We start from the raw sequence: 59,676 nt of genomic DNA, 5'->3' as shown, positions 1-59,676 counted from the left end.
TCATAAGTCACAAAACAAGTCTCAGCAAATAAAAAAAAATATTGAAACTGTAGCAAGTATCTTTTCCTTTTTTAAAATATTTATTTATTTATTTATTTATTTAGAGAAAGAGAGGGCACAAGTGAGTGAGGGGTGGAAAGACAAAGAGAGAGAAGGAATCCCACAAGGGGCAAAGAAAGAGAGAGAGAGAAAGCAGGGCTCACCTGGGGCTCGTGTTTTGCCCAAAGTGGGGCTCATGCTCACCTGAAGCAGGGCTTAAACTCACAAACTGTGAGATCATGACCTGAGCTGAAGTCAGGTGCTTAAAACTCAGCTACCCAGATCCCCTTTAATTTTTTTTTAATGTTTGTTTATTTTTGAGAGAGACAGACAGCGTGAGCAGGGGAGGGGCAGAGAGAGAGAGGGAGACACAGAATCTGAAGCAAGCTCCAGGCTCTGAGCTGTCAGCACAGAGCCCCACAAGGGCTCAAAACCACAAACCATGAGATCATAACCTGAGCCAAAGTCAGATGCTTAACCGACTGAGCCACCCAGGCACCCGTAATAATTTTTTTAATGTTTATTTTTAGGAGAGGGAGAGAGAGTGGGGGCGGGGCAGAAAGAATGGGAGAAAGAGGATCCAAAGCTGGATCTGTACTGGTAGTAGAGAGCCCATTGTAGGGCTTGATCTCAGGAACTATGATATCATGACCTGAGCCAAAGCTCAATCAAGTATCTTTTCCAATCACAATAGTATGAAATTAAAAATTAATAACAGTAGGAAAACTGGAAAATTCACAAATAATGTGGAAATGAAGTGGCACACTCCTGAACAAACAAAGATGAAATCAAAAGGGAAATTAAAAAAGTATACTGAAAGCAATTACAATGGGAACACAACATACCAAAACTTACAGGATGCAGCAAATGCAATGCTAAGATAGAAGTTTACAGCCAGAAATACCTACATTAAGAAAAAAAAAAAAAACTGAAATAAATAAGCTGCAATCCCTATCAAAATAACACCAGCATTCTTCACAGAGCTAGAACAAAAAATTCTTATTTTTAAAAAAAAAATTTTTTTTTCAACGTTTATTTATTTTTGGGACAGAGAGAGACAGAGCATGAGCGGGGGAGGGGCAGAGAGAGAGGGAGACACAGAATTGGAAGCAGGCTCCAGGCTCTGAGCCATCAGCCCAGAGCCTGACACGGGGCTCGAACTCACGGATGGCGAGATCGTGACCTGGCTGAAGTCGGACGCTTAACCGACTGCGCCACCCAGGCGCTCCAAAAAATTCTAAAATTTGTATGGAATCAGAAAAGACCCAGAATTGCCAAAGCAATCTTGAAAAAGAAAACCAAAGCTGGAGGCATCACAATCCCGGACTTCAAGCTGTATCACAAGGCTGTAATCATCAAGACAGTATGGTACTGGCACAAGAACAGACACTCAGATCAATGGAACAGAATAGAGAACCCAGAAATGGACCCACAAATGTATAGCCAACTAATCTTTGACAAAGTAGGAAAGAATATCCAATGGAATAAAGACAGTCTCTTCAGCAAGTGGTGCTGGGAAAACTGGATGGCGACATGCGGAAGAATGAACCTGGACCACTTTCTTACACCATACACAAAAATAAACTCAAAATGGATGAAAGACCTCAATGTAAGACAGGAAGCCATCAAAATCCTCAAGGAGAAAGCAGACAAAATCCTCTTTGACCTTAGCCACAGCAACTTCTTACTCAACACGTCTCTGGAGGCAAGGGACACAAAAGCAAAATAAACTATTGGGACCTCATGAAAATAAAAAGCTTCTATACAGCAAAGGAAATAGCAAAACTAAAAGGCAACCTGTGGAATGGGAGAAGATATTTGCAAATGACATATCAGATAAAGGGTTAGTATCCAAAATCTATAAAGAACTTATCAAACTCAACACCCAGAAAACAAATAATCCAGTGAAGAAATGGGCAAAAGACATGAGTAGACATTTCACCAAAGAACACATCCAGATGGCCAACCGACACAGGAAAAAATGCTCAACATCACTCATCATCAGGGAAATACAACTCAAAACCACAATGAGATACCACCTCACACCTGTCAGAATGGCTAACAAGTCAGGCACCAACAGATTTTGGCAAGGATGCAAAGAAAGAGGATTTCTTTTGCACTGCTGGTGGGAATGCAAACTGGTGCAGCCACTCTGGAAAACAGTATGGAGGTTCCTCAAAAAATTAGAAACAGAACTAACTACCCTGTGACCCAGCAATTTCACTACTACGTATTTATCCAAGGGATACAGGTGTGCTGTTTCGAAAGGGGCTCATACACCCCAATGTTTATAGTAGCACTACCAACAATAGCCAAAGTATGGGAAGAGCCCAAATGTCCATCGATGGATGAATGGATAAAGAAGATGTGGTATATATGTATACAATGGAGTATTACTCGGCAATCAAAAAGAATGAAATCTTGCCATTTGTAACTATGTGGATGGAACTAGAGGGTATTAGGCTAAGCAAAATTAGTCAGTCAGAGAAAAACAAGTATCATATGATTTCACTCATATGAGGACTTTAGGATACAAAACAGATGAACATAAGAGAAGGGAAGCAACAATAATATAAAAAGAGGGAGGGGGAGAAAACATATGGGACTCTTAAATATACAGAACAAACAGAGGGTTGCTGGAGGGATTGTGGAAGGGGGGGTGGGCTAAATGGATAAGGGCATTAAGGAATCTACTCCTGAAATCATTGTTGCACTATATGCCAAAAGAAAGAAAGAAAGAAAGAAAGAAAGAAAGAAAGAAAGAAAGAAAGAGGCTAACTTCACACATTAAGGAACTAGAAACAGAAGAACAAACTAAGCCCAAATTTATCAGAAGGAAAGAGATAATAAATATCAGAGCAGAAATGAATGAAATAGAGAATGGAAAGATAGTAGAAAAGATCACCAAAAATAAGAGCTAGTTTTTTGAAAAGATAAGCAAAATTGACAAACTTTTAGCTACATTTACCAAGAAAAGGAGAGTAGACTCAAATAAATAAAATTATAAATTAAAAAGGAGATATTACAGCTGATACCACAGAAATACAAAGGATGATAAGAGATTTCTATGAGCAATTGTACACCAACAAATTGGACAACCTAGAAGAAATGGATAAATTTTTAGAAACATACACCCTACCAAGTCTGAATCATGAAGAAATAGAAAATCTGAATAGCCCTGGGGCACCTGCGTGGCTCAGTCGGCTAAGCGTCTGACTTCAGCTCAGATCATGATCTGACAGTTTGCATGTTTGAGCCCCACATTGGGCTCTGTGCCGACAGCTGGGAGCCTGGAGCCTGATTGGGATTCTGTGTCTCCCTCTCTCTCTCTGCCCCTCCCCTGCTCTCTCTCTCTCTCTCTCTCTCTCTCTCTCTCAAAAATAAATAAACATTTTAAAAATTAAAAAAAAAAAAAGAAAATCTGAATCGACCAGTAACAAGTGAGAAGACTGAATCAGTAATGAAAACCTCCCAACAAAGGAAGGTTCAGGACTGGATGGTTTCACTAGTGAATTCTACCCAACATTTAAAGAATTGATACCAATTTGTCTCAAATGCTTCCAAACTTTGAAGAGGAAACACTCTCAAACCCATTTTATGAGGCCTGCATTACCCTGATTCTAACGCTAGGTGAGAACACCACATGACATCAGAGTACACGTATCTTTATGAGCACTGAGTAACATATGGAATTGTTAAGTCATTATATTGCACACCTGAAACTAACATAATGCTGTGTGTTAACTACACTGGAATTAAAATTTTTAAATATTTTAAAATAAGGTTTTAAAAACTCCTAAAAAATAACATGACATGAAATGAAAACTACAGGCCAATATTCCTGATAAGTACAGACATAAAATTTCTCATCAAAATACTAGCAAAGCAAATTCAACAGCACTAAAAGGACCATACACCATGATCAAGCGGGATTTATCCCTGAATGCAAAGATGGTTCAACACATGCAAATCAACAAATATGACATACCACATCAATAGAACGAAAGACGATAATCATGATTGTCTCAATAGTTGCAGAAAAAGATTTTGACAGAATTCAACATCCTTTCATGATAAAAACACTCAACAAATTGGATACAGAAGGAACATATGTCATTCAGCCATGAGAAAGAAGAAAATTCTTCCATTTGCGAGAACAAGTTCCATGGACCTTAAGGACATTTTGCTGAGTGAAATAAGTCAGACAGAGAAAGACAAATACCATATCACGTTGCTTATATGTGGAGTCTAAAACATTGAACTCACAGAAACAGAGTAGAATGGTGGTTTGCAGAGGCTGAGGGTTGGGAGTAACAGGAAGATAGTCTGAGGGTACAACTTTCAGTTAAAAATGAATATGTTCTAGGGATCTAGTGTACAGCATGGTGATTATAGTTAACAATACTGTATTGTGTATTTGAAAGTTGCTATGAAAACACAGCTTTAATGTTCTCCCCATAACAGCAACAAAATAGTAATTATGTGAGCTGAAGGATGTAACCAACCCAATTGGAGTAAACATCTCCCAGTATATATGTATATCAAATCATCACATTGTACACCTTAAACTTATACAATGTTATGTCAATGATATCTCCATAAAGCTTGAAAAACACTACCACCACATTTTTTTTGAGAGAGATAGACAGAGAGAGAGAGAGAGAGAGAGAGAGAGAGAGAGAAAGAGAGAGAGAGTGAGTGGCAGACAGGGGCAGAGGGAGAGAGAAAATCTTAAGCAGCGTCCACACTCAGTGAGAGCCCGACACGGGGCTCAATCCCACGACCTTGGGGTCATGACCTGAGCTGAAATCAAGAATCAGACTCTCAGCAGACTGAGTGACCCAGGCACCCCACCACCATACATTTACAGTTCTGGAGGAGGTCAAAAGTCTGAAATTTGTTTCAGTGGGCTGAAATCAAGATATCTGCAAGGCCACACACCCTCTCAAGGCATAGTGAAAAACCTGTTTCCTTGTCTTTTCCAGCATCTAGAGCCACATTCTTTGGTGGCACTTTCCTCCATCTGGAAAGCCAGCCATGTAGAGTCTTGCTTTCAGGCATCACATGGCCTTCTTCTGTAGTAAAATATTCCTTTGACTCCCTCTTATAAGGACAACATGTTCAACCAGTATAATTTCCTCATTTCAAGATCCTTAATTACATCTGCAAAGTCCCTTTTGCTACATAAGGTAACATTTGTAGGTTCCAGGGATTAGCACCTGGATGTCTTTGGGGCCATTATTTAGCTTACCACATTGGTGTAAGGAAAATGCTTAAGAAACATTAGCTATTATTATTCCTGTGTTAAGTACTTCATGTGTATTATCTCATTTGATCCTCACTACACCCCTATGAGGTAGAGACTATATCCCTATCTTACAGAAAAGAGGCTTGAAAGCTTTAGCAGTTGCCTAAAATCAGATGGCAAGTGGAATTCCAAGTCAAGACACTAAACCCAGAGCCCATGTTCTTAGCCACTATCACAGCCTGGCTTTGGGGAACACCCCTATTACTCTCTCCTTACAGTAATTGTGAAGCTCCATCCCACTTTTCTATTTCAGTCATTTGAATGGATGCATGTTTTCTTGGGGAGGAGAGGTCCTTCCCCACAGACTGGGAGTCTGTCATGCACTTTCCCTTGTGGCTTGGTGTTCTGTACAGACTGAAAATGAAATCAATGTTGTTGATTTAACTGTCACAGCTGGAGACCATTAAGAATTAAGTGCAAACAATACAGATCAAATTGATCAAGGTGGACAAATTGATCAATTTTGCTCTGTGGACAGAACAAAATCCACATCCTTCTTTTGCCAACCCTTAGAGGGTGACATAGTGAGAAGGGTGACTTGAAACAGAGTTTAGCTTTAGCTTCTAAAGGTCAGTCAGTCTATTCGTCTGGGACATGCAGAGATGATAACTTTTCTTCAGGAAAACGTCTCATTTTGTTCCACAAAGAATAAATGGTGTTTTGTTAAAGCAGTGTGTTCTAGTCTTCCTGGCATGATGGGACTGTGGTTAAACTCAGCTTATTACGGGAAGGGTAGAATATGGGCATCATTCAACAGAAGATCAAATCAGCAAACAAACTATGAAGAAAGAGTAATTTATGAGGTCAAAATGATAAGCATTCCAGCAGGCTGATAGCGGAGAAAAGCACAGTATAAAGGAAAAGCGATAGAAGTATGTGATAGGAGTACTGCATTTCTGAGAGATAATGAAACACGATGAAAGAAAACAAGAAAAGAAAGGCTTAGAATTAGGCAAGGAGAAGGGGAGGGAATTTGATTAAGATTGTCTCGGGGCGCCTGGGTGGCGCAGTCGGTTAAGCTTCCGACTTCAGCCAGGTAACGATCTCGCGGTCCGTGAGTTCGAGCCCCGCGTCGGGCTCTGGGCTGATGGCTCAGAGCCTGGAGCCTGTTTCAGATTCTGTGCCTCCCTCTCTCTGTGACCCTCCCCCATTCATGCTCTGTCTCTCTCTGTCTCAAAAATAAATAAACGTTGAAAAAAAAAATTTAAAAAAAAGGAAAAAAAAGATTGTCTCTAAAACATGAGATAAAGAACCAGCAGCGGCCATATAAAAATTGAGCCATCCCATAACAGACCTGTTTTTCTTCAGAGGGGGTACGTTCTAGCTGGTGTTTGGGACATCTGACAAATTATCATCACAACATTGTCTTTGGTGAATCATGTAGCAGCCACCCTAGAAACCTGAATCACCAAAGCCTCCTTTTTCCCTCCTTATGGACACGTGACCAGACTAGGCTGGGATGGGAGAAAAAAATGGAAACTACAATAAGTAATGGAGTATCCTTACTTGCATCTGCCAGGCACTAGGAGAAGTAAGGTGGCCAACGTCCTGGTCTTAGGGCTTTTGGATTTCCACACATACAGCTCTAAGAGGATTGAATGGATATGCTATTGGTTCATCTTCCTTTCCTGTGAACAAATCTGTGTGGAAGTCAAAATGTCACTAGAAAGCCTAGATGTTTGCAGTGACTGATGCCACCCTGCTTGGGTGGCCTGATGCTTCCACCGATGTTATCAGGAAGTCGCTGTTTTGAGGACTGGCTCCTCACATCCTCAGGTCAGAGAACTGTCTCTCCAGGACGGTTTGGGAGACCAAAAACCCCTTCTGCTAAGGAATTTTTTTCTTCCCACATTATGTAATTGATTAGGTTTAAGCCTAACCTAATCTAGTCCCATCCAGTCTACATTTTCCTGAGACACTTTAATTTGATCTGGATGTCCCTGAGATTCATCTATTTCATGTTTACAAATAATCCCTTTGGCTATATCATTTCTGCTGGTGTCCGATCTCATTCCTTTCATTTGGGTCTCACTGATTTTATTCTAAGTTTGAGGTTACTTTGGGGTGTCAGTCCAACACATCGCCCATATAAATACTGTCTCATTAATTCTATAAATTAATATTATGGAGTAACTAGTGCCATTTTCATTTTAAATCTGAAAAAAACTGACACTAAGACTTGCCCAAACTTGTCCAAATCACATAGCTTCATAAATTATAGAATTATGACTTCATCTAAGATCAGTCTGATTTCAAAATTTTTTTTTTTAACGTTTATTTTTGAGACAGAGACAAAGCATGAACGGGGGAGGGTCAGAGAGAGGGAGACACAGAATCTGAAACAGGCTCCAGGCTCCAAGCTGTCAGCACAGAGCCCGACACGGGGCTCGAACTCACGGACGGCGAGATCATGACCTGAGCTGAAGTTGGCCGCTTAACCGACTGAGCCACCCAGGCGCCCCAAGATCAGTCTGATTTCAAAGTTCAGCCTCATCTTACATAATACTGAAATTACTATGAAAAATCACGCTTCCAAACTGACATCTCAATTGGGAATTTACTATTATGTTCCCTGGTGATGGATGATGACATCTTATACTATGCACAACAGTGGTTCGAACCTGACTACATATCTAATCATGTTATTGAGCTTTTAAAAACCATACATGCTTTTAATGTATTACTGCAATTAGACATGATAATGTCTTGTTTAGGATTTTTGCATCTACATTGATGAGACAGATTACTGGCAATATTCCTTTTTTTTTTCTTTTGCAACATTCCTTTCTTGTAATATCCTTGTCCGGTTTGGGTATTAGGTTATGCTTGCATCATAAAACCAGTTAGAAGTCTTGTCTATTTTTTTTTAATATTTATTTATTTTTGAGAGAGAGCGAGACAGGGTGCAAGCAGGGGAGGGACAGAGAGAGAGGGTGACACCAAATCTGAAGCAGGCTCCAGGCTCTGAGCTGTCAGCACACAGCCCGCGGTGGGCCTGAACTCAAACCACGATATCATGACCTGAGCAGAAGTCGGACACTTAACCGACTGAGCCACCCAGGCACTCCAGTCTTATCTATCTTTTGATTGTCTTATGTTTAGAAAATGTTACCTGTTTATTTGTACCATTTGCACTTTACTGAGATTTTCCTTTTAGCCTAGTATATGGTCAGTTTTTGTGAATTACTCATGGCTATTTAAAAAAAAATGTATTCTCTTTTCAGAATGCCAACTTTTATCTATGTTATCAATTATGCAATTTAGACCTATAAGGCTCCTACTACTGTATTTCTATTTTTCCTTGCATATCCTGTGGTTTTATTTATTAATATTAATATTGATGCTATGTTGTTTGGTACATATTCATAAGTTTGTAAATTCATTGTAAATTGCATTCTTTATCATTATAAATGACTACTCTTTGTCACCTTTAACACTTGTTTGTCCCGGTATTAATTCTGCCTGATTTCAATTACAACCCCTGTTCTCTTCTTGTTTGTAATTGTAAAGATTTCTGAATTATTGTTTTGGGTCTCTTGTATACTGCACAGAGTTGGATTTTGCTTTATGATTCAATCTGAATTTCTTTTATGTTAATAAATTAGTTTGGCCTACTTATACTTATCAGATTGATGTATATTTGATCTTAGTTCTCACATTATTTTATGTGATGTCTTCTATTTCTTTACAGATTCTTTGAAAACTCTCTAAATGTGACATGCATTTGTTTTTATTTTTTTCTGAGAAATTAGAAGGCTTATATTTTTGTTTTAGTGTGTAACTCATACACCTAACTCTCACTACTTAGGCATTACTTATCAATCCCCTAATATGAACAAATATTGAAATTAGTATATTTTTCTTCTTCTTCTGCCGTCAATAGCTCTTCTCTTTTTTGGCATAGGTTTTTCATTCATCACATGGTTGGCTTAAGTTTATTTTCTAGTAGTTACTTCAAGGAAGGCTCATGGAAACAATATTTGAGCGCTTGCATATTCAAATATGTCTCACTGTGCCTTCTTACATAAACCACAGTTTGTGTATAAAATATATGGGTGACACTTTCCTTGAGGACTTCTTAGGTATTGTTTCTAGCAATGAATGTTGCTATGGAGAAGTCTAAGCTAAGCCTGAATTTTTCCACCCTTCTAAGTGACTTGATTATTTGCCTAGCTCCCCAAAGGATTCTTTATTTATCTTGGTAATCAAGTAACCTTTTCTCAGATTCCACATTAATATTTCCTTGCACATTGTATGAACTTTCAGTTGGGAGATTCAATTATTCTTTAATTTTTGGAAACTTCTCTTGAATTATATATTGAAATTATTTTTTATCCTATTATTTTGGATATCTTCATCAGGAAATCTATTATGCAAATATTGGATCTCTTTTGCCTATCTTCCATATCTATCATTTTTTCTCTAATCCTTTTAAACTTGTTTGTTTCCATTTCATTTTGCTCACTTTCCTCAATCTTGTCCTCTATGTCTCTTAACTGGTTTTAGCAGTGCCTACTCCTTTGAGATACTTCCAGTTTTGCTTTCATTTTTTTTTTTTTTTGGATGATTTTGTTTTATTCCACTTTCCTTCCTGAGGTCTTCCAGCTCACATTTCATTTCTTTCTTTCTTTTTTAATATTTTTATCGTTTATTCATTTTTTTGAGAGACAGAGACAGAGAGAGAAAGAGACACAGAATCTGAAGCAGGCTCCAGGCTCTGAGGTGTCAGCACAGCCCGACATGGGACTCGAACCCATGAACTGTGAGATCATGACCTGAGCCAAAGTCTGACACTTAACTGACTGAGCCACCCAGGCGCCCCTCATTTCTTTCTAATATTTCACTATTGCTTCTCTTTTTCATCTCTGCTTTATGCTATTGTCTTACAAAGGCAAATACAACACAAATACAAATTCAAAATTATTGAATTTTCTTTCATACATATTAATTTTGTAAATTTTATTTATAGAAGAGTTGCAAGTCCACTACAAAGAACTTTTTTCTTTGAAAATTTTTATTACACAAAATAATGTTTTGAATATACACCATTTAGTTTTGTAAGTTTCTTCCAGTATGTTTACATACTATATAAACATTAGGCAAATAATACTGGGCCATTTCTCCATGCTCAAAATGTTTAAATTTTCATTCATCCCTAAAATTTTATGAACATCCCATGTATTACACTCTATTTCTAATCCTGAGCATGTGGCTATTTAGCATCCTATGTTATTTCATTGTTTTTTTTTAACTTGTTTTATTTTTATTTTTTAAAATTTATATCCAAATTAGTTAGCATATAGTGCAACAATGATTTCAGGAGTAGATTCCTTAGTGACCCATACCCATTTAGCCCATCCCCCCTCCCACCCCCTTTTCAGTAACTCTCATTTTTTTCTCCATATTTATGAGTTCCTTATGTTTTGTCCCCCTCCCTGTTTTTATATTATTTTTGCTTCTTTTCTCTTATGTTCATCTGTTTTGTCTCTTAGAGTCCTCATATGAGTGAAGTCATACGATTTTTGTCTTTCTCTGACTGATTTCACTTAGCATAATACCCGCCAGTTCCATCCATGTAGTTGCAACTGGCAAGATTTCATTCTTTTTGATCGCTGAGTAATACTCCATCATATATATACCACATCTTCTTTATCCATTCATCCATCGATGGACATTTGGGCTCTTTCCATACTTTGGCTATTGTTGATAATGCTGCTATAAACATGGGGGTGTATGTGTCCCTTCGAAACAGCATACCTGTATCCTTTGGATAAATGCCTAGTAGTGCAACTGCTGGGTCATAGGGTAGTTCTATTTTTAGTTTTTTGAGGAACCTCCATACTGTTTTCCAGAGCAGCTGCACCAGCTTGCATTCCCATCCAATACAAAGAACTTTATTTCCGGGGCGCCTGGGTGGCTCAGTCGGTTAAGCGGCCGACTTCGGCTCAGGTCATGATCTCGCGGTCCGTGAGTTCGGGCCCCGCGTCGGGCTCTGTGCTGACAGCTTGGAGCCTGGAGCCTGTTTCAGATTCTGTGTCTCCCTCTCTCTGACCCTCCCCCCTTCATGCTCTGTCTCTCTCTGTCTCAAAAATAAATAAACGTTAAAAAAAATTTTTTTTAATTAAAAAAAAAAAAAAAAAAGAACTTTATTTCCTAACCCAATTGTTAACATTTTGCCCCATCAAACTCATGAAATTAACAAACTCAGTGATACATGGTATTACTATCAGATAATCTTCAGACCCTGGTAAATTTTTACCAATTGACCTAATAATGTCCTTTATGCAAATGGATACAATTCAGAATCATGTGTTGGATTTAGTTGTCTTGTCTTTTTAGTTTCCTTCAATCTGAAACATTTCTTCAGGCTTTCTTTGACTCCCATGACAATGACTCATTTAAAGATTACAGACAAATTATTGCAGGATATTCCTCAAATTGAGCTTGTCTAATATTTTCTCATGATTAGATTCAGCTTATGCATTTTTTTTTGCATGAATATCTCAACTGTTTTCTTCTCATCACATCCTTTCAAGTGGTACATGATTTCAGTATGTCTCATTGATAATGATAGTAATTCTGATCACTTGATTAAGGTGGTATAACCATGCTTCTCCACTGTAAAGTTACTCTTTTCCCCTATGTAATAGATATTTTGTAGGGAGGTACTTTGGGTTATGCAACTACACATATTTTGTCAAACTTTCAATTTATTAATTGATTTTTGTCAGTATGGACTCACTGTTCTTATTTTACTCAATGGGTTATGATATGTTGTTATTATAATTTATTTTTATGCTCAAATTTCCTGTGATTTGTTCAGTAGTAGTTAATTCAAGCTGGCTTCTGTGTCCTTTGATATGTCCCATCATTCATGGAATATTTCCTTACTTTCTGGCACAACAAGATGTTCCAGGTTCATCTTGTACTTTTCTTGTTCCAGCCCTAGATTAAGTCATTTCTTCAAGAAGCCCTGGTTCCTATAGTGGAGTATGGTAACCAAGATTTGGGTGCTAGATATACTCTTTGCTATCAGGTGTCACTGTTCCCAGCCCAAGCTCTTTCTGTAGACAGAGCTATGGAGAATTATGTGTGTGTGTGTACACACATATATTTATACTTCTATTTATTTCTGTCTATTGCAAATCATGAGCTCACACTGATCCCTCCAATTTTATCTAACATCACACAGAGTTCATTCTGTTTTTTTCCTTCCATATGTATACCTCTCTTCTCCAATAGTGAGAAACCTTGCTCCCATCATCCTTAATGTAGTACTTATTTTTTCAATCCCTCACTGTGTACCAATCTCTTATCTCTGTGGCTCCCTCCTCACCTGAGCAAATGCTGTCCCTAACATATTCAGGCTCCTATACCCAACACTAGCCTTTAGCTATAGTCATCCTCTTTATCATTCCCAGTCTCCCTCACCTCACACTGAGCTGTGCTAAACACATGTGTTCTCTTCCTCACCCTTTTAGGGCTTTGACACCCCATGTTAATACCACTTCCCTGTGAAGATGCCCTTCTCATCCCATTCAGGTTCTGTACCTGTGTTGCCCTTCCCCCATCCCTACTTTGCCCCCTCCCCCCACCTTACCTCCAATGTGGAGTGTCTCCACATTGGATGCCCTCTTCAGTTTTATGGCAAACTGTTCTATCAAAACTTTCATTTGTTCCTCAGCAATATTTTTTTTCTGGTGAATATTCTTTATTTCTTTTCACTTCCCTTTATTCCTTTATCATGTTTATACAGTTCCTATTGTGGAACTTTATTGATAACTAATGAATGAAGTGAATCACTTTGGACCAGCTATTTATAGACATGACATGAAGAGAAGAGGACAAGGCTAATGGGAAATTCCTCTATAACCCAGGTTGTCTGTAAGAGCTTTTTCTTTTTCTTTTCCTTTTTTTTTGAGAGAGAGAGTGTGTGAGTGGGAGAGAGGGTCAGAGGTTGAGAGAGAGAGAATCCCAAGAAAATCCCTACACAGGGCTCGATCCCACGACCCTGGGATCATGACCTGAGCCGAAATCAAGAGTTGGATACTCAATGGACTGAACCACCCAGGTACCCCTATAAGAACTCTTTTAGCTCCTACTTCTCCCAGCCACAGACAGACAGCTTTCAGGTTGTTTATAACAGCATCTGCCAGCTCCTCCCCATTGTCTCCTGCAAGTAAGACTTGTCAATAGGATTCCCTATTCAACTCTATCTTCTCTGATTCTCAGAATCAAACTAATTCTGTGAGGTTCTATGCTCCCAGCTACACTCCCTGTCCTTGTTACAAAAATGGACTTTGTACCTCAGAAGGAACTCCTCACCTTCAAGCAGTGTGATTTTCCAGCTTTCCCCCTAAGATCTTTATTCTTGACACATTTCTTCTTGTATTCCTGCATTTCAGCAACATGAAATACTGGAAGACCTATGTACACCCCTGGGTTGGGTCCCCTTGCTCACCATGGCCCTGCCACACTGCTGACTTTCAACAATGACCTCTTCCCCCTCTAGGACTCTATGTGTGTGTTGCCTGGAACACACCCTCTCTCTCCTTTGCCTCACTTCTGTGACTACCTAAGTCTTTCAATTACAGCTAATACATCACTTCCTTGGGGGGCAATCTTCCCTTGCTTTCAAGCTGGACTGGGTTTTTCTGTTATACATTTTCATGGTATCCTTTCCTTTTTCTTCATAGCCCTTACCTTTTTTTTTTTTTTAATATTTAGTATTTTTAAAAAAATTTTTTTAACATTTTATTTTATTTTTGAGACAGAGAGAGACAGAGCATGAATGGGGGAGGGTCAGAGAGAGAGGGAGACACAGAATCCGAAACAGGCTCCAGGCTCTGAGCGGTCAGCACAGAGCCTGACGCGGGGCTTGAACTCCCGGACGGGACCGTGAGATCATGACCTGAGCCGAAGTCGGATGCTCAACCGACTGAGCCACCCAGGCGCCCCTTCATAGCCCTTACCTTAAGTATGATAGAATCAATACTTCTGTGGTCATTTATTTAATGGATTCCCCTCCCTGAATGGGGATTGTTTCTGTCTTGTTTATTGTATCCCCAATATTTTATACCTGACATGTTATAAATTACTTACTATGTGTTTACTAAATGAATATATGAATGATCCCAAACCACTGTGGCTCCTGCTCCTATCTTCATACCAAAACACTTTGCCATGAACACCCATGATCTCCTTATGGCTAACTCCACTAACTCCATACTTTTTGATTTCCATCTTGACCTCTCATTGGTATTTAACAGCTGGCTGCTTCCTTCTTAAAACACTGCCTTTCCCTAATATGATTCTCCTTATTCTCAGGATTCTTTGCTGGTTCCTTTTTCCTTTTCCTGCTCCCTCATTGTTGGATGCTGAATGTTTGGACCTGAAGTGTATCTTTTCTCATTCTATACTCTCCCTACATTACCTCCTTCTCTTTTATTCCTTTAAATACAGTCTATTACCAATGGTTTCCAAGTTTAGTATAGACTTTTCAAACCGAGACTTTCCCAGACCTGGTTTATTTCTCCTAGATGTCTCACAGATATCTCAAACTTAGCCTACCCAAAATTACCTGCCTGATCTTTCCCCCAAATCTGTTCCTCCTCCCTCAGTACTGCCCATATCAGATAATAGCCTTCATCCATCCAGTAATCATGTCAGAAATCTGAGAGTAAATCTTCTAGCTACCTTCTCCTCAACTCTTATAAACCAATCCTTACCAAGTCCCTTGCCTAGCTCCAAAATAAATCTTGGACCTACCTGCTTCACTCCATTTCCACTTCCAAGATTTATCTCAGTCACCATCCTCAGCTGGCATGTAGCAGTAACCTTTAGCGGGTCCCCTTGCTTCCACTCTTCTGTGCCAGCAACATTGCCACCACTATCACCAAGCACCTCTCTCCCCTGGATAGTTCTAGACTAAAATTCCTGCTCTCCTTCTTTTCCTAATCTTCCCTGAAATTTGTTAATGACAGGTATGTTACTAGTTCCTCAGGAAAGCTCATTAATCTTATTCATTGCATATGGATTTTACTAGTTTAACTCTCATTGGTAACCTTATTTCCAAGGTCTGCAAGATATTTCATGTTTTCCTTCCTTCCTTCCTTCCTTCCTTCCTTCCTTCCTTCCTTCCTTTCCTTCTTTCTTGTCTCTTTCTTTTGTTTTGTTTTGTTTTTGTTATTCTTTCTTTTGTTGTAAATAACCAGGTTTGAGTAACTGAATAGTTGACCAAATGGAGAAATCGGGAAATCAGAATTTTACAACTGTTCTGACCTTCCGAAAACTAAAGTCCAATGGCACACAGATTTTTCTTGTTAGTATATTGCATTATCTACACCTGAAGTAACCCAGTATTTTTGATAGAATAGATGCTGCCTGGACTAAAGTCTCCCTTTTTCTAAATATGCAATCCTGGAGGATATGCATCCTATGATTTCGTTTTAGAATTCTAAATAGGTTTTCATGGCAGAAATTTATCAACAACTTGTTGTAGTTGTATTCAGGGGAGAGAGTCCCTCAAAGTGTTTGGGAAAGTTAGGCAGAGACCCAGAGAAGCTGTGCCAAGCAGGCCACCAGCAAAGGCAAAGCCAGCACTTTATCCCTATTCACTAAAATGCCTAGAAAAGTCTATTGCTTACCATCATGAATGCTAGTCTCTGTTAGGAAATTATGTAGAAATGTCACACCAAATTGTTTAAATGCCATAATAACAACTTGCTTTTTTACTTTAAAAATGCCAGTTTCTTAAGAATCTTTATCAACTCACTGTTTTATGTTTTCTATAGAGAGCCTTAGTCTTAGAATATATTTCTAGATTTGTCTCCTGCCTTTCCAAATCTCTTTACCTCCAGGCAATAACCTTCAAGACAGTTGCAAAGTGTTATTGCTCATAAGAAAACAAATACCTCTCCAAAGTGTGGTCATTGTGTCATATTTTACTGTCAGACCTCTGCCTTGGTTCTGGTATTCTGTTTACTTAATTTAAAAGTCAGTAAGAGTCTACTTCAAGTGGCTCTCAGCTATTAAACCATTAGGGCTTTCTCCATTGTCAGCTTCACCCACTGGAGAGCCATGTTTGGGAGACTGAAGGAACTCCATAAGCCAAGAAGAGAAAGCTTAGTTTAAAGTTCAGCTTCACGAGTGAAGTCAGGTAACCCTGAGTTAGTCTGTCTCTCCAAGCAAAGCCTGCTTAGAAGCTGTGTGCAGGAAGTGCTGGAGGGACTGGTCAAGTATAGCCTAGCCTTATGGGATAGGTCTCAAAGCAATGAACGTGACTCTACCAGTCCCTTGCAAAAATCCATCCCATTGTTTTGCCACACCTTACCCATCCCCCCCCCAACCCCTGACACATACTTCCATTTTTATCATTATTGGGGTTCCAGAGATTGGTCTACATTTATCATCAAATCTTTTTTTTTTTTTTTTTTGAGCTCCTACACTGTCCAAAACATTTTACCAGATTCTGTTTTTTAAAATGAGGTCTTGGCAAGTATTCTGGAGGAAAAAACAATTGCTGAGGATGTACAGAAAAAGAACCCTCAGGCACAGTTGGTGGGAATACAAGTTAGTGTAGCCACTGTGGTAAACAGTATGGAAGTCCCTCAAAAATTTTAAAAATAGAATTATCATATGATCCAATAATCCCACTACTGGGTACTTATCCAAAGAAAACAAAAACATTAATTTGAGAAGATATAGGCACCCCTATGTTTATTGCAGCATTATTTACAAAAGCTAAATTAAATTACGGAAGCAACCCAAATGTCCATCAACAGATGAATGGATAAAGAAGTGGCATATATATATATATATATATATATATATATACACACACACATATATATATGTGTGTATATATATATATGTGTGTATGTATATATATATATGAAATATATACACACAATGGATATTACTCGGTCATAAAAAAGAAAGAGATCTTGCCATTTGGAACAACATGGATGGGCCTAGAGGGTATAATGCTAAGTGAAAGAAGTCAGTCAAAGACAAATACCATATGATTTCACTCTTATGGTGGACTTTAAGAAAAAAGATTAAAAAAAAACCCACTCTTAAATATAGAGAACAAATCAGTAGTTGCCAGAGGGGAGGTGGGGGAGGGGATGGGTGAAATAGGTGAAGGGGATTAAGAGTACGTTTATTGTGATGAGCACTGAGAAATGTATAGAATCGTTGAATTATTATACTATACACTTGAAACTAATATAACACTGTATGTTATGCTAATTATACTTCAATTAAAAAAAAAACCAATGAGATGCACTACACACCTATTAGAACATCTAAAATTTTTTAGAAACTGACTACACCAACTGTTGGTGAGGATTTGGAAAAACTGGGACTCCCAGCTCCAGTTGCACAGCTGCTGGGAATTAAAGTGGTTCAATCACTTTGGAAAACAGTTTAGACGTTCCTCAAATGGCTAATCATAGAGTAACAACGACCTGATAACCTAGAAGAAATGAAAGCATATGTCCGTATCAAAACTTGTACATGAATGTTCATAGGAACCATATTTGTAATCATAAAAAACTAGAAACAACCCAAATGTCCATCAGTATGTAAATGGATAAACACATTGTGGCACATCACCAATAAAAAGGAATGAACTATTGATATATGCAACTTGGATATATCCAACAACTTGGATGAATCTCAAAACAATTGTGATAAGTCTAAAAAGCTTGGGGTGCCTGGGTAGCTCAGTCAGTTGAGTGACTTCAACTCGGGTCATGATCTCATGGTTTGTGAGATGGAGTCCTGTGTTGGGCTTGCTGCTGTCAGCACAGAGCTCGCTTGGGATCCTCTGTGGCCCTGCTGTCTCTACCCCTCCCCCACCTCTCAAAAATAAAGAAACATTAAAAAAAAAGGCTAAAAAATACCCACTTTTTATACTATTTATATAAAATTCTAGAAAATGCAAACTAATCTGTAGTGAAGAAAGAAGAACAATGGTTGCTTAGGATGGGGAGAGGACTTTTGAGGGGGATACATTATGCTCATTATCTTGAATATGGTGATGGCTTCATGATGTATACATATATCAAAACTTACTGTAGTATGTACTTTAAATATTGGCTATTTACAGTATGTCAATTATACTTCAATAAAGCTATTTAAAAATTTAAAAAAAGTAAGACACTTAATAGATTTTTGTTTTTGAAAAGTTAAAAATTCCTTCATTTTTTATTCCTGGTACCACTACCACAATTTACAGGACAATATACCTGATGTAATGAAAAGAAAAAGAAAAAGCTACAACAGATAAAAGACCTCAGGAATGCACATCTAATTGACACTACATTGCCTTCATCAATAGCTGCACTTTTTGCCAACTGTGGCTATGACAGTCCTGAACAAGAAGGGGTTCCTGGTTAAGCTGCAGAACTTTTCTGATTATGGAGCATCGTTCCTTCTGTGGCAGATTTTTGCAGTTCCTCTAATGCACTGGGGACGACTGTCTCAAAGTAACCTGTCAGCTTTCCTGACAACACCTTGCTCGCTCTCCTGCTAAGAACTGTAGCCCTTTTCTTCTGAAAATTTTTAGAACCTTCTGCTACCATATCCATCACTTCCACCACCAGATCCATAACCACCACCATAGGGACTGCCCGAGCTTCTTCCACCAAAACTGCCCCCTTTCATGGGTCCTCAGCTTGGTTGCTGTTGTCCACTATAATTTCCAAAATCATTATAGTTCCCACGACCACCATAGTTACCACCTCCAAAATTTCCTCCTTCATTGTAACCATCATATCCTCCACCACCACCACCATACCCACCGCCTTGGTTTCCATATCCTGGTCCACCACCACCATAGCCTCCTCTGCTACTATAACCAGGACCACCACCACAGTTGCCACCATCACCTCCAAATCCATTGTATACACCATCACCTCCTCCATATCTACCTCTGCTGCCACCACCTCCACCGTAGCCTCCTCTTCCACCAAAGTTTCCTCCACGACCCATAAAGTTGCCAGATCCACCTCCACGACCTCTTTGTGATCCAGCAGACTGCATTTCTTGTTTGGAAAGGGCCTTTTCCACTTCACAATTACGCCCATTAATAATGATGGTATTTCTGAACAATTTTATCAACTGTATCATGATCATCAAAAGTTACAAAAGCAAATCCTCTCTTTTTTCCACTCTGCCTGTCCTCCATAACTTCTTCCATCTTGCCATACTTTTCAAAGCAGTCTCTCAAATTGTATTCTTCTGTATCTTCTTTAATACCACCAATGAAATTTTTCGTCATAGTTAGATGGGCACCAGGCTTTGCAGAATCCTCTCCAGAAACATCTCTCTTTGGTTCCACTACATGTCCATCACCCTTGTGTGGTCGAGCACACATGGCTGCATCCACCTCTTCCACGCAAGAGTAAGTCACAAAACCAAAACCCCTGGAACGTTTTGTTTGGGGGTCTCTCATCACCACACAATCTGTGTGTCCCATTTTTCAAAACGTTCTCATAAACTATCATTTGTAGTTTCAAAGCTCAAACCACCAATAAACAGTTTTCTCAACTGCTCTGGTTCCTTTGGATCATGCCCCCCGCCCCGCGCGGCAGAGACAGAGTCCGGCTGGGGGCAACCAGGCGGTGGTTTTACCTCCATTTTGAGACCAGACTCGCCTCTTCCAACTGGAGCTCAACATGGGCTAGACTTTTTTTTTTTTTTTTTTAAGAAATAAAGCCTTGCCCTCAGTGACCTTCCAGAGCATTTGGGGAAGGGATGATTACAGGTTGAGGAAGGAAAGTACAGGTTGTGACCCATCTGTGGAGTGTGCAGTGAGTGCCACAGGGTTATCTCCAAGGGCTGTGTGCTGGGGAAAGTCTCCCAGGGGGGATAAAATGATCCAGCAGAATGTCTGGGTGTGGGGAGAGGCTGTAGGGAATGAAATCCTGAACCCTACTCTCAAAGGAGGGAAGGGCCTTTACAGACTTAAGCCAGGCCTGAGGGCAGCTCTCCCCTTGGAGTAAACTTTCATTGTTTCTGAGGAAAAAGAAGCCTGAAGGAAGAATGCACGCAGAAGTCCGGTTTCTATTACCAGAAGCAGAGCCAGTTAAGAGAAAAAGGGTTTGCAGATTCCATTTCATAGCTTCTTCACTCTGATGCATGGAGCCCATGAGATGGTATGTCAATTCATTCATTCATTCATTTTTTTTTAATGTTTATTTATTTTTGAGACAATGCGAGAGACAGAGTGCAAGCAGCGGAGGGGCAGAGGAAGACATAGAATCTGAAGCGGGCTCCAGGCTCTGAGCTGTCAGCCCAGAGCCCGAGGCAGGGCTCAAACTCATGAACCGTAAGATCATGACCTGAGCCGAAGTGGGACGCTTAACCGACTGAGCCATTGGTTCATTCTTACTTGTACCGACTGACGCATTCGTTCATTCTTATTTGTACCGGGCACTTTGCTGGGTGCTGGGGATACAGGGCCCACATGAAGGTTGCATCAGTGTAGTTCCTGTTTCTCAAAGTGTAGACCGTGCCCTATCTGCAGCTTCAAGATTTCCAATGCTAATACAAATACAGACCCCTAGGCCTCACCTCTAGGTAAGACGGAGACACACCTTATCAGAATCTCAGTGCTAGCCTTCAGAATCTGCTCCACATTGCAGAACCCCCTTCTTCTGCAGCTCAAGTCTGAGGACATTGGTCTGGTGGCTGACGCCTCTGCAGATTACTTTCAGGACAGCAATGTTCCCTTGGATATGACGCCGACATAAACAGCAGCGCCTGCAGACGACTGTGGAGGACCGGCTTCGCCTCTCCCCTACCCCCTCCTCTGGCCCCTCCTTAGGCCCCCCTCCCCCAGCGCCCCGGGGTAGCGCCTGAGGGAAGCAGGAAGGCCCCGCCCCCCCACGCTAGCCCCGCCCAGGTTGTCAGAGACGAGGAAGCCCCGCCCCGGCCGGGCGTGCGCCTTTTCTGACAACCAGGGCCTCCCAACCCTTACCCCCAACCCTCGCGGGGCTGTCACCAGAATCACCACGCGTCCTGCAGACTGCAGCCTCGACCCGGGAGGGAGACAGCGACATGGCGGCGGCCAAGCCCGAGAACCTCTCTCTGGTGGTGCACGGACCCGGAGACCTGCGCCTGGTAAAACGGGAAGGGGAGTGGGAAGCCTAGCCGGACCCTGCCCTGCTGGCCTCAGAACTGGGCCAAGCCGCCGTCCCAGCTCGCCAGTTCCAGCGCTGCGCTGGGCCTGTACCTCTGTGCCCTGGCCGCCCAGATCAGAGCTGGTTACCATGTTGGGGGGAGGGGATGGCTGGTTTGTAAGGTGCTAAGAGGAAGGTTCTTGTCCAGTGCCTCCCGGAACCCAGCCCCGTGGCCGGCACGTGGCCAGAGCCTAGAAAAGTTGCAAACTGATTGAAGCCTTCTCCCTTCTTTGCCAGCTGCAGATTCGCAGTCTAGTCTCTAATCATTGCACTTTTAAAAAGAGGTACCAGGAGGCTGCCTGATGTAGGATATGCTCTGAATTTCTCTGAGCAGACAGTGCAGGGCAGAAAGGAGGGCCACATTTAAAAGATGTGGAACTCATATTTAATCTCTCTTGTCTGGGGCTGATTACACATCCTTTGCAGGATTATTACGATCACAAGAGTACCCAGCACTAACTAGGGACCCAGAAAGTGCCAGTTTCTGTCCCTTTTCCTTCCAGCACAGGTCTCCGTCACCAGGACTCATGGTGTTGCCTGTGCCTGTGCCAGACTTCTGTATCTGAATAGTGTCCATGTCTCTAAAGGTTCTTTCCTCCTTGCCTCCCTTAGTCCCCATTTGGTTCACTTTCCAGCCATTTTCCTCTTTGATCTGGCTCTCATGTTTCTTTAAGAGCGTTAAGGGTATGTCCACCATACTTCTACCTCTGCTCCCTGGCTCATGGGGCCAAAGTTAAGGGAGCTGCAGGATCAGCCCTGTGGTCATGCCAGGGGTCCCTTGACAAACTCCATCTCAGATGGGCCTGGGATGGCAGTGGGTGTGTGGGACGGGTGCCAGCCATCTCTACTGCTCCCTGGCACCTCCTTCCTCAAGAGACTATGCACCACAATCTAGATGGGAGAGACTCAGGAGATTATCCAGATTAACAGTTCTTGACTACTTATGAATCTGTGGTCTCTCTCCTCACAGAATTCAAATAGATTGAGTTTAGCAGCAAGTTCAGAGATTTTATGGACTTCCTTTAAGTCCCTCCATCGACCTTTAGAGGTTTGTGGACCCCAGACCAAGGACTCCTGCCCTGAGTCAATTCTCCTATCTTCTCAGTTGAAGAAAAGTGTGATTCCTGCAGTGCCTGGGTGGCTCAGTTGGTTAAGTGTCCAACTTTGGCTCAGGTCATGATCTCTTGTCCATGAGTAAGAGCCCTTTGTCGGGCTCTTCTGACAGCTCAGAGCTGGGAGCTGCTTTGGATTCTGTGTCTCCCCCTCTCTCTGCCCCTTCCCACTTGTGCTCTCTGAAAAACAAATAAACATTAAAAAAAAAAAAAAAAAAAAGACTGTCCCCAGGATGACAGACTTGCCCAGATGAGAGCTCAGAGGTTGACTCCCATTCCAGTGCTCTCCGCACTCACTGTGGAGTCTCACCCAAGGTCTTGAATTAAAATGACACTATTAGTGTTTATTGCTATAACACGAGATGAAATTAATAGTAAGACAACGTGAGGGCTTTGCTGGAGGCTGCACGGAGTAAAGACCTCACAGGGAGGGGTCCTTAACCTAGGACCTAGGGGAGAGGTCCCAGAGGAGATGGATGCTACTTGACCTGGTTCTTGAAGGATGAGTAGGAGTCATTCAGGCAAATAAATGCAAGAGCAAGTGCCAAGATATGTGGAGTACAAGATTACAGGTTCTGTTTACCGGCCCTGCAAATAGTGTGATGTACTGACTGGAGGGTGGTAAAGCTGGAGAGGTGGACAGGACCTGATTCTCCGTCTGCTCAGGGCCTGCTTTAAGTCCTGGACCTGATAAGTAGCAGAACTAGAATTGCAACCCCAGGATCTGCTTTGCCTTAACTCTTAAACTCAGCCTGTCCCACTGCTCAGGCTCAGATGACTTCTTTCTGTCACGGCTGTCTAGAACAAAGCCTTGAAGATTGGAGGGAGCGGGAAGCCAACCTTAAAATTGATTTTATAAAAAAAAATAATTTTTTTAAAAACTTAGGAGTGACTGATGGCTCAGTCGGTTGAGCATCCTACTTTTTTTCTTTAAAATTAAAAAAAAATTTTTATTTATTTTTGAGAGAGAGAGACAGAGACCAAGCGGGGGAGGGGCAGAGAGAAAGGGGGACAGGATCCCAAGCGGGCTCTACATCTACAGCAGAGAGCCCAATGTGGGGCTTGAACATACGAACCACGAGATCATGACCTGAGCCACCCAGGCGCCCCTCTTTAATTTTTTTTAATGTTTATTTATTTTTGAGAAAGAGATGGCGTGGGTGGGGGAGGGACACAGAGAAAGGGAGACACAAAATCTGAAGCAGGCTCCAGGCTCTGAGCTGTCAGCACAGAGTTTAATATGGGGTTCAAATTCACATGACCGTGAGATCATGACCTGAGCTGAAGTTGGACACTTAACCAAGGACACTTAACCGACTGAGCCATTCAGGTGCCCCAGCATCTGACTTTTGATTTCAGCTCAGGTCAGGATCCCAGGGTCCTGGGATGGAGCCCCATGTCTGACTATGTGCTGAGTGTGGAGCCTGCTTGAGATTCTTTCTCTCCCTCTACCCCTCTCCCCTGTTCATGTGCACTCTTTCTCTGTAAAATTTAAAAAAAAAATCATCTTTAATTAAAAATTTTTTTAATCAACTTTGCCTTAGAATCTACTCTTGATTAGGGATGAGTTGGGGTGGGTATATCCTAAAGGCTCTAGAAAATGCATGATGGGCTAAAGAATGTAGCCTGTGGTTACACTAAAATGGTTCAGGGTGGATTCATGAGGGCCTCAGGTTTGTTTGAGAGTAGGATGTGGTGGGATCATTTACTAGACAAAAGAGTAGAGTAAAATATTGAGGTCAGGTTTGAGTGTAAGATGTCTCTAGGACACAACATCAAGGTGTCTTTGAGAAATTACCTTGGTTTTAGGAATCGGGGGTGCAGGGTTGATTTTTTTGGGGCTGGAAATGTAAGTTCAGGAGTCATTTGCTTCTCTACTGGGCAGTACTTCACCTCCTCCCCACAAGGCATTTGGGAATGGGGAGAGGGTTTGTCACAGTAACTGAGGGGCAGACTTCATAGAGTTAACAGCACTGTCCTGTTGGAGGAGTCAACATGGTGGAGAAGTAGGGGGACCCGAAGTTCCCTCATTCTCAAATATAGCACTGTCCAGCTCAACAAAATATTATTGCCTTGCCCAAAGTAGCACCCTAGTGGGAAATTGTGGCTGGATGAACTTGCCTAGGCTGAGTAGGACATGTAGAGTGAGAAAGCAGCAAATGGAGGACACTACCCTGGAGAGAGCCTCACACTCAGGGGAAAAGGCAGAAAGCTGTCAGCTGAGAAGAGTGACCAGGGATGCCTATGCTGCCTCAGATACCTGCGATGCAACACAGACCTTCCTGGCCCCTCACCACTCCCTCCAGAGAAGGACCCCCTTCCCCTACTTCCATAGACTATCTTTACTCTTCCACCCCCTTCTGTGAGGTGAATAGGTAAGTAGATTGGGACTGGGGATTGGTACTGTTAGTAAACCAGAAAGCAACAAGGAGGAACCTTGGGAGCACCTTGGGAGGGAACACCAGTTTTTCTTTCTGTGGGAGAACCAAAATGAAATCCAAGAGTTCCTGGGCAGAGCAGGCTGTGGCCATTTTGTCCGACCAGGCTCAGGGTCCACTGATAGAAAGGGCTGTGCCTCAGGAACTCATGTGAAGGGAGCTGTCTGGGGGGAGGCCAATTTCTAAAATCTGTAGCAGGATTTGGAAGCGTTCTGAAGCAGGAAGCAAGGGCTCGACCCTTCCCAGTGCTGCCATCCCACTTCAGGACAGCCCAGAGACCAGCCAGCAGCCATGGCTGGGCTTCTGTGGGGGAAATTTAACCTGGGCCACTTGAAACTCCTGCCATCTTCCACCTGCTGGGAGGAAACAGAACACTTAGCCGTTTTCCTGCTTATGGAGAAGGCTGGATTCCCTCTTCTTTCTTGATGCTGTGGCCCCAGGGAAGGAAAAATTAAATTCCTTGCCTGTTATGTAGCTAGTGATGACCTCAACCACAGCAAGGGAAAGGCCAAGGCAGCTTCACCTGGGGATTCAGGCCTCCATGGTGCCTGGGCTCCAGGCATTTTGTAAGTTGCGTGGTAAATCAGAGAGAGAGAGAGAGAAAGTATGTGCACCTAAACACACACACACACACACAGACACAGGCACACACACATATACACTGCCTGGTGGTTTTCATTTATAATGAGAAAAACAAAAATGTGAGGTAACAAAAAAAGACTGACTTTTCCCTCCCTATTTTAAATAGAGAAGGGAGCAAGGGGAGAGGCAGCCAAGCTGATGCATAAAGAGGCAAACAGCCTGTCAGCGAAAAGTGTCAGCTCACTGAGGTCCTCTTAAAAAGGAAACAGTAATAAGGTCACGAGCCAGGTTGAGGCCCAGAGTGGGATTTAGTGCCAGCTCTGCTGTTTATAGTTGTGTGACTCGCCAAATTACTTTCTGCTTCAGTTTCCCATCTGTATAATGGGGATGACAGTAGTTCTCATCTCTGGGGTGTGTGGGGACTAGATGATGTCAGGGAGCAAGAATTCTTGTCTCCTCAAAGGTCCTAGCTGGACTAAGAATCAAATTGACACAAGACAGATTAACAGGAGAAAATAAAATTTAATAGCATGTGTCCAGAGAATCCATACAGACAATGGAAACTCCAAAGACAGTCAGGCAAAATGAGGTGTATGTGTCATTCTGAACCAAGGAGAAAGGGGATAGGGGCTTGGGACTTCAAAGGGAATGAATGTAATTCACAGAAAAATGAAAAAGTAAATGTTTGGTAAATAAATGTTTGCCCTGCCCTATAGATAGATAACTCAGATAAAGTTTATCTCTGGTAGTAGATAGCCCTTACTCTGTAAAGACCCTCTAATTTATTTATTTATTTATTTATTTATTTATTTATTTATTTATTTATTTATTTTAATGTTTATTTTTGAGAGACCTCGAGCTGGGGAGGGGCAGAGAGAGGGGGGCAGAGGATGCTCCTCACTGACAGCAGAGAGCCCGATGTGGGGATCGAATCCACGAACCCTGAGATCATGATCTGAGCCAGAGTCTGATGCTCAACCAACTGAGCCACTCAGGCACCCAAGAGTCTCCAATTTAGATTGTTCTTTGTAGTTAAGAGAGGGGCAAACGTTTCTCCTGAGCCCACAGGATCTCAATTCCCTTCAGCTCAAAATAATCCCACATATGCGAAAATGGCCCACCTTGGGGCAGGACCATTACAGTGGGATGGTGCTGTAAAAGACCCAGCCTTATGGAGCTCGAGTCCTGCATCAGATGCCCTACACATCTCAGCATAAAAAGAGATGAGACCAACACCTACAAATGTACGGACAATCTTTTTTTCTTTTTGTGCTATGTGGACAATTTTTAGCCAAATTATAATACATGTGGGCCCAGGAGATAATCTTATATCCATCTGTATTTACCAGTCAAATTACTTTGTGTCTCTCTGGTCAGTCTTGAGAAATCCAGAAGTTGCTTTGGATTGGGAAATGAATTCTCTTTGAGTTACTAGTTCATGAAGTTGAGATATAAAACAGTCAGATTAGTTTTTTCCACAGAAGCTGTTTTTGGTGGGGGGAAGAGGGAGGCTTTTTTTTTTCTTTTTTTTCTTTTTTAATGCTCTAGGTTTCACTTGAAAGGTAAGGGAAACAAAGAGAGAGCATGTTGAGTGCCTACTATATCCCAGGCATACGCTGGGTGCTTTCATGCATTGCTTCACAAACTATCCCGAATGAAGCACCAATTTTATATTTTTAGCTGTGAACTGACATGCTTGTATTGCTGCATTTTGATGTTGGGGCAATGTCAAATGTTGTAAATATTTGTAAATTCTCCCATCAGTTTCTGTAGGTGTTGCATCAATAATAGACGTAGTACTAGGTCCGTATTGCATCAGGAAAGTCCACTGCACGTCCACTTTATCTGCCTTACCCCTGAGAGCTCTGCCAGATTTCAGGCACCAGCATCTGGCCAGGGAGAATGGAACAACCCAGCCCCCACATCCAGGAAGCTGAACAGTGGGTTTGGGATAGGGGATAGTCAGATTTTTGTTTTACCATGTAGGGGAGGAAAAGTAATTTTCTTCCTATGCTTCTACGTTATTGGCCGAGACCCCTTGTAATAAAAGACAGATTTTTTAAAATGTATTATTTTTTTAAGTTTATTCATTTTTAGGGCGGACACACACACACATACACACACACACACACACACCCACATGAGAGTTGGGGAGGGGCAGAGAGGTTAGGCCGGATCCAAAGCAAGCTCTGGGCTGACTGCAGAGCATCTGATGCAGGACTCCAGCTCACGGATCATGACCTGAGCCAAAGTCCTCAAGCCAAGATGCTAACCAACTAAGTCACCCAGGTGCCCCTAAAAGACAGACTAACAAGAGAAAACTAAACAAGTTGTTTTTAAAAAAATTTTTTAAATGATTATTTATTTTTGAGAGAGGCAGAGACAGAATGCGAGGGGGTTAGGGGCAGAGAGAGAGACAAACAGAATCCGAAGCAGGCTCCAGGCTGTCAGCACAGAGCCCGACCAGGGGCTCGAACCCGTGAGCTGTGAGATCATGACCTGAGCCAAAGTCAGACGCTCAACCGACTGAGCCACTCAGGTGCCCCAGTAAACAAATTTTATAACTGTACCTCCTATATGCATGGGAGATATCAGGAAAACTGAATAATTTCCAGAAATGGCCTAAGCCACCATCTTAAATACCATTTCCAGCTAAAGACAAAAGGTCTTCTTAGGGTGAGGGAAACCAGTTATGGGAGGTTTCAGGAAAAAGCACAGTAAACAAGGGTAAGGTTGTTATGCAAATTTAAATCTGTGCCTTCTTCCTAGAAAACTATCTAGAGAGATAGTTATCCTTTTCCTGGAACAGAGAGGGAGACACCCTTACAAATGGAGATTTTCCTTGTCAGCATAAATATCTTACAGAATTTACATAGTTTTCATGGGGCGCCTGGGTGGCTCAGTCGGTTAAGCATCCGACTTCAGCTCAGGTCACGATCTCACGGTCCGTGAGTGCGAGCCCCGCCTCGGGCTCTGGGCTGATGGCTCAGAGCCTGGAGCCTGCTTCCCATTCTGTGTCTCCCTCTCTCTCTGCCCCTCCCCCGTTCATGCTCTGTCTCTCTCTGTCTCAAAAATAAATAAACGTTAAAAAAAAAATTTACATAGTTTTCAGATATTTTCCTATTCAGCTGTTTGTTAAAAATAATCAGCCTAAAATAATTCTTATTCCAAAGAGATAAATTTTGGGATGACATTTTCCTCTGGAGGAAAGAACAAGTTAAAGGGAAAATAGTCATTTTAGAATGATGGGTTGATGTTTAATTATAAAGGGCAGAGGAAATGTACCAGCATGGAGCTTAATTAAACATTAATCAGGCCCAATGAAGATGAGTTTTTGCACTTTGAGGAAATGTGTTATACCCTAGATCAAAAGATTTGATTTGAATCTGTACAAATTTTATTTATTTATTTATTTATTTATTTATTTATTTATTTATGAGGTGGGACAGGAGGAGAGGGAGAGAGAGACTTTTTTTTTTGAGAGAGACTCTTAAACTGACTGCATGCCCAGTGGGGATCCCAATAGGGGGCTCAATCTCACACTGTGAAATTATGAGCCAAAATTGAGAGTCTACTGCTTAACTGACCCCGGCACCCCTGTAATAATTATTTTTAAAGTAAAATAATTCTATGACTGTAATATAACACATTGAAAATATCCCATCCTTGCATATGTACTTTACTGTTAAGATTTGTGGGTAAGGACAAGGGGATTATTTAATGCGGGGGCATCAACACTGGCACCTCCAGTGGTCCTGAGCACAATGTCTTTTTCCCTGGTTATTTTTGCCATCAGCTGACAGAGCTAGTATCTATAAGATCACTTTAAAGGGCCCTGATAGGCTTCAAGTATCAGCTGGATTACACTGGGAGTTTACTCTGAGTGGGGAAATGCTGGCTACTTAACCCTTTAACACCTGAGCTAGATTTATCAGTCAGAGGCACTGAAAATAGACTAAAACTCCTTCTGAAAAAGGGAAAATCAGGTAGTAGCAAATAGCCCAAAGAAATACCTCTTCCCTTATTTTAATATTTTAATTAATATTTATTTTAATATTATTAAACAATATTATTTAAATTAAATGATATCATAATTTAATATTAAATATTATTAATATTTTAATATTTATTTTAACAATAAAACAAGACCCAAACCAATAAACAACAGGAAATTAAATCCAGCAAATCTGGCCATCTCTGCCAACCGCTAAGGAAGGACAGTGCCTTTGTCTGCAGGAGGTCCAGAGGCACAAAGCTAACACATTCCCCTACAAGCAGCAGGAGCAGTCAACAATACCACAAATAGGATCAGAACATTTTATGTAATAAGTCCTAGTACTACTAAGAGAGGTAGTAAAAGTAGCCCTATTCTGAAGGGAAAAGATAGAATTATGGGTATGGGGGGAAATTTATCTTTCAAAATTGCATGACAAAAATTAAGGAGGAGAAATATGTACTCACAGTATTGGCATCCACTTGATCTTTTAGTGTGGCTGTTAAAGCTGGCAGTTTTCTCGGGGTGCCTGGGTGGCGCAGTCGGTTAAGCGTCCGACTTCAGCCAGGTCACGATCTCGCGGTCTGTGAGTTCGAGCCCCGCATCGGGCTCTGGGCTGATGGCTCAGAGCCTGGAGCCTGTTTCCGATTCTGCGTCTCCCTCTCTCTCTGCCCCTCCCCCGTTCATGCTCTGTCTCTCTCTGTCCCCAAAATAAATAAACGTTGAAAAAAAAAAGCTGGCAGTTTTCTCAATCAGATTGACATTAAGAACACTAATTACTGGAGGAAAAATGTTCAGATTTTGTGAAGTGATATTCAGCTTAATGTTATTTTTTTCAGTGTTTTTTATTATTTTTGTAATGCTTATTTTTGGAGAGACCATGTGTACAAGAGTTGGGGAGGGGCAGAGAGAGAGGGAGACAGGATCCAAAGCAGGCTCTGCTGCAAGGGTGTGCTGGGAATTGCAGAGGCTTGCTGAGAACATGGTGGCCAGAACATAGAGTTTAGGATTTTACAGGGCCACTGGGCACTTTAAATTGATTTGCATTTTATAAAGATTGTTAGCAGAAGAAGGCTGGTTGGAGCCCTGAGGGCTTGGGCCCGAGAGTGGCTCAGTGGACTTTGGGAGAGTGTTCAACCCTTCTACTTTGACCCCAAGTTTGCCAGGCCTAATGCAGCTAGAACAAAGTCTTTTTTTTTTTTTTTTTTTTTAATGTTTATTTTTGAGAGACATAGCGCAAACAGGGGAGGGGCAGAGAAAGAGGGAGATACAGAATTTGAAGCAGGCTCCAGGCCCTGAGCTGGCAGCACAGAGCCGGGCGCAGGGCTCAAACTCATGAACCGTGAATTCATGACCTGATCTGAAGTTGGCTGCTTAACTGACTGAGCCACCCAGGCGCCCCTAGAACAAAGCCGTTTATGACAAAATGCCTAATTAGGAAATGTTTGGATTTTCCTCCCACGCTCAAAACATGCTCAAGGGAAGAGGAAAATTGAGGAGGGAGGGAAGCCAAAATAAGGTCTTCTGCTCTCTCCTGCTGTGTCTGTGCAGGGCAGCCAGACAACAGGTTGTCTGGGTACAGATGGGGGTGGGAGGCGAATGTGGGCTTTGAGGACCTGGGGTGAGGCCAGCCTCTAAGCCCTCAGTCTAAGGCAGGGAGGTTGGCCAACACCTTCCCACAACTGGTAGAATCAGGCTTAAAACACTAGGCTGGAATCCTATATCACTTTCTCCCAAATTCCAGCCTTTTAAGAAAAGCAGTTCAAGTCTCTTAATACTGATGTGACAAACAAGGGAAATAACAACTTCTCCCCAAAACAAATTTAAGAAGTAACCCTTTTCAGAAGGAAAAGGACAAGGCTGTCCAGAGCTGGTTCAACCATACTGTGAATTAATTATAGAAAAAATAACTTTGATTCTATTTCTTTTGTAATAAGACCTAACTTATTTACTATGAGCCAGGCACTCTATTTTCTGAATATCCTCATTATACAGAGGAGGAAATTGAAGGCACAAAGAGGTTATGTAACTGCCCCGAGGTCATGCAGCTGGTGGAGGGGAGCCTCAGTTTGCACACAGACATGTTGTTCCAGAGTCTGAGTGCTTCACCCCTGCTCCACACAGGTCAGCTGCCGGAGGGAGAAGGCATCTTCCCTTGATTTCTCCTCATGTCGAGGCTGTTTCTGCAACCCAAGCAAGATGTACTGAGGGTATATGAACTCAGATGTGCAGGTGGAAGTAGAAGATAAGGGGCTATGAGGGTATATTTGGGAGAGAAATATTTAGGCTAACTTGAGAAAGTATATTTAGGAAATACAAGATAGCATTTAGGATACAAGAGACACCTGGGAGGATTCCATGTTCCCACAGAGTTCTTTTTTTTTTTTTTTTTCTATTTTTAAATATTTATTTTTGAGAGAGAGAGACACACACACACACAGAGTGTGAGTGTGTGTGGGGGGGTGTGTGGAGGGACAGAGAGAGAGAGAGAGAGAGAGAGAGAGAGAGGCAGGCTCCAGGGTCTGAGCTGTCAGCACAGAGCCCCACATGGGGCTTGAACTCATGAACGGTGAGATCATGACCTGAGCCAAAGGAGGCTGAAGCAACTGAGCCACCCCAGCGCTCCCCCACAGAGTTCTTCATGAAGTACTTCCATGACTTATTCCAGGAGGTGGGAGGAGACCTGGAGGGGATGGAAGGATGTCTGTGATGCATTTCTGACTTGTGAAAAATGCTGGAAAAAAGTTAACTCCTCCTTATCCCTTTGTTTACTGTTACTCCCAGAAAGGTAAGAAATACTGTTTAGGAAAGCTTGAATATGCATGATAACAAAACTTTGGGGGAATGGAAGGGCGATGAGGATAAAAGGGGAAGTTGAGGGATCTCAGACGGGCTAAGAAATGGGTGAACAAAAGAATATCTTCACTGAAATCTGAGACAGAAAAAGGAGATTAAGTAAACAGAGGACTGTGGCCAGCGTCATACCAAGGAACCACAAACGAAAAGCAAAGTTTTTTCAGTGACCCCGTTGTGATAACTTTCTACAACACGAGCTCTGCAGCCATGCTTAGGATAACATTTACAGACTTAGGGACTGATCTTAACATGGTCTTGTGCTTCTGTGGCATGTCTCCTGCAGAGAGGGGAGTCAGGAGTCAAGCTGAATTGTAAGAGTGGTTAGAGTCAGCAAGAATGAGAATGAAAAAAAAGTTGGTTTGCAAGGAGAGGTATGTAAGTTCTCCACAATGTGTGATTTGCTACCAAGGAAAAACCATGCTGTCAGCACAGCGCCCTCTAGTGTCTCTGAAAGTCACTGCAGCTCTGTGGGGGTGGGACGGCCAAAGTTGGTCAGCTCTGTTAACCTCCAGCATATGTTTACAGTGGTAATCTCTACTGACTCAGGGCCAACTGTTGGCTTTGAGCTTGATTCTTACCCCTCTCCACCCCTAAATGGGTATTCAGGGCTGGCCTGGTTGGAGGTAAGGATATGAAGAATATGCTGTGGATTTATCTCTTGTTTCTTGAGAAGTTGCCTAACAGTGCCTTTACCGGGGAGGATGGGATGCTGTTCCATGTTTGAAATAAAGGCCTTACTCTTTAGTTTCAATTAACCTGCAGTTTAAAATCTCACCCAGTATAAGAGAAACAGAACTTTATGTGGTAATCCCTGATGTATAATGTCAGAGATGGGACTTGCAACTCTGAGAGGTTTTGGTGACAGCCAGCTATCCTGAGTTGCCCATTTTTAGATGGACTCCCTCTCCCCACCCTCCTTCCTTCCTTCCTTTCACAGGTAGCCAGTTTAAGTTATCAAGAGATGAAAAACTGCCTTGAGAAGTGTTTTCCCCACATCAAGCTGCTTTGGATATAGTTCCACCAATTTTATCATAGTGCTGCCATGGGCACATCACTGTGAGGATGAACTGAGGTGATGCATGTGCAGCACTTAGCACAGGACCTGGTAGAAAAAAGTTGGTCAATGTTAGCTAATCAGCATTAGCAATTGTCTCTTTGGACTTGGTTCCACTGGGGACAAGGAATTCAAATTAGCATCAAGCTATATCAACAGAAAGGTTGGTAATCTGAGTTGAGTGAGAACCACAGACCTTCCTTGGTGTCCGTCATGGACAGTGGTTACATAACAAGAACAAACCTCTCTCCCTCCCCTCCATGTTTGAGGCAGTACACTGTACCTGGTGACTGAAGAGATTGAAGGCATGGTCTTTGGCATCGAGGTTATTTTGTTAGCAAAATAGCTCGGGTGTCATTTACTGCTACCCTATTAAAGCATCTGGGGGAGGCTTTCTGAAGGGGGCAAGCTTTGAGCAGTGCCCCTCCCAGACAGAGCACTGTGCATGGGGCCCAGCCCCAACATTGTCATCACCTGTCTGGCTGCTTCTTGCATCACCCTGGAAGGAGAAAAGGCATCTTCTACCCCTGGAGTGCAGTGTGGGATGCAGTGAGGCAGTTGGGGAATCAGGTTTAGTCCTGGTTTATCCACTCTGTGGTGGTATGGCTTTGGCCAAGTTATTTAACTTCCCAGCCTCAGGTTTCTCATCTGCAAACTGTGGGCCATGTGCCATGATGTGTGTGAAGCCAGAATGTTGTCTGGCACATAGTTGTTACAGTGAACATTTTACATTCCTTCCTCTTCTTGGCTGCCTTCAAAGAATTCATAAAATGAACACTTGGATTTAGCCACTCATTGTCCTTCCTTCTTGTCACCAGGAATTTCCTAGCTAGTTAGCAATGGGAAGAAATGTTGGTTAATGTTAATAATAATAATAATAATAATAATAATAATAATAGCTGTGAATGCCAGAATAGCTCAGATTGGTTTTGTTTTTTGTTTTTTGGTTTTTTTTTGTTTTTGAGAGAGAGAGAGAGAGTGCAGATGAGTGAGGCGCAGAGAGGGAGATGGAGAGAGAAGCTAGGCTCACCAGAGGCAGGGCACAAGCTCACCTAATTCAGGGCTCCAACTCACAAACCATGAGACCGTGACCTGAGCCGAAATCAAATGCTCAAGCAACTGAGCCACCCAGATGCCCTAGATTGCTTGTTGAACCTGGAGAGTAGTCAAAATGCAGGTCCTGTGTGTTCCCAAAGGGCATCTGAAAGTCCACATGGGAGGTTTCAGAAGAGAGGACCAAGCAATGGTCCGTGTGCTGATGTAAAGGTATGAGTAGAGATCAAAACCCTCACATAGAATTACCACATACCCTATCCTTTCCCTATAAGAGTTTCCCAGACCAAACAAATCTGTATCTTAAGAATGTGGTTTTTGAGGAGGGCAGGATCTGATAGGAAGACAGCCCAAACATCCTTTCTGCCTAGGGGAGCATATATACGTTTTATTAGTCCGGGGTAAATTGCATCCGTGGGTGGGGTGAGGTCAGCAGTTAGAGTCAGCACTATCTAGTGTGTCCCCTCAGGCATTCACCTGGTAGCAGTGTGGTCTGAACCTGTGTTAATTCTTAGAAGAAGCATTTGAATGAAACTCCACATTAATTAAATAGTTGAGGGGCACCTGGGTGGCTTAGCCAGTTAAGTGTCCAACTCTTGATTTCGGTTCAGGTCTTGATCTCAGGGTCATGAGTTCAAGCCTCATGTTGGGCTCTGCAGTGAGTGTGAAGCCTACTTAAAAAAAAAGTTGAAAATGTTCATAAGGGAAAGTTATTGTGCATACTAAATAGTTTTTCTATTTTATTTCCTTTAGGAGAACTATCCGATCCCTGAACCAGGACCAAATGGTAGGTCCTTGGGACACTTGACTTACTTCTTATTATTTACCCTGGAGACACCTGTGCATTGCTCCCTTACCCCCCTTTTCCTTCTGTTTATTACTTTACCTCCAATTAAAAACTGTGTTTTTGTTAGGCTGTAAACCCAGTCTGTTATTCACAGCATGACTGGATAGGTTCAACTTGACTCCTACATGGAATAAAAACAGTGATAGACCCAGAAGAGTTACCACATCAGACTGCTGACTTGTCCCAGAGTTTTTGACATTAAATGTCTTCAATTTCTGGACGAAAAGGCAGAGTTGTTCCTTGTTTGACCTAACAATAGAGGTAGGTTAGTTACTCTCTCTATATAAGCTGCCGCTTGGGTGGCCAAATCTTGTCCTAACCCTAACCCTTACCCCAGTTTGGAAAATGAGGAAGTCCACAGAACTTAATCTCTTAGTTAGAAAAGAGAGCGTCATTGGAAGAAGACTAGGACTTTCTGTCCAGTGGGGGTGGGAGGGGCTGTATGGAGCAACACCCCACCGTCAAAGCACAGACAGCGGGTGAGTACTCTGGGGCAGGGTTCCTGCCACCTTTGTTCCAGTCTTCCGGCCTCTCACCAGGTGAGCCTGTGAGGCCCAGCTGACATGCACATTTCCTTGAGTGGTGTCTGTACCTGGGGAAGTCATGCCGCCCTGTTGGCGTGGGCAAGATACCTGCTGACAGTTTTTCAATCCCTCTCATCCCCTGAGTCCCACTTCATAATGTGCAGGACTCTGTGGTGAGGCTGAGAACAAGGGGGAGAGTGTCTATAGATAGCTCATCCCAGCACCCAGCCACTCAGGTCTCCTTTCTGTCCTTGAGTTGGGGATGTGCTTTCCCACCTTTCCCCGGAGCTGTAGCTTCCGTGTCAACATCAGATTGAAGGCAACTTTCCTGGAATCTCAAGAGCTTTGCTACTCAAAGGTCAGCTGCATTGTTGATTTATAGTGATAAGAATATAGACAATAGCTGTTTCTATCAGTGTTTAACACATAATGTATATTTAGGGCTTAAGTGTTTTCACCAAGATATGGTGTTTCAGAGACATGAAAGAGCACCTCACTGTGTCCTGAAAAGTTAGTATGGATTCTAGAAGCAGCCAAACAAGGGCTGTCTTGGACCCAAAGGACCCTGGTACTGTTTCTCTGATACAACATTCTGCTTTTTCTTTCTCGTCTCTTGCTGCCCTTGATTGGATGGGGAAATAATAAATTTCAGCTAGCGTTTCTAGCAAGTGAAATTTAATCTCTTATTATAAATTGGTAGAGAGGAAACTCTGAGATCATTTTCTCTACCTTTGATCTCAGTATTCACCCTGAGAAGGACAGAGAAGATTCTACAGAACCACACCTGTGGATCACCCGTGATGTGTGGCAAAGGCAGGGTGTGCAACACCTGCATGCATAGCAGAGCTTTAGGTCTCTTTGTCTTTCTAAGGCAGAGCTTTTTCTCAGGGAGATACTTGCAAAGATACTTGCAACGTGCTCACCTTAGTCAGACTGGGCCAGTAATCCTTTCGTGTTTGTTTTGCAGAGGGGCTCAGTAGCATCATTATTTTCAATTTGGAAAACTGACAACAACAATACCAACACATCTCACTTTATTCAAACCTGCGAAGGGGAAATACCAGTTGAAATCTCTGGGTGGTTTAAATTAAATCTGCACTTTTAAACAGAACAACAGGCATGCAGAACGCAGCCAGATAGCTCACAAAGTGTTGCCAAGCCTAGATTTTGCCAGCCTTCCTCTCAGGAATTGGTAAGATTCAGGCGTAGCATATTGTCTGGAAACAGCTCTCTCCTAGAAAACAGTTTTTCCCTTACATGGTTGATACATTTCTTCCCATTAATAATATCTTATTTGTGCAGTGGATTAGAGTTCTCCAGAGAAGCAGAACCAAGAAAGAGAGAGGAGAAAGAGAGATTGAGCATATAGATTTGTTTATATATAGGTTTATTATATATGTATGTGGAGAGAGGGCTGGAAGAGATTTATCTTCATTGGCTCATGTGATTGTGAGGACTGGCAAATCTGAAATTTGTAGGGCTGACCAGCATGCTGAAAATTCAGGTCAAAGTTGATGTTTCAGTCTTGGGGAATTCCTTCTTCAGGAAATCTCAATCTTCTCCTAGGGCCCTCAACTGATTGGATGAGGACCACCCACATTAGGTGGAGTAATCTGCTTTACTTTTTACAATTTACTTATTGAGTCAGTAGACTCCAATGTTAGTTACATCTAAAAAATAGCCTCACGGCAACATCTTCTGTTTGACCAAACAGCTGGGCACCACAGCCTTGCTGAGCTGACACATAGCATTAACCCTCAAAAGCAGTTATTTTGCTCTGTGGAAGCGTTTCCTGGATTGTAAGCCTTCATTAGTGTTGCTGTTTAGCTTGTTTCCCTCTGTGGTTGTATCTGGCCTTTGAAACCAAACCCTCTTCCTGTCCAGAAGGGAAGTATGGTGGTGCCTCAGGCTGCAGGGAGGATGGTTCATTCCCTCACTTGTTTTCTCCTTCCTTTTATCAGAAGTGCTGCTGAGGATGCATTCCGTTGGAATCTGCGGCTCAGATGTCCACTACTGGCAGCATGGTCGAATTGGGGATTTTATTGTGAAGAAGCCAATGGTGCTGGGGCATGAAGCTTCAGGAACAGTTGTAAAAGTGGGATCATTGGTAAAGCACCTAAAGCCAGGTCAGCAAAACCCTTCAACTCACTGTTTTATTTATCCCTCAACATAAATAAATATTTGTGTGCACTTTCTTGGGGCCAGGCCCTCTGTTAAACCCTGGGGTTACAGCAGTGAATAAGACAGTCTTCAATTTCTACACACCTGGATCTTACCTTCCACAGAGGAAGACGGGCCTGGGACACACATACAGTTCCTTAAGTACAGTTGTGTTGAGGGCAACAGAGAAGAAAAGGTGACCAGGGTGTTCTAACCAGATCCCTGGCTCCTTGAAGGGAGGAACAGTTAATCCAACACCTGAAGGCAACTAAGGAATAAACCAGTTAAAGGGGTGGGGGAAACATTCCAGGCATAGGAACCATAAACTGTCTCCACATGCTGAGAACCAGGGTCTTTGGTACAGTCGCAGATCTTATTGGATGACTGGAAAACTGTCAATATTTTTCTAGATTTGCTTAATTCATTCTCTTGAAGGGAGGAATTCTCAGCTATTGGCAGCCTGTGATGCTCCCCAATAAGTGAATTAAATTCGAGCTGTGTGACACAGCCAACTGTTGGCTTTATTCTTCCTTTGCTGATGAGGCCACTGTACAGCCTGGAAACGACATCAGATCATTTGAGGGAAGAAGGTTGGCAGGAGATACCATTTCTCAGTTATAAGGCTCTCTGAGCACAGCTACATGAAGAGGAACTTTCTGGCCCTGAAGAAGCTAGACTTGTGTCTCACTTATGTGAGACTTATGAGAGACTTGTGTCAGGCTCTCCATTCATCATGAGTGGAAGTTGAGAAAGCCCCTGAGAATTTTGTGGGGCTATCCCAAAGGGGAAGATTCATAGTTTCCAACAGCTCCTGAGTGGTTCTTACCTGTGGGTCCAGATATCTAAATACTAGTCATAATAAAGAGTGTGGGGGTTCTTTAAATTTCAGTTATAATAAGTGCTGAGTGCAATCCACAATGAGTCCAACCTTGTGCTTTGAGGGATACAGAGAATTGAGAAGATATGATACCTGGATACTTTCATCTAGTTGGGAAGACCAGACATCAGGACATAAATACCAATAATTAGAGAATAAGACCATTGGGTACTATAAGATATGAGAAAGAATTGGCTCTAGCAGTTCAAAGAAAGGGCATTTGTGATGGGCAGAGGTCTTAAATGAAGGTTCATGGAGGAGATACATCTTGGGGCTGGATATTTAACAATAATAATTGTAGGAAGAAGGTAGCTAATATTCATTGCTTTACTGTTAGCCTCCATGTTAAATATTTACATGTATAATTATGTATGTCATTACTGAAACAACTGTATAAGGTAGGCATTATTTTCTTCCTTAACAGATGAAGAAAGTAAAGCATGGTGATTAGGCAGAGTCATACACTAGTGAGTCTCAAGCTGGGACGCCTGTCTCGGTCTTTCTGACTCTAAAGCAAGTGCTCAGAACCATTGGCCTGCCCAGCATCTGGAGACTTGAAAACGGTTTTGTATTTGAGTTAGTGAAGGGGTCTGAAGCTAATATTCTAGTTAAAGGAACAGAGTAATAAAATCACAGAGATGAGCATAATATATCTGGGTCGCTAATAAATCTATGGTGCTCAGAGTAGAGGTTCTGTATTGGGGAGTTAGTGGAGATGATAAAAATGCATAATCTATATACAAGTCCCTCTTTAAAAACCACTGTACAGCTGTGAGTTGTTATTATTATAGTATTACAATGTAATAATTGGAAGACAAAACTGAGTAATATAAAACTCCACCTGATTATGGAGACCCTTGAATGCTAGATTGCAGAAGTTATCGTCAATGGTAGACCATAATTTGGAGAAAGTTCAGTGGGCCAAGGGGAAAGTAGAGAGGGATAGAAGGAAGGGACACACACAGGTTAGGGGAATATATTTTATGGTTGCATAAATATGGTTGAATTTCTGTGGATCCTTTTTTTTTTTTCTCTTGGAGAAGACAAAATTTTTATTTAAGTGTTTCATATGCTAATTTGGACTGAAAATTCTAATCAACTAGTCTAGAAAGAAGGAACACACTCAGAGTAGTTCTTAACATTTGTTGATAAAGTTTTCACACAAATCTTAAAGAATCAATAAATATAAGGCATGGAAAAATTCTTAATTTAAATACAATCTGGCTATCTATCTTATAGTTTGAATTTCCTGTAAAATAACACCAGCTCAGATAATTATAATAATGATAAATACAATGCAAATAGTTAATACTACTTATATTGCTACTATTATTATCATTGCCGCCGCTACTTTTAATGAGCGCTAACTACATCCCAGGACCCTGTGTTATTCTGTAGGTAGTTTTAATGCAAAGGCATAAAAATAACTTAAGGTGTGCCTATTTAGTAAAGGGAAAACCTCCCACGGGTGACACTCCTCAGGCTAAGGAGGGCCCTAGCACCACTGTTCCACCCCTGTGCGGGTGGGGCTGGGGACTGACTGGGAAGGGACACAAAGGAAGGAAGTTTCCAAGGTAGTGGTAATATCCTGTATCTTGATAGGGGCTTATATTACACAGGTGAATGCATTTTTTTAAAATTCATCTAGTGATCCATGTAAGATTGTGCATTTTATCTATATTTACATTTTACCTTAAAAAAGAACCGTAAACAAGTTTGAACTCTAGTTAACAATAGGCAGGCTGAAGTATTTAAGCATAGAGTGTACTAATGGCTACAAGCTACATTGAAATGCATCAGCTCAATGGATAGAGGAGAGATAGATAGATGGGATGGATGGGCAGCTATGTGATAAAGAGAATTAGCTACATGTTAATTGAAGAATCGAGGTGCAGGACATCTGGGTGTTCACTGTACAGTTCTTCCAACTTCAGTGTATGTTTGAAAAAAAATTTTTTTTAATGTTTATTTATTTTTGAGACAGAGAGAGACAGAGCATGAACAGGGGAGGGGCAGAGAGAGAGGGAGACACAGAATCTGAAACAGGCTCCAGGCTCTGAGCTGTCAGCACAGAGCCCGACGCGGGCCTTGAACTCACGGACCGTGAGATCATGACCTGAGCCCAAGTCGGATGCTTAACTGACAAAGCCACCCAAGCGCCCCAGTTTGAAAATTTTCATAATGAAAAGATAGAAGACCAATTCTAGGCCTGGGTTTCCAAGCAAGCACAGTGAGGTAGAGGAGACATACATTAGTTCACAAGCCTGGAAGTTACTCTCTGCTCTGCCAGAGCCCGAGACCTCTGTGGGTCATTTGCCTGAGCAGGTCTGCAAACTGGGGATCACCTAACTCCTAGTTATTGTCAGAATGCAACCAGACTGAACATAAGGCATGCCATAATTGTGGCTCCTGTGTTTGTCAAGGCCTTGGCCCATATTTTCAAAGCAGGTGAAGAAAAAAAAAATGTCTGCAAACTCCATGCAGCGGTTTAAGATGAATCCTGGACCTGGCTTGCCTTAGAGATGGACTGGTTCTGTGTTTCCCAAGCTGGGAAGTGGTTGTGGAGCTGAGGGGTGGATTGGCTTGTTCCATGGTTGGTAAAAGGGCAGGCCAAACCAGTCTGGAGAAGTGTGCTGGTCATGTTCTGTGTAGCATCCTGAGTTTTCTGTGGAAGCACTAATGGGTTGAGCTTGTCTAGGGGGCCCTGGATCCCGGGGAGGTGGGTGTCTCCCCCTGCTGGCATCTCCCCAGGAGCATGTGCCCCTTCACAGCAGCTCTGCCCCTGCTCACGTTTTCCTCTCCAGGGGATCGTGTTGCCATCGAGCCAGGTGCTCTGCGAGAAATGGATGAATTCTGCAAGATTGGCCGATACAATCTGTCGCCATCCATCTTCTTCTGTGCCACGCCCCCTGATGACGGGAACCTCTGCCGGTTCTATAAGCACAACGCTGACTTCTGCTACAAGTTAGTGCCCAAGGCCTGGCCTGGCCACCTGGGACCTCTCCCCCTCCTTTTTGGTTGGGGTTCTTTCTCCTAGTTTCCTGCGGTCATTTCTTTGTTCTTTTCAGCTTATAATTTCAGACACGAAGCATCCCCTCCACAGGCCCTTCTGGGGGCATTGAGGGAAGGCAGCTTGACTAGGGCTAAGACTGACTCACGGTACTTGGTTTTAGTCTTTGGGCTGAAGTTCCCGTTTCCTAGAGCAACAATAGAAAATTGTTGCCAAAATCACTCACTCCTCTCCAGCCATCCTGCAGATAACTTGCTGAGGTTCATCCTCCATTACTGGTTTCCAAGGCAGCTCCCAGGAAAGAGAACTTACTACAGCAGTGACCCCCAGTAACAGCAACAATTGGGGCTTACAGACGAGGCATGGCATGGAGCCAGGGCTCCATGGAGGGTCCAGGACCCTGGATCCACTCTCTCCTAGTGAGTGACTTTGAGGAAATGACTTAACCTTCCTCTGCTTCAGTCTCATTTAATCACCCAAAGATTAAATGAGGCAATGCGTGTGAAATCACAATTATTATTCCCACATGCCTGGCCTTTTACTAATAAGTGCTTTGCATGCCTCATCTTATTGAACCTTCATAAGAATAATGGTGAGGTGGGCACCAGGACTGCAGTTTTGTGCAAGGGTGCAGACCCAGGAAGAGACTGCAGAGCAGAGCAAGGACTCAAGCTGGGGCAGCTGAGAGTCTTAAATTCCTGTCCTGTGCTCACTGCCCTACCCCAACTCTCAAAATGGTTTTGGGGTGAGAATTGGTATCTGCAGAAGCGCAGTGTTGCACCCATGGAGCTCTGGGGTGCTGATGTGCCTCTTTCCTTCTGACTGTCTGACAGGTGTGTTTTCCTCCCATTCCGACCTGGCCCCAGCTATGGCTCTGTTGGTCAGGATGGGGCTTGTCTGAAAGGGGCCAGGTGCCCATTACAGGGGCAGTCTGATAGATCTGAGTTTTCTAGTGCCTACTGGAAGCCTTGAGAGGAGTCAGAGGCCAGACCTCGTGATGCGTTTAAGTCAACATCTAACTGCTCTAGAAGAAAGCAAGTTATGTGCGTAGAGTCTACCTTTCAGCAAGTGGCTTCCGACCATCCTCCCTTTTCTGGGCCCTTTCCAAGTCAAGGCACCAAATGAGGTTTTCATGAAAGGTAGAAAAGCAAAATGATAAATTTCAAGACTAACCGCTGGTCTCTGCCATCGACCAACTGTGTGACGTTCAGCGAGTTACTTAAACTTTGTAACCTCAATATCTTTGCTTGTAAAATGGAGATGATAATAGCACCAATATGGTTAAATGCATAGCTTATTGACAGAATTCAATGAGAAAAGTTTATCAAGTACTCAGCATGAGGCCTGGCACATAGTAGGTGCTCAATGAATGGTGCCATGATATGTCATAGATATGGCCTTGTGTCTGGGGGATAGTACAGGTTAGGTATGAAAGGAAGTCTTGCACTGGGGATGGGGGTGGGTGGGCCTTTGTAGACAATGGTGGGGGAGGGTGTATTCTGTTGGTAGTGTTAATGGGAGGGCTGAGGAGGGCCCCTAGGGGACGTGCAACCCCCCACCTCTCCTTTTCTCCCAGGGTGCTTTCTGCTCATGTCCCCACACCAGCCCTGGACCCACACCCTCTTCTCTGGTTTCTGTTTGTGAGGATTCCTGTACTGCCACGGCCTCTTTATTTTCCTACCCACCTTATTTTCTTTTTATCTTCCTGCTTCCCCCTTGACTTCTTGATTATCCTTTTGCTGTTCCCTCAACCCTATTGTGAAAACCACCAAGTTGCATTTTTCTCTGATGTTTATAAAGTCAGGAAAGATCAGAGCTGGGAAGAAACTTAGAGTGTTCTCATCCCCCTTCCCTCCCACTGAACAAGGTCAGGTTAGTGGGAGCATAGAGGAGGACCCAGAGACTCTCCAAAGGTCAGTGGCAAAGGCCCTGGGCCCAGGACTCTTCCTGGTGCTTCTGCCTACATGCCAGGCTGCCCTCCCCGTGTGGCTAGTGTGGCTGTCTAGGTGATTAAGGCAGCACCTGCCTAATGAGTAGAACAATCTCACCACAATAATCCTCTATCATCACCATCCTCAGTCCCATTTTCCTGGGTGTTCTGCTAAGGGGAAATCAGAGTGAAGGTTAAGAGCGGCACACCATTCCTGACCAAAGACCACCCTCAGCTCAGAGCCCACACAAGCCTTGGGGGAAGTCCCAGATGTGAAGGGGCAGGCATGTCTGAGGCTGTATGGTTGGTGATTCCTTGGGAGAGTTTGGGAGTCTTCATTATTTCACTTCAAACTTTTATCTCTTTTATAGAATTGATGGGTCACATTGGGTGGGAAGGGGTGATGGTGGCAATCTGAGCAGGAGAGAAGATTGAAGTAGGGGAGACAATGTGAGAGACGCAGAGGGGAGGGAGGAGGAAATGGTGGGGGGCAGCAGGCAGAGGCCGACTGTAAGCCTCATTACTTATTCTGTGGAGTAGTGTGACAGGTCATGGGAACAAGCACATGGTTTGGCTGACACCTTCCTTTTTGGAACTTGAGGATTTTCATGTTCTAGCATGTGGAGGTTTGGGGGCCCTGAATAAAAGTACTGGACAGTGAGGAATTAGCAGAAGTGAGACGTGAACCACATTGCTGCTGGTACTAGCAGGCGGCTGATATGGGGCAGGCAGGATGTGGAACCAGAGACCTGAGTTCAGGTCTTGCTTTTCCACTCATTAGCCTTGTAACCTTGGGCAAGTCTCTGAATGTCATTGAGCTTCAGTTTCCTCTTCTGTAGAATGAAGGTAAAAATAAAGCCTGTCCTTCCTGCCTGACAAGGTCATGGTGAGGATCAAATGAGATAATGGATGAAAAAGCCCTCTAATCTGTAAAGCCTTATGCAAATGTTTGCTGTCATCATCATCGGGGTTGTTAATAGGGTCAGGATGCCAGTGGACTGGGAAGTGAAAACCAAGAACCCCGTGGTGAAGGTGACACAGCATTTAATCAACTGCCTGGAAGAGAGGCCCTTTTCCCTTTACAACCAGTCCAGGGGCAGCCAGGCAGCTGCTGCCATCAGATATGGTTCTTCTGGAACATACAATTCGGGGGAAGGGCAGCAAACAAGAGTGACATCAGCTTCTAAATCACTGTTTGGCAAAGCTGCTGATAGTTGGGATTGTTTGCTGAAGTGAAACCAGAAAGGCTATATACATAGGTTTGAGAAGCAGACGAGATGCTGGAGTGTGGTCATATTAACCTCTTATTAAATGAACTTCTCATTTATTAATGGTAATCACAACATATCTCTTCTTGGGTAACATGTTGAAGAAAACATAATGTGTGCACATTCACTGAAGTGATTTGTCCAAAAAAAACCCATTTTCAGAACAGGGCAGCATGGCATGGATTCTGGAATCAGACCTATCTGGTTTCCATTTCAAACCCTTTGAGCCTCTCACTAGTTTTGAACCTTTGGCACAAGTCATTTAATTCTCCAAGGCTCTGTTTCTTTGTCTGTAAAATGAGAATATTAGTGCCTACACTAGAACTCTTCCAAGGTTTGTGTGAATGAATATATGTAAATTGCTCAGCATGTTGCTAGGCACATAAGCAAATGCTCAATAAATATTAGCTATTGTTACCCAGAGAGGGACTAACTGAGTGTGTTGAATGACACCCTAGGCTTCCTGACAATGTCACCTTCGAGGAAGGGGCCCTGATTGAGCCACTGTCTGTGGGGATCCATGCCTGCCGGCGAGCTGGAATCACCCTGGGGAACAAGGTCTTTGTGTGTGGAGCTGGTAAGAAACAGATGATACTGTGGTTATGAGTTCCTTAAAGGGTAATGTGGAGATCCCTCTGCCCGTCTCATTCCCCCACCAATGGCTGGAATTGGTCCTAGAATCTTTTTGCGTTGAAGAGGATTACGGTGTTCCATTCCCTCAGTGACCAGCACTTTGCTAAATAAACTATCTGCAGACATAATAGTATTTCATGTTATTTCCTAGGCAATATATCTGTTTTTGGTCATTTAAAGAATGTAATTTGGGATGATTTTTTTAACTTGACAGGGAATATTTTTGGTAGTTAAGGGAAAGGTGACTTTCTGAACTTAAGTCATGCCAGAGAAGTGGTCTCCTGGTCCATCCAGGAATGAGGTGGGTCCTGCCCATGGCCAGTGGAAGGAATGGAGTCCAGTCCACCCTGAGCCAGCACTCAGCTTGCATTGGGGTTGCAGCTGGCTGCGTTCTCTCCTCCCCTGCTTCCAGCCACCCGAACAAAACCCTAGCAGCCTCAGACTGAACCATTCTAGGTGTCTAATGCTAGTGACACAGACAACATGCTCATACTCCTTGTGGGTGTTTGGTGTTCCTCACACACCCTTTTAGGCATAATTGACATATAACATTACCTTAGTTTCAGGTACACGTGATGATTTGATATTTGCACATATTACCAAATGATCAGCACCATAAGTCCAGTTAACACCTGTCACTATACATAGTTACAAAAATTTTTTGTGATGAGAACTTTTAAGATCTACTCTTTTAGCAACTGTCAAATACGCAACATGGTATTATTGACTATAATCATCATGCTGTATGTTATATCCCCATGATTTATTTACTTTACAACTGGAGGTTTGTACCTTTTGACCCTCTTCACTCATTTCACTCACCTCTCACCATGCCCCCTCTGGAAACCATTTCGTACTGTTATTTGTGAGTTTTGTTGTTTCATTTTGCTTTTGTTTGGATTCCACATGTAAGTGAGATCCTACAGTATTTGTCTTTGTCTGATTTATTTCACTCAGCATAATGCCCTCAAAGTCCATCCATGTTGTCACAAATGGCAAGATTTCTTTTTTTACAGCTGAATAATATTCCACTGTGTACATATAAACCACATTTTCTTTGTATATGCATCTGTTGATGGACACTTAGGTTGTTTCCATATCTTGGCTGTTGTAAATAATGGTGCAATGAACATGGGGTACAGATATCTTTTTGAGTTAGTGTTTTTCATTAAATACCCAGAAGTGGACTTACTGGATCATCTGGTAGTTCTATTTTTAATTTTGTGAGGAAACTCCATACTGTTTTCCCCAGTGCCCATACCAATTTACATTCCCACTAACAGTGCACGAGAGTTCCCTTTTCTCCATATCCTTGCCAACACTTGTTATTTCATGTCTTTTTGTTTTTATTTTTTTCATGTCTTTTTAATAGTAGCCATTCTGACAGGTGTGAGGTGATATCTCATTGTGGTCTTGATTTGCATTTCCCTAATGATGAGTGATGTTATGCACCTTTCCATGTACCTGTTGGCCACCTGTACGTCTTCTTTGGGAAAATGTCTGTTTAGGGGTGCCTGGCTGGCTCAGTCAGTAGAACATGCAACTCTTGATCTCAGGGTTGTAAGTTCAAGGCCCACTTTGGGTATATATATACATATACATATATATATATATATATATATATATATATATATATATATGTGTGTGTATATATATATATATATGTGTGTGTGTGTATATATATATATATATATATATATGAAGAAAATGTCTTTAGATCCTCTGCCAATTTTAAAATCAGATCGCTTGGCTTTTTGCTGTTGATTGTATGAGTTCTTTATATATTTTGGATATTAACCCCTTATCAGATATATGATTTGCAAATGTTTTTCCTTATTTGATAGGTTGCCTTTTTCATTTTGTTGATGGTTTTCTTTGCTGTGCAGAAGCTTTTTATTTTTTAAAATTTATTTTTATGAGAGAGAAAGAGAGAGGGGGGAGGAAGAGAATCCCAAGTAGGCTCCATGCTGTCAGTACAGAGCTCAATGCAGGGGCTGAGTCTCACAACTGTGAGATCATGACCTGAGCTGAAATCAAGAGTTGGATGCTTAACTGACTAAGCCACCCAGGAGCCCCACAAGTGACATATGTGTGTGTGTGTGTGTGTGTGTGTGTGTACTTAATTTGCATAAGTAATTCCTTGTTGACATAGAAAAAGAAGTCATGCATACCACATGTGTATACACACAGAAATTCACCCATAGCCCCATCACCTATCATCCTGAAAGAGAACCACTGTGAATATTTTGATGTAGAATTTTTCAGGTTTTTAATTTTTTTTAATGTTTATTTATTTTTGAGAGAGAGACAGAGTGTGAGTGGGAGAGGGGCAGAGAGAAAGGGAGACATAGAATCTGAAGCGGGCTCCAGGCTTTGAGCTGTCAGCACAGAGCCCGATGCGGGGCTCAAACTCAGAAACCTAAGCCAAAGTTGGATGCCTAACTGACTGAGCCACCCAGGTGCTCTGAATCTTTCAGTTTTTAAAAATGAGATCATGGTAAACATGCCTTATTTTACCTACTCTTTTTAAAAAAAATTGATATATTATGAACCTCTTTCCATCACACTGGATGAACGAATTATGACATAATTTTTAATAGTTGTGTAATACCCCATTGTAGTTTGTTTAGCTAATCACCTCTTTGTTGGTCATTTCAAGTATCTTCCAGTGTTTTGACTTTGGGAGGAAACTCACAAAATTATTTTCAAAGGCAGTGTCAAAAAGCAAATCCTCAAAGAATCTGCACAGTCTCATTTTGTGGGTCTGGTTTTGTACTAAAACCGTGTCATCCAGCATGCAGATGCTGTGGGAAGCAAGTGGTCTCTGGACTGATTTTTAAGTCCCTGAACATCCTAGAGCTGCCTGAGCAGCTGGGACAGCCCATGGAGCCAGGTCACTTAAGCCAAGGTGGTCCTCAGAGGACACCTGTAAAGGATGTGTCTCTCCTTGGGGAGATGTGATGGGTTCTAAGAGGGTAGGAGCCAGAGAGAGAACAGGACAGTGTATCCAGGCCTTCTGAGACATTTTATTCTCTTAACAAATATATTTTCTCGAGCCCTCTTCTAATTTGCCATTTTCCCCAAGCAGAGTAAATGGAAAAGTTCTAGCTTTGAGGTTGAGAGAATTAAATGGAACTCAGCAGTAGGAGCAAATTTCATGTCCAGAACAGTTCTTCATATATTCATGTGCTTATGCATTCAACAGATAGTTGTTAAGGCCTCACTATGTGGTAGGCACCAGGGTAGATGCCAGAGGTGCACACAAGCTATGGTTCCTGTCCATGGCCTGGACAAGGGGTGAGCTGATGTTTAATATTTCACAAACATCTCCCATTTCCTGCTTTATTTAGGGCCAATTGGACTGGTCACTTTGATCGTGGCCAAGGCAATGGGTGCAGCCCAAGTGGTGGTGACTGGTAAGAAGGTTTTCTTTTTCAATCTCCTTGAAGAGGAAACAGCTGGCCTACTGTTTAGGCCAGGGGCTTGAGAACTATTCCTTTCCTGGAGTGCTGGGTTTCTAAAGGGGCTCTTCCTCTTTTCTCCCCCCGGGGTTCAATGGTTGAAAAGCCCACCCAGGGGCAGAGGGTGGCTGCTGTGGAGAAGGTCTGGCTCTTTATGTGTGGACCCCAGATGCCCCTACTGCTCACTCAGTCGTAAGAAGAGGCTTAGCCCCTGGTCCATTTGACCAAACCCGGGAGGTAAAGAAGGTGTGCTTGTGTGTGTATGAGGTGGAGTTAGTGGGATCTATGATATGTTTATAGGAGGGTGTTTGTGTGTGCAGTGTGTGGTATGGGTGAGAGATGTGTGCAAGTGTGAGGAGAGCTTATCTGTGACAGTATGTGTGGAAGCATGTAGGGTATAGAAGGGTGTGTGTGTGTGTGTGTGTGTGTAAGGTATCTGAGAGTGTGGGTGTGGGTGAGTGTATAGAATTGTGGAGTATGTGGATATAAGGGGAGTAGGGATGTAGGAGAGTGAGTGCTTTGTGTGTGGAGAAGGTATCAGTGTATAGAAGGTATCTGAATGTATATGTGAGGACTGGGTACCCTTCAGAGAGAGAGAGGGAAGCTATGTAGAGCTGTGTGGTGTGTATAGGGGTGTGTGGGGATGTAAAACAGTGGATATTTGAGAAGTGATCTGAGTGAGAGGGATGGGGGAAGGGAAAGGGAGAGAGAGAGAGAGAGTGTGTGTGTGTGTGTGTGTGTGTGTGTGTGCAGCTGTGTGGTGTGTATGGGAGAGTGTGAAGGTGTAGAGAGTAAGTGTTTGGGCTCAGTGACACCACCCACTACACCAGAGTTTTATTACCACTAAAACATACACCTCCATCTTCATTTTCTCTCCAATCTGCCTTCCAGTTCTCAGTTTGAAAGAAACTTTTGTTCAACTTTAGATCTGTCTGCCACTCGGTTGTCTAAAGCCAAGGAAGTTGGGGCTGATTTCGTCCTCCAGATATCCAAGGAGAGCCCTAAAGAAATTGCCAGTAAAGTGGAAGATCTGCTGGGGTGCAAGCCAGAAGTTACCATCGAGTGCTCGGGGGTGGAGCTGTCCATCCAGGCGGGCATCTATGTGAGTAGGATGTGGGTCACTGAAGCTGGTGGGCAGCTCTGGGAAATCAGTGCAGGGTAGGTAGCAGTAAGGAGTGCTAGGAACAGGTGTCTCCACCCTTGTTATGTGACCTCCCCCCCAAGAAAATTAGGTAATCTAGGTATCCCTGGTGGTTTTTCTTATTTCTTTTTTTTAATCTCACTTGTCTAGTACCCTTATTAGGTCGGTGTAAAGTCTAAACAAGGTAACAGGCATATATGGGCCTTGAAAAATGTTAAGAGACACACCCCTTTAAAATGGGGTTGCTATCATGATCATATCTGTGGTCATAAAAGCAGTGCTATTGGTAAAAAGATAACAGAAGGAAGAGGGAACCATGCCTTAGTCGTGTGTGGGAAATCCCTATCTTCTTTAATTGAGGAAAACTGCAATCTTTGAGTCATTGATACAAAGTGAGAGCCATTCATTTAGTTAGTCACAAAGGTGTGGTGATTTTTAGGGTCACAGTTGGCCACTACTCTTCTGTCCCAGACCTGGCAACAGGTAGCTGCCAACACCTGATTTGCACCTCGGCAACCCCCCAGTAGTTTATGGGAAGTTGGCGGAATGGGGGTGGGGAATGGCAGTGATACCAAGTATGAGGAAAAGAAGGGAGAAAGAATACCTTCTAGGCTTCAGCCTCACCATGTGCTGCGTCTTCTGCTGGGTACTTTATAAATGTGGTGCCAGATCTACCCAGTAGCCGTGAAGATTAGTTATCACTGCCTACATTTTACCACAAGAGGCCTGGTGACTTGCCTTGAACACACTGCCCCAGTGCCTGAGTTTTTCTTACTCTGTCCCTGCTTAGGAGAAAAGGGAAGAAGGGGACCAGGAGCCAGTGGGCAACCATGCTGGCATGGGAGGGACTGGGCTGAGGAGGGTGGTGGCAGTAGCCTCCAGCACTGAGCACACAAGCCCCTGCATCCCACATTGCTTCCTCGCAGCAGTACAGGCTTCCTCCTTCCTTCTGAGTCACAGCTGAGTCATGCGTAAGGGCACTTTGCACCTGCAAGACGTTCTGGGGATGGCAGAGCTGCCTACCTATTTTCCTACCTGAATACCCATGGCATCAGGGGCTGAGGAAGTGTTGGGAGGGCGGGGAGGAACAGGTGCCACTTTTTCTTTGTCCTAAGTTCCAGCTGGAGCTGGCCCACCCTCTGCTCCACTGTCAGAGATGACAGTTGCCATGTGGGAAGGGGCAAAGAGAAACCTTTCGGTCTGTGTGTGATTAGTCAACCAGTGACTTGTCTTGGGCTCCCTCTGCGTTCTGGCTTTGTGCTGGGCACTTTGAGGGCTATGATGAATAAGGTGTGTCCCTCTTCAAGTTGTTGGCAGTCAGTGACCCCCACTCCAGAGGAAGGCAGTAAAAGCCATGGCTTCATAATGCAAGACTCTCCTCTTCTCCCCTGCCTGGAGAACATTGGGAACAGTTGACATCTATCTCCAGCTGTTGACGTTGGGGGCCCGGTTGCTAGGCTACCTGAGGCAGCTGGGCCTGAAGCCAGTACCTCTCCCGAGTGGGGAATAGAGCCATTATGCATGACAGATGCTATAGGGTGCTGCAGGCCACCCCACCAGCAGGCAGGTTAGGTGGAGGCATCTTATATGGACACACCTGAGAGTCACTTTCCTGGCAGGTTTGCGACTAGAAAATGTCTGGGAAGAAGCATGGCAAATGCTTAGGGTAGAGTTTATGTCATCTTGGTGCAGAGGTCCCACCCACAAAACAATAGTCAGGTAGTCCAAGCATTCCTTTGCCTGTGGTCTGCAAATAGCTGGCCTCCTGGCAGCTTGGGATGGCCAGCTTGGTAGTATTCCTCCTTCTCACTAGGTAGAGAGGAAATACTGATGGGGAAACAGTTTTTCTAAACAATTTATCACTCAAAAAAGTTTTCTGTGGCTCACTCACAACTTTGACCTCACCTCCCACCCCACCCCACCTTTTCCAGTGGGGACAGCAACATTTTCCAGTGGTGAGAGCGCCTTTCCTAACTGACAGTGGTCATAAGTCACAGTGGTTTGTATGTGACCCTGTGCTTCAATAAAATCAGAAAACATGCTGAACGATGAGCCCATCCTAGTGCCGAGGACTGTGATTTTTATCCTAACAGCCCCACTGGGGAGGCATCATCCTGATCGTATACATGAGGAAGCTGCTTGAGAGGGTCCCATAGCTCAAAAGTGCCAAGTCCAAAGTCACCCCCATTCTGCAGGCTTCTCTTCATGGCATTTCCTTCCCCCCATAGGCTGTGATGTGTGGGTTTTTGCAGCTCCACTGGTTAGACTGGTCCCAGTAAGTGCTAGCTGCTCCCAACTATAATGAAAATGAACTATTTTTCCATCTCTCACAATACTGACCACAGTGATCCCCAAAAATCTCTGGTGGAGGCACAACACTCATGTGGAATCAGTGGAATGAGTGGAGATTGTCAGGAGAAATTTCATTCTCTGGCCCATTCTAAGGAGGGAAACTGATAAGGCAGATAGGTGTTCAAGGAAGACAAAACCTATTGTGGCTGATACTGTTGGGATGAATGTCTCTGGGACAAAAATATTTCTAAATGCCAGCCAGCCTGTGTGTGTAAGGCAGTCTTTAAGCCAGAGAATTCTAATGGCTCTCCCCGTTTGTATGTGGTGGGTAGTTTTATCACCAAGAGGGTGCTTCCTTAGAGGTTTGACCAAAGTGCTGTCTTTTATGGGGTTGACATTCTGGAGGAGGGGCAGGTGCTGAGATGAGGATGTACCTGAACCAACATCTGGTACTGAATTAGTAAAGCTTTGAAAGATGCTCAGGGCCTGAAGGTTAACTGTTGGTAGGGGAGATTTCTCACTGGGGTCTGGAGAACTTGGCTATTTCCTAGGAGGCTGTAGACAGCCGAGGGTGCTCCCAGTGTACCTGGTCCTCCTCTGGATCTTCACAGAAGATAACTCTGCTGCTGTGTTAAGTATGGTCAACATATGGAAGAGTTCACCAGTATAGAAAGAATCATATTCTCTGGAACATTTGGGTACTCACCTGATGAAAACAGATATTTATTTGTGCGAGAAGTCTGCATTTTCTGATCTTCTGAGTTTTCTTGGTCTTATCTCCTCTTCAGGCCACTCGTTCTGGTGGGACCCTGGTGCTCGTAGGACTGGGCTCTGAGATGACCACTGTGCCCCTCGTGCACGCAGCCACCCGGGAGGTGGATATCAAGGGCGTGTTTCGATATTGCAACACGTGAGTATGTTGTGGGTGAGCCAGGGTAGTGAAGGGCCAGAAAGACCCGAGCGTGGCCTCTGGAAACAGGATCCTCTTGTTTAGTCATGAGGGACTTTTCCTTACCACACTGACAGCCATGCAACATGGTAGGGATCCAAAGACAGAGCATCAAACAAGAGGGCAGAGATGGCGGAGGGAAGGATGGACAGCGGGAGGCAAGGAGGGGGATCTTGAAGCATGCTCTTCTTGGATGTCTGCCCCTTATCACCCAGGCCCTCTCTTTTCCATTTCCTCAAGTGGCCACGTCTTCATTGTCCTCTTTTAAAGGGAAGAAGGAGAGAAAGGGGACAACAGAACAGCAAGAACTCAAGCCCCTTGGTTTCTACCCCAGAGCCCCAGGGCCCACCCTGGGAAGTGAGAGGGTCTTAGTTCACCCCACCTCATGTTCTGTGGTTCTGCCCTCTCCCCATCTGGGGAACTTTCCCAGGACGACCTTCCCTACCAGCGTCCGTCTATGACCGTCTATGACCATTCCTTCAGCAGAGTGCTCTTTTCTGATGAACTCTGCCAAGCCAAGCTGCAAAGGGGTGTGGCTGGGTTATCATGAGGTCCTTCTCTGAGGCTAATCTGCCTTTTCACAGTGGCCTCCATATGCCTTATGCCTTCATGCCAAAGGGATTCTAAGCTTTGTGACAGACATTGCAGAGGGGCGGAAGCATTTGGGAACAGACTCTGGATTCCCAAGTTGCAAGTCATAAGATCATTTCCACCATCATTGGGCTATAGAATAGACTCGCCAGGACCACAGTGCTATAAATAAAAATGGCCAAGCTGATCTTGTGCTTGGTAGTTTGGGGACCTAGTTCTTTCCTCCTGCAGGTTGAGTGTAACACTTGTGATCTTTTTACAGGTGGCCGATGGCGATTTCAATGCTTGCATCCAAGTCTGTGAATGTAAAGCCCTTAGTCACCCATAGGTTTCCTCTGGAGAAAGCTCTGGAAGCCTTTGAAACATCCAGAAAGGGATTGGGGTTGAAAGTCATGCTTAAGTGTGACCCCAATGACCAGAATCCCTAATATTAATTGGGCTCTGCCCTCACCATTTCCGCCCCACCCCCCACCCCCCAGTATCTCCAGGCAGGGATGGGCTTTGAATACAGAAGTTTCTTTTGAGTAATGAAAACAATTCATTATAAGCAGAAAGCCTTACATGGAGGAATTGGTGTGCCTTAAAAACACAAGTAGGGACAGTTTGGGGGAATTTGCAGCCAGAATGACCTGTTCATGCAGAGCAAAGTTCAGCAAGTAGAGCAGAGTTTGGTGTAGGTACTGGGAACTCCCCTTCTTCCTGGAGCGCCTGAGTTGAGTAAGGAAAGAAATCTGCCCATTGGGTTCCTGGTTCCACCACGACTGGCCAGGTGGGGATGGGAGCTGAGTTATGAAGAAGTAACTTTATCAAGACTTAACTGGCCCAGAAATTGATTTTCATGAAAATCTCAGCTCAGGGTCTGGGATGAAGCATTCTCAGCAGTTTTATAGTTTAGAGCACAGTGTTTCTAGACATAAGTGCTATTTGGTTTGATGATAAAAGACTTTAAGGGACTGACCTTCCTGCATCTAGGATAATTTTTAAATCTATCAAGAAAACAAAACAATGCTGAAATCCCTCATAAGGTCCAACCAGCTTGCATTCTCCAAATGTAAAAAGAGCCAGGCAAGTTCTCAATATTGCTTAAAGATCACCTTTTCTTGAATTCCTAAGAGTTCTCTGTGACTTAAACTACCTTCCCAGCGCTCCCCACCCCCACCTGTCTGCTTTCAGGGGCAGTCCCTGAGGGCTCCTTTGTCACTAGACAACGGGGGAGGGGTCCTCACAGGATTTGCCCCCAAAGTGTCTGGCCAGTGCACCCATCTTCCCACCCCACAGGATTAGCATTCCTTTCACATTCACTGATGATAGACAATTCCATTTAATTCTGGTAATTATAAACAGAAAGCCTTCCTCCTCACAGCCTGTTAAATAAAGCTCTTGGTATCTTTCTGTTTGAATGATCTCTCCGATCTTGTTTTGATCATGGGGTTTTCTTGTGTAAGATTTGGGTCCAAATCACTTTTTGCCCATTTGTGACTTTGAGACTATTGGTCAGGAATGAGGATATTGTAGCTGTGACCTAACTTGGGCTGCAGCCTTTTAATCCTTCACTTCAGCTGGGAGTGGAGGGTGAGTTTGAAGAGGTGCTGGCTTTCTTGTGACTGGGGCAGGCCATGATCACTGCTTGGAATTCCTCAAACTGCTTTGGGTAATAAATTGTGCTTGTGGTACCTGACTGCTGCCACCTGTTTGTGCCCCTTTGTAGGGAGGAATGGACTCTGGCTACCCATTTAACAAAGGGAAGGACCCAGGATTTTTGAAAGCGACACATTTTCTGCATCAAATATAATTTCATTAACTTGGAAATTCATGTTCATGATCTCTAATCCTCACAGCAAGCCAGATACGTCAGATTATTTTACAGCTAAGGAAATAGAGACATCAAGGAATTTGCTCAAGTTCCTGTCTCATGTTCTCTCTGGAGGAAGGGGGCGAGTCTTGAGACTTCTGTGCACACTCAGCAGCCACAGAGCCCACTTGTACTTTCTTCTCTGTGTTCCGCTTAGCTCCAGGGGCAGACTTGCCAGCTGCCTCCTCTAAACTCCTTCTAGCTCTGGTGCCCAGAGTTCCTTGAATGAGGAATGAGAAGACCTTCCCCTTCTAGATGGAAGGCTTCCAACAGAAATGCTCCTGAGAGAGGTGGGTTCACTGTTAAATTCACAAGTAGCCACTTTTCCTTTGATTGTGGTTTATTGGAGGGAAAGGACCCCTGAAACTGAGAAGGACTTAGGAGCTACAGAGGGGACCCTGGGAAGGTGGGGCTACCAAGGACAAAGGCATGGGTGACCTATCTCACAATTGTGATTTGGCTGGATCTTCTAAGTCCAGCATTGCTTGGTGTGTTGGCTGGGCTTCGTGCTGCTGCCACCAGGGCAGTGATGAAGTGAATGACCTGATGGAAAGTGGCCGTTCAGACAATACTTCCCATTGCCAAATCCCCTCACTGCTCTTAAGCCACTAGACAGTTTGACAGCTCCCAAGCAGGGGCAGCGAGGGTGATAGGAGAGGAGGGGCTGTGGGTGGGCTGCCCACTCAGTGAGTCCTCTGGGTGGTGAGAGGGCCCAAGCTGGTATTACTGAGCTGTGCCTGGCTCCCTCACCTCTGCGGCCTTGTTGAAATGTTCCCCACTGCCATTTGGAAGGAATTGCAGGAAGCCCAGGCATTGATTCTTCAGCCGTCTCCACTTAGTGCTCAATAAATATTGATTAACTCAGTGAATCAGTCCCGGAACCAGGAATATGGCCCTGTCGGCCTCTGTGCTCACTAGTGCCTGGCACCTTGTTGGCTTTCAATCAACAGAGGACCCCACCCAGCTGGCACTCCCAACACTAGGGTGGGGTGTGTGGGTGGAGAGCTGTGAAGAAGGACCCTGAAGGCAGGCTGGAGGGTGGAAGGGGGAGGCTAGCCCATGGGCCCTAAAGGAGAAAAGTGGACATAGCTCCAGCAACTTCTCTTGACATCCACCTTTGGCTACAGTGAAGTCACTGTATGTTAATGTGGAGTCACTTCTGGACCGCCAATCCCTGGTTCTCAAGCCACCCCAGGCTCACTTCTCTGTACACAGTCCTGCCTCTTCCTTCTTGACTCCTATTTTTCTCCCTTTAGGAGAGCAGTGGGGGCATGTGGGGAAATTGCTTGGACCAGAAATTCAAAGTGTTGGAAGCAAATAGGATTTATTAGGTATTTGTTTTCCCAGAACTGTCCTCTGTCCATGATCTCAGCCTAGCTTGGAATACAGAAGGCCCACTAAGGGACCCACATCCCCGGGTAGCAGGCAAATCTCTACCGCCCCTACCCCAACTCACATAGCCAAATCCCAGAGAGTTCAGAGAGGAGCAGCATGAGGAAAGGGTGGCAGGGAAGTGGCTTGGCTTGGAGCTCATCTGCAGGAAGTACCTTCAAGACAGCAGCATGTGTTCTCTGGTGCAGTGGCTGCCTTGTCGCAGCTGCAAGCTGTGCTCCAACTGTCTCTGACCCCCACTCTCAGCACCCCTCTTGTAAAACCCTGGTGGAGTCAGGCACTGAGCTCCTTCTCCAGGTGCCTGATGGTGTTCCTGCCGAGAGATTGCTTGGTGGATCTTAATCGTCGGTGGGGGTGGTGGGATTGGGGAGTAGCCTCTGTCTTCAGGGTCTTGGACCCATCAAGCCTACGAGAGACAGCACTTCGTAAAGGGTTTGATGCCAGGATTCCTGGGTACTTTCTCCTTTCTTTTTTTTTTTAATTTTTAGTTTTTATTTAAATTACAGTTACTTAGCATACAGTGTAATAGTAACTTCAGGTGTACAATATCGTGATTCAACACTTCCCATACAACACTAGGTGTGGGAACACTACAACACTTTCTAATCCTGAGCACATCACAAACTCACTGCGATTTTCCCAGTCAGTTCCCTAATCCGAGTCTTGGTTTCCTCCCTTTTTAATAGAGGAGTGGGCCAGACGACCTCAAGGCCTCTATCATCACTGATACTGTCACCATAGACCTAATCTTTACGGCCCATCTGCTTGTACTCACTGACCTTTGTCCTACATTTTCCCTTAAGCTCTTTCCAGTTTATCTCTCAACTTTGCCAAAAGACCGTAGCATCCTATAACGGAAGCCAAAACTACTCAAGCAATAAAGACTGCCCTGATAAGACCCAGCCAGCCCAGACCACACAGACCAGTTTCAGCTAAAGCCCCCACTCGAGCCTGCACAAATGAACCATGGAGTGACCTCTGGAATGACTGGCAATCAATCACCTTTACCCCACTCCTCCTTTACATAACATACAGTATGGGTATAGGCATGTTTCTTAAGGCACATGTACAACCTTATGCCTGTCTCTACATATGATGGACAAAGACCCCCTTTTAAAATATTCATCCTAACCATAAATAAAAGGAATTCATCCACCCTTGCTTGGGGAGTTACGGCTTTGGAAGTTATTCCCCTTAAGTTCCTTATTTGCTGCAAATAAATATTACATTGTGCAACAATTCACCTGGCATTTCTATCTATGACTTATCAAGGAGTGAACTCCTATCAGTTTAGTTATGATATTATACAGGGTTCCCATCATCCCAAGGCCCTGAGGAAAAAGGACACCTACGGGGGTGGTCCTTGGGGTGGAGGTGTGAGGGGCCTTCTTGGGTTTCAGTGCCAGTCCTGTGTATGCATCTGTGTGTGTGAGGAAGTCGCCTGAGGGAGGGGAGGTGAGAGGAAGCTGGGAGTGAGGAAGCTGCCTGTGGAAACACCTACATCCTGGCCATCACCTTGTCCTGTTGCTTGGCCTCAGGCTCCCATGTATAGTCCTGAAGGGGACTGTGTAGCCCAGAGTTGGGCCCTGGGAGGTCTGGCTCCATCACTGACTTCCCTGCTGGTGGCCAATGATTGGCCTTTGTGCTCTGCATAGGACTGGAGGCAGAAACACAGCCTAGCGGTGGGGGATAGATGGATGGGGCCCCCAGCAATCCATCCAGAGTGAGGAGGGAGCTGTGGGAAGAAGGTGGGCCTGGGCCAAAAGTGGGCCTATTCTGGGCACAGCACCACGGAGGCACAGTCAGGATGCAGCTCCCTTGGGACCAGCTCCAGCCTTCAGGAGGTGCTAAAGCCACATGTGCCCTGCCCAGACCTCACAGTCTCTCTGTGTACCGGCCACCAGCTCCCTGGTCCTGGAGGCCTCTCCCACAGACCTGCCTCAGCACCTCCTCCCTGCAGGCATCCCAAGTGGCTCAACTGTTCAGTTGCTTGGCAGAGCCCTTGTCACCAGGAGATAATGGTATCTGTACTTTTCCTTATCACACAGGTTTGCATTGTTAAGAAAGTAAAAGCAGATAAGTAAAAAGAAGAGAAAATCAGCATAATCTGTTCTCCAAGGATA

The 59,676-nt window shown here is 43.5% G+C and overlaps 1 protein-coding gene and 1 pseudogene across 2 annotated transcripts; one reads left to right on the top strand and one right to left on the bottom strand.

Moving 5' to 3' along the window:
• Positions 1-18,872: 18,872 nt before the first annotated feature.
• LOC122467848 lies at positions 18,873-19,924 on the bottom strand (annotated as a pseudogene).
• A 1,334-nt stretch (positions 19,925-21,258) lies between these two features.
• Positions 21,259-58,714, top strand: SORD (sorbitol dehydrogenase). 2 transcript variants are annotated; one of them, XM_043555531.1, is made up of 9 exons: positions 21,259-21,478; positions 35,380-35,413; positions 37,959-38,123; positions 41,839-41,998; positions 45,701-45,819; positions 49,226-49,291; positions 50,263-50,438; positions 53,558-53,679; positions 58,357-58,714. In XM_043555531.1, exons 1-9 carry the CDS (start codon positions 21,416-21,418, stop codon positions 58,487-58,489), a joined length of 1,038 nt encoding a protein of 345 aa, XP_043411466.1. In that variant the 5' UTR covers positions 21,259-21,415; the 3' UTR covers positions 58,490-58,714. The 2 variants fall into 2 exon arrangements, with proteins under 2 accessions (XP_043411466.1, XP_043411465.1); XM_043555530.1 differs by lacking the exon at positions 58,357-58,714 and adding an exon at positions 54,572-55,987 and having other exon boundaries at positions 21,261-21,478.
• Positions 58,715-59,676: the final 962 nt, after the last annotated feature.

The sequence above is a fragment of the Prionailurus bengalensis genome, chromosome B3, assembly GCF_016509475.1.
Source record: "Prionailurus bengalensis isolate Pbe53 chromosome B3, Fcat_Pben_1.1_paternal_pri, whole genome shotgun sequence".
Classification (NCBI taxonomy): domain Eukaryota; kingdom Metazoa; phylum Chordata; class Mammalia; order Carnivora; family Felidae; genus Prionailurus; species Prionailurus bengalensis.
This window is presented reverse-complemented; position numbering and strand designations above follow the sequence as displayed.

Excerpts from the sequence above, each read along its gene's own strand:
- SORD (XM_043555530.1), top strand. The coding sequence starts at position 21,416 with ATGGCGGCGGCCAAGCCCGAGAACCTCTCTCTGGTGGTGCACGGACCC. Across the intron at positions 38,124-41,838 it reads GGTAAAGCACCTAAAGCCAG|GGGATCGTGTTGCCATCGAG; the intron begins GTCAGCAAAACC and ends TTTCCTCTCCAG. Across the intron at positions 41,999-45,700 it reads AACGCTGACTTCTGCTACAA|GCTTCCTGACAATGTCACCT; the intron begins GTTAGTGCCCAA and ends ATGACACCCTAG.